Source organism: Lynx canadensis, chromosome C2 (genome assembly GCF_007474595.2).
Source record: "Lynx canadensis isolate LIC74 chromosome C2, mLynCan4.pri.v2, whole genome shotgun sequence".
NCBI lineage: Eukaryota > Metazoa > Chordata > Mammalia > Carnivora > Felidae > Lynx > Lynx canadensis.
The window spans coordinates 31,311,197-31,383,285 of record NC_044311.2 but is presented as its reverse complement, the minus strand read 5'-3'; positions in this window follow the sequence as shown (position 1 = coordinate 31,383,285).

The window sequence follows — 72,089 nt, the reverse complement described above, 5'->3', positions numbered from 1 at the left end:
ACTCACTAGTGCTGGCAAGTCTGATACTCCTAAATATGTGTCTCCTCCTGCCCAGTTTTATTTCCTTTGACCCTCACTCCCACCTTCTCAGATCAAATTCCCTAATCAAGTAAGATGCAAAAGCCCCTTGCCTCAGGCTCTCTTTTCTGCTTTAATATTTGGTACCAGCAGTAGTCCTAGAAAGCAGACCCCTGACTGGCATTTTGGAGCTATGCTGTTCACCAGTTGGATGGGAATAAGAACCTCTATGCCAGCAATAAGTGGGATAGAAGTAACGTGGGGAGACAGCGGCTTTATAATGATGAACGTTTTCTCCTAGGTTTACTTGGGGTAAAGCATAGGTAGAAAGTGAGGTGTTGTACTATGTGGTAACCACGACTATTGCATAGTATAGGGACAATAATAATTATAGGCATTGTAAGAGAGGGCTGGCTTTTTAAAATTTCATGAAAGCCTTAAAAAATATCTGTGCTTGGGGCACCAAGGTGGCTCAGTCGGTTAAACTTCTGAGTCTTGGTTTCGGCTCAGGTCATAGTCTCAAGTTTGGCTCTGTGATGACAGCGGGGAACCTGCTTGGGATTCTCTCTCTCTCTCTCTCTCTCTCTCTCTCTCTCTCCGCTCTCTCTCTCTGTCTCTCTCTGCCCCTCCCTCCCCTGCTCTCTGTCTCTCTCTCTCTCTCAAAATAAATAAATAAATAAATAAATAAATAAATAAATGTTAAAAAATATATATTGTGCTTGAAGTTGTTCCTAATGGTTTTCTGGGAAGGCTATTTGAAGGTTATGCATGACAGTGGATTACAGTTCATTGTTTTTCAAAGGTGATTCCCCAGAATAACAGAATTAGCATCACATGGAGAAATGCAAATTCTCTACTGAATCAGAAACTCTGGGGCAGACTCTAGTAGTGTGTGTGTGTGTGTGTGTGTGTGTGTGTGTGTGTGTGTGTGTGTTTTAAAGTATGTTTTAACGTTTATTTATTTTTGAGACAGAGAGAGACAGAGCATGAACGGGGGAGGGCCAGAGAGAGGGAGACACAGAATCTGAAACAGGCTCCAGGCTCTGAGCTGTCAGCACAGAGCCCGATGTGGGGCTCGAACCCACAGACCGCAAGATCATGACCTGAGCCGAAGTCGGCCGCTTAACCAACTGAGCCACCCAGGTGCCCCAATTTGTGTTTTAATAGGTCTGCCCAGTGATTCTGATGTCCACTAAAGTTTGAGAACCACTGGCCTATAGTAATGGGGTGTAATGAGACCAATACACCATCATAGTCTTTGAACCTCGAAAATGTTTGCCACACCAGCACCTGTTCTAATAAGTTTTGACTTCCATACAGTTAGATCTTCCCCCATTTCCTGGCTCATATTCTCAAGACCATTACAAAAAAAGGAATGCGTGATTTCTATTGGCTTGTTTCTTCCTTCTACCTAGTCAGAAGAGGGCCTAAAATGATAATTGAGTAACCTGCTTTCTCTTACTTGGAGAGACAGAATTCAGTAAGGTTACAAATCAAAGTCTCCCTTTGACAAGTTTGGGCTGACCACCAGCACAAAGTTATCTTACTCTCAGTGTTTAACTTAAGTGTGACCTCAGATTCTCTTTTTTCCAAATGTAGGAAATCATACCTGCCTGCTCTCTGTTTTCCTTTCTTTCTGGGCAGGTTGCAGAGATTAGGACAAGGAGACTTATCCAAGCAACAGGCTGCCTGGGTGGTCTGGTCCCATTCCCACAGTCCTGGGCATTAAAAGAGGGAACTCTCACTTTTGCCAGCCCCTGGTTTCTTGCATGAAGCAATGAGGCCTGGTTGGCAGAAAGCCAAGGTGGTATGGTTATGCCCATGATTACTATCTACACTGAGCTCACCAGAATTAGCAGATGAAGTGGCAGGTCTGGTAAACCCCAGGGGTATGCAACTGTGCAACACAAAACCGAAATCCTCCCTTTCAGGTCTCCCTCCTGGCCCTGCTCAGCTTTTCTGTCATCACTTGGGGGTGGGTGCTTGCTTCCCTCAGCCTCCTGACATGTATATCCCTTTTGTGGTGATGAGCTGGGGTGGCTTTCTTGGAGTTGTACGCAGACCATGATGGGCTTCTGTGATTAGAAAGTCCTTTCTCATTCAGTTGATGTTAATCCAACCTGAGTTGTTTTCCACTATCTTTATACTTTTCATTTTGTGACAGAAGTCTGTTTCTTGGCTTATGTCTGCTTACAGCCACAGTTCTTTTAGACATACTTTTATATTTCCTTTTATTCTCCTTCGATAAAGGGATTATGAAGGAAAAGCACTAGACACAGACAGACGGCGCTGTACATTTCTTCATCTTCCAAGTTTGGATGACCACAAGTAGAATGCTAAGAGAGCTCCTATTTGCAGATGAAATGGAGGGTTCACAAGCCACACAAAGGAACAGTCCAGACAACTGACTGCCAGACTTCTTTGACCAGTTTTCCTGGTTGAGTGCAGAAGTACAAGCGTTGACAGAACATATCCTGGGTATTGTGGGCAGCAGGGCAAAGGGTGTGAATCTAGCCCTCAAGTATCCCATAGTCTAGTTACGGAAGGATTGAGGGATATACAAAAATAGAAAAACAATAGAGCTTTGTAGAAGGCACCTGATGGGAGAAAAATGAAGACCTTACTGAAGACCTCACTGAGGCGGTGATGCTGAAGCAAAGTTCTGAAGACAGATAAAGTGGAAAGTAAATTGCTAGTGAGATGAATGGGATATGACAGCCACAGGAAACAGCATTATGTCTGCTGGAAAAAACAAGTAGATGTTTCTGCTGGAGTTTAAACTATCAGTGGAAGGAGTGAAAGGGTCTGAAACTGGAGAAATGGGCAGGACTGGGCAGACTGTCCTGTATTCCTAGAAGTACAGACTCGATTCCCGAGGCCAGTGCTTGCCTAAGTGTGCTCCTTGGACCAGCAACATCTGCATAGCCTGAGAACTGGCTAGAAATGTAGATTCTCAAGTCCCACCCTGGCCCCCAAATGAGGAACTCAGGGTGTATGGCTGGCAACCTTAATTTTAACAAGCTCTGATTCTGATGTGCACAGAAATTAGAATCTCTGCTTTCAGGGCTGAGGAGCCAAAGCGGGTTTCTGGGCATTGAAAAGTTGGGACTTTAAAAAGACCCTCTTACGGCAGTGTGGAAGGAGTCTTGGAAAGGATGAACCTCGTGGCAGTCACCAGATGGGAGACCATTCAAACTATCCAGATGGGAAATGAGGGTGAGAGCAAGGACCTAAATGGTACAGAAATGGAGGAACTGCAGAAAAGAGGACCCAGGAGAGAGGTGAAAAAGGTGGTCTTGGAGACCAGCTGGATGTGAGAGGTGAAGGAAGGTGTCTGAACCTGGGGACTTCTGCTGCTGTGACTAAGGTTGACGGGGATGGCCTAGGATTGTCATGCCAGCTAAACAAGGGGGACATGTTCTCCAGTGCACCCCAGCATCCATAGAGATGCTTATTAGGACCTTCATGCTTCTTTCTGGACCTTCATGGGGAAGAATCAAGAACTCTTTCTGAGCCATCAGAGCTATTGGCACAAGGATAGCTAATTATTGTATATAGACAAAAATTATTCTATATAGAAAAACCAGGCTTGCTAATGAAAAAAGAATGCGTGCACACACACACACACACGCCCCACACATTTTAGGGAATTCTATGGTGCAATATTTCTCTTTTAACTTCTGGTGATTTTGTATCTCCTGGGTGCCTGTATTTGTATGCAGAAGACAGTATGAGGTGAATTTCATAGCTATTAACACTTCACTACATCCATGTTGATATTGTCTCAGCTTCTGTACATTTGGGCTCCAGCAAACAATTCACATAGGAATGTCTGAGGATTTTTTTTGGAGGGGTGGAGGGGTGTCACTTCCAGACTTAAGTAGCTCTTGTAAGAATGTTCTAAAATTCAGGCTGCAAGCCACAGAGTGTGATTGTGCTGCTTTATTGTCCCAGAACAGGGCACCCAAGAGTCACATTATCAGATTGTTTTATTTCCACCAAATGCCCTATTATGGGTTGAATTGTATCTCCCTAAAAGATATGTTCAAGTCCTTGCCCCAGTACCTGTGAATGTGACCTTACTTGGAAACAGAGGCTTTGCAGATGTAATCAAGTTAAAATGAGGTTGTACTAAATATAGGGTCAGCCCTAATCCAATGACTGTTGTCTTTAACAGGAGGGAGATTTGAACACAGACAGAATGTCATGTGACTATGGAGGCAGAAGTTGGAGTGGTGCATCTATATAAGTCAAGCAACACCAAGGATTACAACCACCGGGAGCTAGGAAAAGGTAAGGAAGGAACACCACCTTAGAGACTTCAGAGAGAGCACCTTTATTTCCAGCTTCTGGACTCCAGAACTAGAGACAATAAATTTCTGTTCTTTTAAGCCATCTGAGCCAATGGTAATTTATTATGGCAATTCAAGAAACTAATCCATGCTCCAGACCTTTAACAAGTGTAAGGTCCACAATTGCAATGCAAAATGGAAAATTAAAATTAAAAAAAAAAAAAAAAAGCAACAAGGAAACAGCCAAAACCAACAAAGAACAAATAACCAGAGAAAATTTGAAACTTAGGCAAGATAAGGCTTTGTAATCAGGGGAGTTTGGGAGATGGAAGAGGAACCTCCTGTGTCAAGAAAATAGATAGTGCACTTTTTATCAAACTGTCTGAAAGGGCAATAGACTGCCTTCTAAGATGGAAGGAAAAATTCTCCATAACTTTCAGGGAAAATAAGGACAGCCAGATAACCTCCCCACTCTGTGACAGCCTATCACCAAATGAGAAATGGAGAATAATAGGAAACACAGAGATGACATAAAATGGGCCCCGACATGGAGCATTACTGGATTAACTCCAGCAGCATTTGTATACGTTGTCATGTCAATAAAATTACTGAAATTGAAACTTGAAATTGAACAGAGTGTGAAAGAAAGAAGATATTACTCAAGGGACACAGGCAGTAAATATTCACATTAAGGGGAGGTTATATCACGGAAAGTTTCTATGGTTTGTGATGCCACCAAAATCCAAACAAAGGGGGTATAATTTCATTGTTTCCCTCTATGGCATTTCTGCAGAATTGAGCACGTGGTTATAATGAAATTTGGCTCCTGAGAAGTGAAATCAAAGTTCAGAGATGCGTCAGTATGTTGGAGTACACATTCATTTATTGGCATACCTTGTGGGGCTGCTTTCTCTCAATTAGGAGCTGTGAGCTTGCTTTATTCACCAGCAGGAATTTGATACGAGGAATAAGCTGGAGGTTTCCTATTCCTAGACAAGGGAGAGAGCTGAGACTCAATATGACTGAGGTCAGCGTGGCAGTGTAGCTGGAAATTCACCTCTTCCCTTCCCTCCTTACTTAATTGTGGAATAATTCCTTTTTATCCCCTTCACAATCCCTGAAACCCTCACTACATGCTTCCTACACAATTTTTCTGTCATCTCATGAAAAGGTCAGGGTGCACTATTCTCTTGGCTGCGTCTGAGAACTGCTATAGGTCAGTTCGTTTCCCTTCTGTAGCCAAGAAAGCCCTTCTGCCAGCTGTTTTCATCTCTAGCAGTCTGAGTACCAAATGTGAGGTCTGATGTCCCCACACCCCATGTGGCAGGGTGTTGGGAATTCTGCTGATGATCTATACAGAGAGTAAGCTCTTGACTCCAAATAGGCAGACACGTTTTTTCCTGACACCCAAACAATTGCCACTATTTCCCCTGGAAGATTACTTTCTACTGGATGTGTTTGTAGCCTGCTTTAAGTTCTCATGCTTTTATAAAAAAAAAAGTCAAAATGCAATAAGACACAGCATCTAACTCATCCTTGGATACAAGTAAAAAAGGTCCAAAGTTGTCAGACTGGTGAGGAAGACCTGTTTTTATCTTTTCTGGAGATGTTATTAATATACTGAGCTCAATATAGTTAACTGAATTTTTATAAAGCAGTAGAATGTAGGTACTATTATGAGCCTTATTCTATAAATGAAAACTGAGGCTTAGAGATGTTAAAAACCTTGGCCAAGTTTGCAGAGTTAGGATTGGGACCCAGGTGTACATCTCTCCCTAACCATGCTCTTGATTACTGTGCCACACTGCCTCTCATGAGCTACATTTTTTGGGGAAGCACAGAAGGTCACAGCTGGGTGACCTTATCAGTCATACAACAACTCTCCAGACTATACATAAATCCCTTCAATAGCACTGCTGAAAACGGGTGTTTAGATGCTACCTGCACACCTTAAGTATTGGTGAACTTACCAACTCTCCAGATAGCCTATACTATATGGGTCAGATTTAAGCATTAGAAAACATTTTAAAATTCCTATTGTGGGGGCGCCTGGGTGGCGCAGTCGGTTAAGCGTCCGACTTCAGCCAGGTCACGATCTCGCGGTGCGTGAGTTCGAGCCCCGCGTCGGGCTCTGGGCTGATGGCTCAGAGCCTGGAGCCCGTTTCCGATTCTGTGTCTCCCTCTCTCTCTGCCCCTCCCCCGTTCATGCTCTGTCTCTCTCTGTCCCAAAAATAAATAAACATTGAAAAAAAAATAAAATTCCTATTGTGATTTGAGGTTTTTCCATGTGTTACCTTTACCCAAGTATCCTAGCTGTTTCATCTGGGACCACTCAAAATAGTCTGAATACTTTGCCAACCTGAGGAACATTTAAGGACAGACTTTGCTTGTCTCTAAATCTTTGCTTTTCATTCAGTCATCTAAGAGGACCTCATCCATGATGGATTTCAGAAATTTTGCTTTCCTTAGAACATGGTACTGTTTGTTAAATTCCCTTTGTAATTGTGGGAAATAAAATTTGGACACAATATTCTAGGGGTGGTTTGGCCAGAAAATAGCAAGGTGAGACTTTTTCATTTATTCTTTTGCCATTTTTGGGTCCAGGAAGCAGCCTGGTACTGACTAAGTTTCACACAAGATTAACTTGGACTCTGCTATGAGTTACAATTTGAGACGACACAGGTACCTTTACACTATCAATGAATAGGGCAATTTAGGAACACAGGCCATAGTGAAAATGGTCAGTCCTTTGTATATTACATTGACCAACTTCTGTAAAGATATAAACATAGTTCTTGGTCCAAACTGAACTCATTAAATCCAACATCTCAACTGATGTTATAAATGTTGCCACCTAGATACCTCTTCCATGGCTATTCACCAAAGACCTTCATATAAATCTATAGATGAGACATAATTATCAGTTCCAATATACTGGTTAGGGCAAACATTCTAGGTATAGTATATACATTTTGGACACAGCCTGTAGTTTTCTATAAATCATCCAATTTAGGGAGGAGCCAAGATGGCAGAACAGCATGGAAGTTTTTGTGTGTCTTGCATCCATGAAATACAGCCAGACCAACACTAAACCATCCTGCACACCTAGAAAACTGATCTGAGGATTAACACAACAATCTGCACAACCTGAACCACAGAATTCACAGGGTCCTCAGCACAGAGAGGTGAACTGGAGGAGGGAGAAACCACAGAGGGGAGGGAGCCACTTTTGCATGTGGGGAGAGGATGGAGATGGAGGGGAGAATACAGGAAAAGCACTCCCCTCCCCAAAAGCAGCTGGAGAGAAAGTGGAAAAGTGGAAACAGCCACAGGGACTGAACTAAAAAGGGGGAAAGGAGAAAGGAGAGGATTTAAACTCCATTAAGACTATAAGCAGGGGGAGTGCAGAATCTGAAATTCCTCAGCTCGATACCTGGTGGTGCTCTGGTGGGAAGGGCAAATCCCCAGGAGCAGAGTGGAGTCCAGGGTTCTTCAGGCCACATGGGGAGAGGCAGTTCCCCTGCTGGGAGAACACCTGGTAAAGGCTGTGTTGGTCCCCCAAAGTCAAGGCCCCAGTGGACCCAGGAGAACAACCACATTCACTGGTGCTAGAACAAGGTCATTAGGGATGAAGCCGGTGCCAGATGTGTGTTGTGATTTTCCATAATCCCTGAAATGCTGCTGCTACACTATCTCGCGAACATTTCTGGAGCAGCCTGGCACCTGGCCACAGTCTCTGGGCATCAGCAACAGCATGGTCCCGCAAACGTTCCTAGGTGAGGCCAGCACCCGGCCATTTCTCGGTGAGACCCTCCCACAGAGGGGCAGAATGGGTCAAAGCCGCAGTCCTTCAGAAGGAAGGGGTTGGGGAAAAAGAGCCACATCTAAGACAAAACCCAGAAGGGAGGTGCTGCCTGGGTCTTGGCAATGGACTGTGTAAAAGCGGGGAGTGAACAGAAGCCAAAGATGAAGGACAGGTGTGCGATTGCTGATCAGGGAGAACAGAGTTCTGATACTATAGACTGGGTAGCTGGGTGACAACATTTGTACCGCTCCCGCGCATGCACATACGCATACGCACCTACAAGCTCCACAACAATCTACCCCAGTAGGCTAGTAGGGCCATCTAGTGGAGACAGAGCCATTACACTAAGCCCCACCCAACTGGGCCAACATCACTCTTCAGGATCACAAGTCTCTCTGCCTGCTTTGTAATTGGACTATAAAGTGTTTCATAGTTTGACTTCTAAGGGAAAACAATGTAATTTCACTCGTATTTCAGTCTGTTTGCTGGTCCATCTATTCAGTTTTCTTTCTTTTCTTTTTTTTTACTCTTTTTCATTCCTTTTCTTTTTCTTGAATACAGAAAGAGGAAAAATTCATTTTTCTTTTCTTTTTCTTTTTTTTTTAATTTTCTTTTAACATTTTATTTATTTTTGAGACAGGGAGACACAGAGCATGAACAGGGGAGGGTCAGAGAGAGGGAGACACAGAATCTGAAACAGGCTCCAGGCTCCGAGCTGTCAGTACAGAGCCCGACGCGGGGCTCGAACTCATGGACTGCGAGATCATGACCTGAGCCGAAGTCGGCCACTTAACCGACTGAGCCACCCAGGCGCCCCTCATTTTTATTTTCAATTTTGATTAAATATATTTTTCTTTAATTTTGTTTCTATTATATTTTTTACTTTTGTGTAAATTTTTTGAAATTCTATTTTACTTCTATCAGTTCATTTTAGTCTACTTCAGTGTATTCATTTTTTTCAAATTCTCAAACGATTTCCTTTTCTTCCCCCCCCCATTTTTTTTCTCCAATCTGTCAAACCACTTTCAACACCCAGAACAAAACACACGTAGGATCTAGCATCATCTATTCGATTTGTGTGTGTGTGTGTGTGTTTAATTTTTAATTTTAATATTTTTCTAATTTTAATTTTTTTATTTCAATTTTTCTATCTCATTAATTCATTTTCTCCCTTCAAAACGACAAATGGAAGGAATTCACCCCCCCAAAAAGAGCACAAAAAAAACGACAGCCAGGGATTTAACCAAGACAGACACAAGCAAGATGTCTGAACCAGAATTTAGAATCACGATAATAAGATTACTAGCTGGAGTCGAAAATAGATTAGAATCCCTTTCTGCAGAGATAAAAGAAGTAAAAAATATCCAGAATAAAATTAAAAATGCTCTAACTGAGCTGCAATCAAGACGGATGCAGCGGCAGGAAGGATGGACAAGGCAGAACAAAGAATCAGCAATACAGAGGACAAACTTATAGAGAATAATGAAACAGAAAAAAAGAGGAAGACTAAGGCAAAAGAGCATGATTTAAGAATTAGAGAAATCAGGGACTCATTAAAAAAGGATCAACATCAGAATCATAGGGGTCCCAGAAGAGGAAGAGACAGAGAAAAAGGGGTAGAAGGGTTATGTGAGCAAATCATAGTGGAAAACTTTCTTAAACTGGGGAAAGACACAGACATCAAAATCCAAGAGGTACAGAGGATTCCCATTAGATTCAACAAAAACTGACCATCAACAAGGCATATCATAGTCAAATTCACAAAATACTCAGGCAAGGAAAGCAGCAAGAGAAAATAAGTCCTTAACCTACAAGGGAAGACAGATCAGGTTTGCAACAGACCTATCCACAGATACCTGGCAGGCCAGAAAGGAGTAGCAGGACATATTCAGTGTGCTGAATCAGAAAAACATGCAGCCAAGAATTCTTTATCCAGCAAGGCTGTCATTCAAAGTAGAAGGAGAGATAAAAAATTTCCCAGACAAACAAAAATTAAAGGAGTTTGTGACCACTAAACCAGCCCAGCAAGAAACTTTAAGGGGGACTCTCTGAGGGGAGAAAAGATGAAAAAAAAAAAAAGAAAGAAACAAATAAATAAATACCAAAAGCAACAAAGATTAGAAAGGATCAGAAAACATCACCAGAAACTCCAACTCTACAAGCAACATAATGGCAATAAATTTATATCTTTCAGTACTTACTCTAAATGTCAATGAACTAAATGCTACAATCAAAAGACACAGGGTAACAGAATGGATAAGAAAACAAGATCCATCTAGATGCTGTTTACAAGAGACCCACTTTAGACCTAAAGACACTTTCAGATTGAAAGTAAGAGGATGGAGAACCATCTATCATGCTAATGGTCAACAAAAGAAAGTCAGAGTAGCCATACTTATATCAGACAATCTGGACTTTAAAATAAAGACTGTAACAACAGATGAAAAAGGGAATTATATCATAATTAAGGGGTCTATTCACCAAGAAGACCTAACAATTGTACACATTTATGTGCCAAATGTGGTGAACCCATATATATAAATAAATTAATCACAAACATAAAGAAACTCATGGATAGTTATACCATAATAGTAGGGGACTTCAACACCCCAATCACAGCAATGGACAGATCATCTAATCAAAAAATCAACAAGGAAACAAGGCTTTGTATGACACACTGGACCAGATGGACTTAACAGATATATTCAGAACATTTCATCCTAAAGCAGCAGAATATACATTTTTCTCCAGTGCACATGGAACATTCTCCAGAATATACCACATACTGGGACACAAATAAGCCCTCAACAAGTACAAAAAGATCAAGATCATACCATGCATATTTTCAGACCACAACGCTATGAAACTCGAAATCAACCACAAGAAAAAAATTTGGAAAGGTAACAAATACTTGGAGACTGAAGAACATCCTACTAAAGCATGAATAGGCTAACCAAGAAGTTAAAGAGGAAATTAAAGAGTATGTGGAAGCCAATTAAAATGATAACACCACAACCCAAAATCTCTGGGAGGCAGCAAAGGCAGTAATAAGGGGAAAGTATATAGCAATCCAGGCCTTCCTAAAGAAGGAAGAAAGATTCCAGATACACAATCTAACCTTACACCTTAAAAAGCTGGAAAAAGAACAGCAAATAAAACCCCAAACCAGCAGAAGATAGGAAATAATAAAGATTAGAGAAGAAATTAATGCTGTTGAAATAAAAAAAAACATTATAACAGATCAATGACCAGAAGCTGGTTCTTTGAAAGAATTAACAAAATTGATAAACCACTAGCCAGTTTGATCAAAAAGAAAAGGGAAAGGACCCAAATAAATAAAATCAAGAATGAAAGAGGAGAGATCACAACCAACACAGCAGAAATACAAACAATAATAAGAGAATATTATGAGCAATTATACGCCAATAAAATGGGCATCTGGAAGAAATGGACAAATTCCTAGAAACATATACACTACCAAAACTGAAACAGGAAGAAATAGAAAATTTGAACAGACCCATAACCAGAAAAGAAACTGAATTAGTAATCAAAAATCTCCCCAAAACAAGAGTCCAGGGCCAGATGGATTTCCAGGGGAATTCTACCAAACACTTAAGGAAGAGTTAACACCTATTCTCTTGAAGCTGTTCCAAAAAAATAGAAATGGAAGGAAAACTCCCAAACTCTTTTTATGAATCCAGAATTACCTTGATTCCAAAACCAGACAGAGACCCCACTGAAAAGGAGAACTATAGACCAATTTCCCTGATGAACATGGATGCAAAAATCCTCAACACGATATTAGCCAACCGTATCCAACAATACATTAAAAAAATTATTCACCACGACCAAGTGGGATTTATACCTGGGATGCAGGGCTGGTTCAATATCCACAAAACAATTCACATGATTCATCACATCAATAAAAGAAAGAACAAGAACTCGATGATCCTCTCAATAGATGCAGAGAAAGCATTTGACAAAATACAGCATGCTTTCTTGATAAAAGCCCTCAAGAAAGTAGGGATAGAAGGAGCATACCTCGAGATCATACAAGCCATATATGAACGACCCAACGCTAGTATCATGCTCAATGGGGAGAAACTGAGAGCTTTCCCCCTAAGGTCAGGAACAAGACAGGGATGTCCACTGTCACCACTGTTATTGAACATAGTATTGGAAGCCTTAGCCTCTGCGATCAGACAACACAAAGAAATAAAAGGCATCCAAATCAGCCAGGAGGAGGTCAAACTTTCACTCTTCGCAGATGACATGATACTCTATATGGAAAACCCTAAACGTCCACCAAAAAACTGCTAGTGATTCATTAATTCAGCAAAGTTGCAGGATATAAAATCAATGCACAGAAATCATTTGCATTCCTATACACCAACAATGAACAGAAAGAGAAATCAAGGAATCGATCCCATTTACAATTGCACCAAAAACCATAAAATGCCTTTGAATAAATCTAACCAAAGAGGTAAAAAATCTATACACTAAAAACTATGGAAAGCTTATGAATGAAATTGAAGAAGACACACACAAAAATGGAAAAAGATTCCATGCTTCTGGATAGGAACAACAAATATTGTTAAAATGTCAATACTACCAAAAGCATTCTACATATTCAATGCAATCCCTATCAAAATAACACCAGCATTCTTCACAGAGCTAGAACAAAGAATCCTAAAATTTGTATGGAACCAGAAAAGACCCTGAATAGTCAAACCAATCTTGAAAAAAAAAAAAAAAACAAAGCTGGAGGCATCACAATCCCAGACTTCATGCTGTATTACAAAGCTGTAATGATCAAGACAGTATGGTACCGGCACAAAAACAGACACTCAGATCAATGGAACAGAATAGAGAATCTGGTTCTGGACCCACAAACGTATGGCCAACTCATCTTCAACAAAGCAGGAAAGAATATCCAATGGAATAAAGACAGTCTCTTCAGCAAGTGGTGCTGGGAAAACTGGACAGCAACATGCAGAAGAATGAACCTGGACCACTTTCTTACACCAGACACAAAAATAAACCCAAAATGGATGAAAGACCTAAAAGTAAGACAGGAAGCCATCAAAATCCTTGAGGAGAAAGCAGGCAAAAACCTCTTTGATCTTGGCCACAGCAACTTCTTACTCAACACGTCTCCGGAGGCAAGGGAAACAAAAGCAAAAATGAACTACTGGGACCTCATCAGAATAAAAACCTTCTGCACAGTGAAAGAAACAATCAGCAAAACTAAAAGGCAACCGACAGAATGAGAGAAGATATTTGCAAGCAACGTATCACATAAAGGGTATCCAAAATAGTATCCAAAATCTATAAAGAACTTAAACTCAACACCCAAAAAACCAAATAATCCAGTGAAGAAATGGGCAAAAGACATGAATAGACACTTCTCCAAAGAAGACATCCAGATGGCCAACCGACACATGAAAAATGCTCAACGTCACTCATCATTAGGGAATTACAAATCAAAACCACAATGACATACCACCTTACACCTGTCAGAATGGCTAACATTAACAACTCAGACAACAACAGATGTTGGTGAGGATGTGGAGAAAGGATCTCTTTTGCATCGCTGGTGGTAATGCAAGCTGGTGCAGCCACTCTGGAAAACAGTATGGAGGTTCCTTCAAAAACTAAAAATAGAACTACCTTATGACCCAGCAATTGCACTACTGAGCATCTATCCAAGAGCTACGGGTATGCTGTTTTGAAGGGGGACATGCACCCCCTTGTTTATAGCAGCACTATCGACAATAAAGTATGGAAAGAACCCAAATGTCCATCGATGCATGAATGGATAAAGAAGATGTGTTATGTATATACAATGGAGTATTACTTGGCAATCAAAAAGAATGAAATCTTGCTGTTTGCAACAACTGGATGGAACTAGAAGGTATTATGCTAAGCGAAATTAGTCAGAGAAAGACCAATATCACATGACTTCACTCATGTGAGGACTTTAAGACAGAACAGATACACATAAGGGAAGGGAAACAAAAATAATATAAAAACAGGGAGGAGGACAAAACATAAGAGACTCTTAAATATGGAGAACAAACAGGTGGTTACTGGAGGGGTTGTGGGAGGGAGGATTGGCTAAATGGGTAAGGGGCATTAAGGAATCTACTCCTGAAATCATTGTTGTACTATATGCTAACTCATTTGGATGTAAATTAAAAAAATAAAATAAAATAAATTATCCTATTTAGGAGAAAGAACAATAAAGAAGCCCTAAAACTTCTAAGAAATGTGTTAAGTCTCTGTCTTAGTCTACTTGGGCTGCTATAACAGAATACCACTTCCTAGAGAAAGCTGAGAAGCCAAAGCTCAGCAAGGTGAAATGACTTGACCAAGGCAAGGAACTGGCAGTAAGTCTTCAAACTCTTGTAAATTCATTCTAGGGCTAGCTCATCTGCTACCCCCAGATTGCCTTACTGTTCTGAATTGTAGTCCTCCCAGGCAATTTGGAAGCATGTCAATCATTTTCTCCTCAAAGACAGGATTTCCCCCAAGAATGATCCTATTTTGATATCAGTGAACTAATTCTAGATTCATCTTAATCAAATAGGACAAACCCTAAGTTACTCATCCTACTGCAATCATTTTATCAAAATGAGAGAAGCTACTTTGACTCAACTTTTCTTACCAGATCAAATCAAATCAATGATTTTAGGAACGCAAATGTATTTTTGCTTAGGAAACAAGAAAAGGTAAAGCAAAGGCTTTATTGAATTACAGAAAGAAATTTTCATCAGTCACTTCATATTACTGCAAATCTTTTGGATTTAAGATTTTAAAGGTAGAGAGAGGATGGGTGAAAGGGTGGTACTGAATTTGATCAAACTGCAAATGAGTAGCATCCAAAGGCTTTATGGTGGATGATATTTTCAAATGCTACAGAATAAGGAAAATCTCTAAATCTTTGAGCCAGAATTCTCTTAGTACTGAGGGTATGGATCATGGGTTACCAGGCTGCCAGGGCCAGGCATGAAATGCCAGCATATAGGTTTATAGAGGCTCATGGTGCACACTTTGACCAAAGGCATTGAAAAAAAATTAAACACTACACTGGCCAGACAAACAAGGCTCCAGGCCAGAGTTGGCTCCTGGGGTTCTAATTAATGACCCCTTGGCCATTAATGACCCACTCTTTTTGCTACTTAGTGGCTTACTTTTTACATGGTACACAATTCAACTCCTGTTGTTGGTACTGGTTTCAGATTCTTTGGTCATTTCTGGAGGGCTGAGAGGACTGCCCTGTGCATGGAAACACACTTCAGGAGAGAATAAATGAACTTAGGAAAGGAGAAGAGATCTGGTCACAATACAACCCATTGGGGAAGATGGCAAAAATGAGGTTCCTAGAACTCTCAAGTCCTACAGCTTTTCGGGGAAACCCCACTGATGACTTTTTAATGACTCAAGTATTTCTCTTATGTCCAAAGGAACCAGCATCCTCTTTTCTTTCCTCTTTCTTTATTTTCTTAAAAATTTTTATTAGGGGAAAATTTCAAAAATACAAAAAGAGAGAAGATAGTTTAATGAATCCCTAGGTATCCATCACCCAGCTTTAACAATTGTAAGCTCACAGCTAATTTTGTTTCCTCTGTATTCCCACTTACTGACCTTGCCCTCTCTAACCTCCCTTCCCCATTTTTGAAGCAAATTCCAACCATCGTGTCAATTTATATAAAAATATTTCAGTGTATCTCTGAAACTTATTCCTTTTTAGAATCCCTAACCATAACCACAATACCATTCATTATTACTGAAAAAATACCTCAACATCATGAATATTCAATCGGTGTTCACATTTCCTTGATTGTCTCATTATTTTTATTTTTTATAGTTTGGTTTAATCCAGATTCAAATAAGGTACACACATTGCAATTGTTGATACCTATTTCAAGTCTCTTTTAACCTAACTGTTCCCCTTCCATCTCATTTTCTCTTTTTCTTTGTAATTTAGTTATTGAAGAAACTGAATCGTCTGTCTTAAAGGGTTTTCCACTGTCTGGATTTTACTAATTGGATCCCATGGTGTCATGTAATGAGCTTGTCTGTTCGTCTAAATTGCTAGTTAGATCTAGGGGATTGATTAGACTTAAGTTTTATTTTACTTATTTTTTTTTCGCAAGACCACTTAGTCAGTGGAGTTCTGTACTTTCATCAGGTGATCCATGATGTCCAGGGGTGTCTTGTTGTGACATGAGCAGCATTGATGATCATTATGTAGGTCTATCAATTCCTTGTAGTTACCAAATATTTATTTCCTAATTCCAACATTTCTTCTTCACTTGGTATGTGGAACACCCCTAAAAAGAAAAACTTTCCCTCATCATCAGTTAGGTTACTCTGAGGCACAGATCTTTATAGGAAAGGAAAGATAATTGATTGATACTTTACTTGTATCAGTTTTCAGAATAATGGTTTCCTAATTTTCCCTCAGTTACTATTGAGTTTTCTTTTTGCTGTTGTATCTTTTACAACATTTGGGCTGATGGACTCAAAGTATTTGATATTATATTAAAACATTGAAATTTATTCTTATTAATGGCCAAGTCATCCCAATTTTAGAGAGTGGGAGACTTTTTAATTTGGATCTTGAGTCCTTTTGACAAAACCCTAGTCTCCCTTACTTACCTCCTTGCTTTTTAGTATAATAAGATATTTCAGGCTCACCTTGTCCATTTCTTAACCAGAACCAGCCATTTCTCTAAGGAGAGACCTTTTGTGGGAAATATTTAGAAACCATAGTCTGGATACTAGGAGTGCTCACTGCTGTTGGGTTTCTAGACATTTCAGCAGATAAAACTGGGAAATACATTTTCAAAAGATAAAATTCATCATGGCATTATTATGGTACTTCTAATTCAAATTCAGGATTATGGAGTTTTTATTTAGCCTCATTGTTCTTACACCTTTAACCCTTTCTCCTATATCGAAAATCCCAGTACTCAAAAATGTCAACATAAGAATTCATTAATTGTATCCCATAATACACATAAAACAATCTAAGAATAATAAACAATGCAAATAATAATAGGGTAACTGGATACACACAACTTATAATATTTTTGCAATTATTTTGTTTTGGGGTTTATCCTAATTAGGATGTTAAATCAACTGATGTGTTTTAAAATATCTTGGAAATTTTTGGTGTGGTGATTATGCCAACAACTTAGGTTCATTTGCTTCATTTTGCTTTAGAATTTCAGGGAATTCTCTTTCTAAAATTTAATTTTGATTTATACCAGTACCTCCTCTTTCTGTTAATGTTTATTGGGAAGCTGGTGTTTCTCCTACTTAAACTTTGATTTAATATTTTGCTTTCCTGAATTATGGAATTGTTCTCTGTGTCTTGCTTCTTTTGACCACCATTAATTTTCTGTACATCTTTCCCTTAATATTAAGAACTTCCCAGTTCCTTAAATTCACCCCAAATGATCACTAACACACTTTATGTGCACAGGAGACTTTTAATTCAGGATTATTTGTGGGTAATGGGTAGGGCTTACAGGCAATCATCTAAAGTTGAGTGTACGCATCATACTCTTATATTAGTCACAATCCTCCATAGGCCCTGTCCTGCTGCCAATCTTTTATCCTTCTGAGTCCTCTCTTTTATTTTCTGGCTCAAACCACAAACTTACAGTTATTTATGTTTCCTTCCAGCAGAAATAGCTTTTTGGGATTAGCACATAGAGAAAGTAAGTAGTAGTACTTCATATATCATAACAGGTTAAGGAATGCAGATAAGGCAGATATAACATTGTTAGCAGACCCTGTAGTAAGTACAGACAATACAAGTCTGCTGGGAAAATAGCTTCTCCACCCCTAAAACACTCTACTAAGCCACCATTTTAAAAAATGGACCCATGTTCTTAATGTGCTTTTGTCACATCAACCCCCAGCATTATAAATAAAAGGAAATATCACATTTTATTAATTTTAAATTTATCTTCTACATGTACCTCCAAGGTCCACCACTTTGAAAAGTTGCTGCTCTTCTGAACATGGCAGCTACAAGGTGAACCGAGAAACAAAAGGGTCATCTTACTGGCCTAGTGGACTTTCTTTGTTTTTCCTCATTACTTAGGACCAGGGAATAGGGAGTGTCAGGCTTGGTCATAGAGTTATCTCTCCCAGCACAACAGCATAATAAAGCATTAGAAACATGATGGGGATCCAGGCTTGTGGGCAGGAAATCACAGCCCTGTAATTGGTGTAGAAAGAAGATGGATATTTGCTGAGTTGGGTATGTTGGGGGCCTATGAGCTTTCTCCATTTTCTTCTTCATCTTTTCTTCCAGTCCTGGTCCTGCATTCCAGGGACCTAGGAATTCACACAAGGCTGGGCATGGCAGCTGGTGGATCTGGAGGGGAATAGGGAGTAGTGGGTGTCCAGGGAGGAAATTAGCAGCCTGAATACTCTAGCCACAGAGAGCAAGGGGGACACTCGAAGGAAAATGGGATTTCCATAAGGGGGCCATGGGGAATATGTGTGTGGTACAGAGACAAGATTGAAAGGATTGTGGCCTTCGGTGGATGCAGGGTTAGTGAAATATGGAGGACCCCTAAAGGGTGTGGCCCCAGTTCTCCTGCACTTGGATTCCAGTGTCTGAGTCCTCCTTGCTAAGTCTGTGCCTGGACTCAGTCCATCCTTATTCTCCTGTCATTTTCCTAAACAGAGCAGTTCAGCTTCCATCTCCAACCCAAACCAAGCTCTTGACTCAGCTTCCTATATCCTAACACCCATTGTAGTGTCCTATAGGCACAGGGCCATCTACTCAGAGTCTCCATACTTTCACAGTTGAAAACACTGACAGGAGCTTAGAGATCACATATTTCTTGGTTACCTGATTACAGTCTAGACTGTCTCTCCCTGTCCCTCCTTTCAGAGCCAGACCCCAGTGCTTGTGGGTGTTTTTCCTTCTCTTTTCTTTAAGTTGTAGATGTATTAGAAGAAGTAGAAACTGATGTGTAGCCCAGGAAGTATGACTATACCCCATATGACAGAAGTTGGACTCAATAATTTTTTTCTCTCATTTCCTCTCAGTTTCTTTTCTAAGATGAGCTTTCTGTGTCTTCCTGAAACAGTAGATCATATAATAGTTGCCTCAGTCCTGCTCTGGTATATTCTCCTGCTCTCAAGTTCTTGCTGCTTCCTGTAAACCAGCAAGAACAAATAGGTGGTTTTTCTCTCAGTTTATAATTAGAAGGACACCTCCACCACCAATAAAAACAGCCCCAAATTAAATACAATAAAAATGTGTAATTATAGTGTGGATAAGCTGTACTTTAAATAGGAAATTTAAAAATTCATATTTGTTCTCCCCTATGAAATGCCCATAGCTTCTTAAGTACCACGTGGCTAAATGCTATGGAGCAAAGCCTCTTCTGGTCAGGGAAGTGGATGTTCTCTGGCCTGCTTACTTCCTGCCCAGTGAGCCATTTGAGTCTTCCTTGATGGAATCATTGCTTGACTGCAGGGGGAGTACTTTTGTCTGCTTTACTTTTTGTCTTTCCCACTTAACAGAGATCTTTTGAGATCCAGATCCCCATCATGATAGCATGTTCTCTTTAACACTTCCAGTTCCAGGAGAAGCCGGTTTTGAGAGGGCATTGGCAGCCCTGTTAGGTGGTAGGAGTGTCAGTACATGGAGAAGCCATGTACCTGCAGTCCATCATCTTTAGCTACCTCACAGTCTGGCTAGTGATGGTATTCCACATCTGCTGTTCATAATTCTTTTCCCAATCTCAGCCTTCAAAACTTACTGTCTTAAAAATTGTTGAGAAATACTGTTATTTTGTTAACTGTGCTCTGAGCATGATTGTGATCCTTGTTTCTTCTCCCAGCTGACCCAGGGCCACCCAGAAACACCTGATCCCATGGCGCACCATGGTTTGGATATCTGAATCCAGATAGGAGTCTGGATTCTGGGTTCCTGGGATTCCTGGCAAGACCTATTATTTTACCTCTACAGGTTTTGTGCAATTCTAGTGACTATATTTGGAAACCCAAATCAGAAGAAATATATGACATGTTTAAGTAGATTTATGGTATCTATAAAATAGAATGTGTCTAATGAGTGCTGACCAGGAGAATCTGTGCCATGTGACCACTCTGGTGGGTTACTGGGAACTGAATGATAATCACAAAGTCACCAATGGGGTGCTCTGCCACATGGCCACTCCTTTACATCTCTCAGAAACTTGCCATTTCTGTACTCTGCACAGTTATTCATGGGCCACATATCCCTAGGCAGGCCTTATTCTTTTGTGACCACATTTCTCACCTATAAAACAAAAGACTTTTAGTAGAAAATCTCTAAGATTTTTTTCTAACTTTAACAGCTGTGTGGTGTTATGATCTCTACTTTTGATTTATCTTTCCTCTCTCCCATATATCCTTGAGAAATCCCAAGAATGAGGAAACTGGACCCTAGGTGACCACTGCAACTTACCAGAATATAAAGTATTCTCCTCTCTTTTCTCCAAAGCCAAATGTAAGAGATTTGCAAAAGCCCCATTGGGACAAACTGTGTCTCTGAATCACTCACTCTAGTTATTTATTTGCGTTAAAAATTAGTATTGCTCTGCATTTACAGAAACAGTGTTTACAGGTTTAGCATGGATCCTGATCATTAATGGAAAAATAAATTAAAATCCCTTCTCAACCTATAGAATCTTGGCACACTTATGGATAAGACTCGTTTTATTAAACAAGGCTTAGAGGAGATGCAGGAGACTGTGTCCTTGACATAACTGAGCTGAGTGTATTTTAACATGAGGTTCCCAGGGAATTGACTTGCAAATCAGAGCTCAGAAGCCTACAGGGATGGACAATAGAGCTGTCTGGTGAGCAAGGGGTGGGGGAGGGGGGGAGATGAGAGGAGGGAGGGTGAGAGAGCTCTCCAGACGTTAGTCTCCCAGGAGCTTCCAAAAACTGCTTCTCGGATGAGATGTTCTTGTACAACTTCACTTGGTGGTGTTCCTCCAAGAGTATACCTTAAACTTCCCACACTTCCTGCCCTTGCACCAGATTTTCTGCTCTGGGAATACATGGGGGTGGGGATGGGGGTCGTGGAGAACAAGGAGCAGAGAGTCCTTTTACGTGCCTGCCAGTATAAAAGATCTCAAGATTTGGCCCCAAACAAATGTGGCACCTGATGTAACTTCCAGGTTGTTTCCTCTAACAAAGACAGGTACCGTCCACACATTGTTTCAACCCACACTTATTGAGCACCTACTCAGTACTGCCCTTGTTGATGTGACATTACAACCTAGCAGGGCTACAGACCCTTGACAAAGAATTATATTGCAACTGGCTGTGACCAGTTGAACACAGGGTGCTATGGGAACACAGAGTGGCGGGGGGGGGGGGTGACCTTGCCTGGCCATTAGAGAAAATCTGGGCAGCATCTCTTGGGGCAACCACTGGATCAGTCTCTACAGACAGTGTCTGCTTGAGAGAGAAAGAGCAAAAGGAAGTGAGCAAAAGAGGTCATTTACAATTCTGCCATTCATAAATTTGTCCGAAGCTTTTTGGAAGGCATTTATATTTCCTGCCAGCACCACCTCTTGGGGGTGATGAATTCCAATAAGTTCCAATCCGTTTATTACTCACTGTGAGAAAAATTGCTTCCTTTTATGTGTGGAACTAAACCCGGGTCACATTTCACAGGATATCTCCTAGTCACAGAGTTTTGGAATTTGGTGAGTCAGTCTATGCCCCATGTATCCTCAAGATTCTTGGTTGTGTGAATCCCAATCCCTTTCCCTTCTGGCCTTCAGACTGAAGACCCTAACCTTTCACCCTGTCTGATATTCCCATTTTATTTGTCCTTCTCTGAATCTCCAGTTGTCATATCTTTTTAGATTGTGGTGGCCAGCACATCCTCGACCATCTTGTTTCACAAGAAAACACAAAAGCTGCTTTGTATAAAGGAAGAGTTTTTGCTTTCGGAGCACAGCATGGAAACACAGGACAATTGACTGAGAAGAAGTCCGGGGCATGGCCCCCTGCTTCTGAAGCGTCTTTATACTGCCATGGCCTCACCCACAGTCTGTGACATGATCAGCACTCGCAGGATGGAAAGGCTGTAGAGTAACCAAGTGAACGAATATCCTGAGTGCTGCTGGATCCCTGTCTTCCATCATTACTGAGAACCCAGAGGCCTATACGTTACACTCAGAGTTCTGATTTTGAAATTTCTTTCTAACCTTCCTAACTTCTCACTAGAATTATAAGTGCTTCCTCAATGTAACCACTTTTTACTGCGTGGTGGGGTTATCTATTTATAATGCTTTCTTTACAAAATTATGGTGTTTTTATGATTCTAAAGTAGAAAATGTTGATTTTGGAATAGTGTGAAGGAATATAGCAGGAATGTAACATCATCCACAATTTAACTACACCTCAACGCATTTCTTCTCGGTCTTTTCCATGATATATACATAATTTTTCCCTTTACAAAATTGGAATCTTGTGAGTACTATGCATTGGTTTTTCTCATTAATACCACATCATGAACGCTTTTGCATGTCAGAGAATATTCTTTGAAAACACACCTTATTGTTTTTATTTATTTTTGTTCTTGCTTTTTTTTTTTTTTTAATTTTTTTTTTTTCAACGTTTATTTATTTTGGGACAGAGAGAGACAGAGCATGAACGGGGGAGGGGCAGAGAGAGAGGGAGACACAGAATCGGAAACAGGGTCCAGGCTCTGAGCCATCAGCCCAGAGCCCGACGCGGGGCTCGAACTCACGGACCGCGAGATTGTGACCTGGCTGAAGTCGGACGCTTAACCGACTGCGCCACCCAGGCGCCCCGATTTTTTTTTTAATTGAAGTATAGTTGACATACAAATGTACGTTAGTTTTAGGTGTCCAACATAGTGATTTAACAACTGTATATACCTTATGCTATGTTCACAAGTGTAGCTACCATCTGTCACCATACAATGCCATTATAATATCACTGACTATATTCCCTATGCTGTACCTTTCATCCCCATGACTTATTCATTCCATAACTGGAAGCCTGTATCTCCCACTCCCCTTCACCCATTTTGTCCATCCCCCCCCCCCCCCGCCACCTCCCCTCTGGCAACCATCAGCTTGTTCTCTGTATTTATGGGTCTGTTTCTGTTTTTCATTTGTTTATTTGGTTGGTTTTTTAGATTCCACAGGTAAATGAAATCATACAGTATTTCTCTTTCTCTGTCTGACTTATTTCAGTTAGCATAATACCCTCTAGGTCCATCTATGTTGTCACAAATGTCAAGTTCTCATTCTTTTTCATGACTGACCAAGATTCTACTTCATATCTATCTATCTATCTATCTATCTATCTATCTATCTATCTATCTATATCACATCCTCTTTATCCGTTCAAGTATCAGTGAACAACTTCATATATATATACGTATATACGTATATAGTATGTATATATACGTACATACATATCACATTTTCTTTATCTGTTCAAGAATCAGTGAACACTTGGATTTCTTCCATATTTTGGCTATTGTACATAATGGTGCAACAAACATAGGGGTGCATGTATCTCTTCAAAATAGTGTTTTCATTTTCTTTGGGCAAATGCCCAGTTGCAGAAGTACCAGATAGTATGATCTTTCTATTTTTAACTTTTTGGGGAAACTCCATTTTAAAGATGATATCTTTAAAATGAAGATATCATTTTAAATGATTGTTTAATAGTTTGTCAAGTGGATATAAATTTGACCACTTTTTTGGATAGGTCAGTTGTTTCCAATGTTTTGTTATCACAGCTATTTCTATTTTTCTTTTTTTTTTTTTTTAATTTTTTTTTCCAACATTTATTTATTTTTGGGACAGAGAGAGACAGAGCATGAACGGGGGAGGGGCAGAGAGAGAGGGAGACACAGAATCGGAAATAGGCTCCAGGCTCTGAGCCATCAGCCCAGAGCCTGACGCGGGGCTCGAACTCACGGACCGCGAGATCGTGACCTGGCTGAAGTCGGACGCTTAACCGACTGCGCCACCCAGGCGCCCCTATTTTTCTTAATATTGTCAAAATCTACTGGGTCTGATTGTTCCCTGTCCACTAGACATAACTAGAGTGCTTTATTTTTTTTAATTTTTTTGTGTGTGTAACATTTATTCATTTTTGAAAGGCAGAGAGCGAGACAGAGCACGAATGGGGGAGGCACAGAGAGAGAGGGAGACACAGAAACAGAAGCAGGCTCCAGGCTCTGAGCTATCAGCACAGAGCCCGACGCAGGGCTTGAACTCACGGACCGCGAGATCATGACCTGAGCCGAAGTCGGACGCTCAACCGACTGAGCCACCCAGGCGCCCCTAGAGTGCTTTATTTAACTCAGCGGTCTCCAAAGTGAGGTGTCATTATCCAGTATGTGAGGTGATCAGGAATGTGGAAAGAAAATATTATAAATCTGATTTTTGTTTTATTTAACACATTTATAATTTCTCTGCTTAATGCCTATTTTAAAATCAATATAGTAGCCAGTATAGGAGTACACGCATATTACCTAATAGTAAGTGGAGTAAGTGGCCATATTCAGAAAGCCCATCTCAGATTTCCGCCCCCCCCCCCCCCAGAGGGGATTGCAATCAAAATCATTTGGAGACATAAATCATCCAGAAAATTTGTAAAGCCTTCTTTCTCTTGGAGTTTTCCTGAAGCTCTGGGGTTTTAGGGCAAGCTGGATTACAAAGGCCTCCAGAATCTAATATGCTCTTAGTAGCTTTTCTCTGTCAATGTCAACCATGGAGTTTCCTTTAGTTGTGGGAACCAAAGGCAGGGCTTCCTTGGCAGATCTTCTTCCTTTTCCCTGCACACCTATCAGTTATCACCCATTCTTTCTGACTTCCTGTGCCATCTCTTGTCTCCTGATGAACTTGAAGAAGTTAGGTTTCATTGCCTGAAGCTCACCCATCCCTATTTCCTCCAGTCCCTGCTTTTCTTCTACCTAGTTTTGAAGCACTTTCTTGGTTTTTTTTTAACCACTCTTTGAAAATTCTTTCATGATTTAAAAGACTCTTTTAAATAGTACCTTTTAAAAAAGCACTCCCCCAAAGTAACAAAACAAAACAATTAAAGCAAAAGTACACCATTTCTTTAAACTGTTACTGGTCCCTTGCACTTTTATAACTTTTTTTTTTTAACAGCTTTGTTGAGGTATAATTGTTGCACCATAAATTTTACACTTTTAACACATACAATTTGATAAGTTTTGATATATGCATGCTCCTGTGAAACCATCACTACAATAAAAATAATGAACATATCCATCACCCCAAAAAGTTTCCCCCAATGGATTGTAACTTATTCCTCTATCCACCCTCACCTACTCCTGTTGTCTCCAGGCAACCACCAATGTGCTTTATGTCATTATAAATTAATTTTCATTTTCTAAAATTTATGTACATAGAACTATACAGTATTATTCTTTGTTGACATTCTTTTTTAACTCAGAATTATTATTTTTAATTTCATCAATGTTGTATCAATAGTTCATTCCTTGTCATTGTTGAGTAGTATTTTACAGATGTACTACAATTTGTTTATCCATTTACCTGTTGGTAGAGATGAACATTTGAGTTGTTTCCGATAATTGGGTTTTACAAATAAAATTGCTATAAACATTTGTTTTCAAGTCTTCGTATGGGCATATTTTTAAATTGCTTTTGGGTGAATATCTAGGAGAATGGATGGATCATATAGATGGTATATGTTTAAATTTTGAAATCCTAAATTGTTTTCCAAAGTGGTTACACCTTATTATATTCTCACCTGCAGTGTGTGAGAGTTCCATTTACTCCAGATCCTTGCATGGGTATGGTCAGTGTTTCTAATTTCAGCCTACTTGGCTACACTGTAGTGTAGATATACATTTCCCTAATGACAAGTGATGGTGAGCATCTTTTCAGGTTCTTACTTGTCATCTGTATATCTTCTTCGTTGAAGTGTCTTTTCGAACCTTTTGCCCATGAAAAAATTTGGGTTGGTTCCTTATTATTGACTTTTGAGGGCTCTTTATGCCCTCAAGCAGGACAAGTTCTTTATCAGATATATGCTCTGCAAAGATTTTCTACCAGTCTTTACCTTGTCTTTTGAGTCTCTTCACAATATTTGAAGAATAAAAGTATTAATTTTGACGAAATGAAATTTATTATGTTTTTCTTTCACATGTTAGGCCTTTGATATCATATTTAAGAAATCATTGATTAACCCAGAGTCATAAAGATATTCCCCTATATTTTATTCTAACAATTTTATAGTTTCAGGTTTTAAATTTAGGTCCATGATCTATTTTGAGTTCCTTTTTGCATATTCTCTCTGAATTGCTCACTGAATTGCTCTTGCACCTTTGTTGAAAATCAGTTGTCCACATATGTGTGGTCTGTTTTTGTATTCTTTATTGTGTTCCATTGATATGTTTGCCTATCTTGAGGCCAATACAACACTGTTCTGATTACTGTAGCTTTATAATAAAATGAGATAGTTTTAGTTCCCTGCATTATTCTTTTTCAAAGTTGTTTTGGCTATTATTAGTCCTGTGCATTTCCACATGGTTTTTCCCCAGCTTTACTGAAGTATAATTGACAACTAAAAATTATATATATTTAGGGTATACACCGTGATGATTTAATGTACATATACCTATGAAATTATTACCACAATCAAATTAATTCATGCATCCATCACTGTTTAATTACCTTTTTATGGTAAGAACATTTAAGATCTTTTCTGTTAACAAAATCCAAGTATACAATATTGTTAACTATAGTTACCATGCTCTACATCAGATCCCCAGAACTTATTAATATTATAAGTGAGAGTTTGTATCCTTCGGCATCTCTCCACGCCTCCTTTACCCGCAGCCCCCTCAACCCTCTCTTCCCTGGCAACCACAGTTCTACTCTCTGGTTCTAGGAATTTGACTTTTATTTTTTTATTTATTTTAATTTTTAATGTTTATTTATTTTTATGATATAATTTATTGTCAAATTGGCTTACATACAACACCTAGTGCTCATCCCAACAAGTGCCCTCCTCAGTGCCCATCACCCACTTTCCCCTCTTGGCTTTTAGTGGAAACTAAGGTCTCATATATGCGAGATCACATAGTATTTGTCTTTCTGTGTCAGGCTTATTTCACATAGTCTAATGTCCACCAGGCTCATCCATATCATTGCAAATGGCAGGATTTCCTTCTTTTTAATAGCTGAATGATATTCCATATATATAACAATATATTTTATTTTTAAATTTTCCTTATTCATTCATTTTTTGACAGATACCTAGGTTGTTTCCATATCTTGGCTATAGTGAATAATGCTGCAAGGAACATAGGTGTGCAGATATGTCTTTTAAATATTGATTTAATTTCCTTTGGATATATATATCCAGAAGTGGAATTGCTGTATCATATAGTAGTTCTATTTTTAGTTTTTTGAGGAACCACCATACTGTTTTCTGTGATGGATATATCAATTACATTCCCACCAACAATGTACAAGGGCTACCTTTTCTCCACACCCTCACCAACACTTATTATCACTTGTCCTTTTGATGATAGCCATCCTAACAGGTGTGAAGTGATACCTCATTGTGGTTTTGATTTGAACTTCCTGTGATAGGTGATGTTGAGCATCTTTTCGTACACCTGTTGGCTATTTGTATATCTTCTTTAGAAAAATGTCTATTCAGATCCTTTGCCCATTTTTTAATCGTTTTTATTTTTTGCTATCTTTCATAGAAATAGAAAAAAACAGTCCTCAAATTCATGTGGAACCACAAAAACTCCAAATAACTAAAGCAATCTTGAGAAAGAAGAACAAAGCTGGAGACATTATACTACTTTCTGATGTTAAACTATGTTACAAAGATATCATAATCAAAACAGTATAGTACTGGCATAAAAACAGACACAGACTAATAGAACAGAATCAGGAGCTCAGAAATAAATCTATTCATATATAGTCAACTAGCCTTTGACAAGAACACCAAGAACACACAATAGGGGAAAGAATAATCTCTTCAATAACTGGTGCTGGGAAAACTGGATATCCATGTGCAAAAGAAGAAAATTGAACCCTGATCTTACACCATACACAAAAATTGACTTGAAATGGATTAAAGTCTTAAATGTAAGACCTGAAACAATTAAACCTCTAGAAAAAAACTTAGGGAAAAACTCCTTAGCATTGGTCTTAGCAATGATTTTTTGGATAGAACACCAAAAGCACAGGCCACAAAAGTATAAATAAACAAGTGGGACTACATCAAACTAAAAAGCTTCCATAGATCAAAGGAAAAAATCAACAAAATGAAAAATCAGTCTGTGGAATGGGAGAATATATTTTCAAACCATATATCTGATAAGGGATTAATATCCATTTGAATTTTTATAATCAGTTGGTCAATTTTTATAAAAGAGCCTGCTGCAATTTGATTGGGATTACATTCAATCTATGGGTTATTTTGGGAGTTTAACATCTTAACAGTATTTAACATCTTAATCTTATGATTTATGAACATATAATCACTCTCTTTCAGGTCATCTTTAACTTCTATCAGCAATGTTTTTTAGCTTTAATTGTATAGGTCTTTTACATCTTTCATGAGATTTATCCATAAGTAGTTAATTTTTTTATGCTATTCTAAATGGCATTGATTTTTTAATTTCAACTTCCAATTGTTTTTGCTGGTTTATAGAAACACAATTGATTTTTGTACATTGATATTATATCCTGAAATCTTTCTAAACTCACTCATTAGTTCTAATAGCATTTTTGTAGACTCCATTGAGTTTTCTACATAGATGATCATGTTATCTATGAATAAATACACTCTTAGTTTTTCTTTTCCCATCTACATGACTTATTTCTTTTTTGCCTTATTGAACTGGCTAGAACCAATAGCAAAATATTAAATGGCAATGGTGAGATTGGATATCTTTGTCTTATGCTCAATATTAAGCAAAAAATACTCAGTCTTTCCTAATTAAGTATGATTTTAGCTGTAGATTTTCCAGATCTTTCCTTAATCACATTGAAGAGGTTCTTTTCTATTCCCAGTTTGCTGAAAGTTTTATCAGGAATGGTTGTGTTGATTTTTGTCATATGCTTTCTCTGCATCAATTGAAATTGACCATACAGTTTTTCTTTTTGGTTAATATGGTGAATTACATTTATTTATTTATTTTTTACTTATTTTAGTTTTTTAAGTAGGCTTCATGCCCAGCATGGACTGAGCCACCAAGGCATCACTACATTGATTTTTTTTTTTTTTTTTTTTTTAAGGTTAAACTAGCTTTGTCCTCCCGGGATAGACTCTTCCTAGTAATGACGTATTATTCTTTTGTGTATTACTGTATTTGATTTGCTAAAATTTTGCTTGCATCTATATTCATAAGGTCTTTTAGTCTGGAGTTTTCTTGTAAGTATTTGTTTGCATTTAGGTATCAGGGTAGTGCTGGCCTCCTGGAATGAATTGGGAAATTTTTGTCCCTTTTCAGTTTTTTCAAGGTTATGTGTAGAATTGATACTATTTCTTCCTCAAATATTTGGTAGAATTCACCAGTGAAGACATCTGGATTTTTTTTGTGGGGGGGGGGGGGCAGGGGAGAAGTTTTAACTACAAATTAAATTCTCTAATAACATATGGGACTATTCAGGTTATTTCTTCCTGAATAAATTTTGGCAATTTTTGTCATGCAAGGAATTTATCCATTTTGTTTAAGTTGTCAAATTTATTGTTATAAAGGTGTTCATAGTATTCACTATGATATTTTTAATGTCTGTAGAATATATAATGACTTTACCTCTCTTATTCCTGTTATTGCTAATTTGTATCTCCTCTCTCTCTCTTTATTGGTTAGTCCGGATAGAGGTTTATAGGTCTTCTCAAAAAACCAGCTTTCAGTTTCACCGATGTTTTTTCTGTGTTATGTTCTCCTTCTTTTTCCATTGATATTTACTCTGATCGTTATTATTTCCATTCTTCTACTTACACTGAGTTTTATGTATTTATATTTTGGTAGCTTCTTAGGGTGGAGGCTGAGGTTACTGAGTTGAGGTATTTCTTTTTTTCTAATATGGGCATTTGGTACTATACATTTCCCCCTAACTACAACTTTAGCAGCATCCTGCAAATTTTGATATGTTGTGTTTTCACATACTTCCAGTTCCAAATACTTTCTAATCACACTTTTGATTTCTTCTTTGACCCACAGGTTCTTTGGAAGCATGTTTTTTCTTTTTTTTCTCCCAAATATTTGGTAAATTTTTGGAGCTCTGCTATTGATTTATAATTTAATTCCATTTTGGCCAGAAAATATACATTGTGTGAATTCAATTAGTTTAAACTTGAGACTTGTTTTATGTCCCATACATAATTTGAGACTTATTTTATGTATATGTTTCATGTACACTTGAAAAGAATGTGTGTTCTGTGGCTGTTGAATGGAGAGAATTCTACAGATGCCATGAGGTCCCCAGGCTCTCAGCTCTGCTCCCCAAACTCAGGAAGTTCATGGGGCCCTGCCTGGTTTCCCCCTTCTTGGTCTGTGGTCTGGAAACATTCTCGAGGCAATAATCTGGGCAATTGTAATACTCACCTCATTTGTTTCCCATTTCTCAGGCATCACTGTCTGACATCCAATGTCTCACATTTTTTTTGTCTTAAAAAAATTGTTTATTTCAGACATGAGGTTAAATCCAGCCCTTGTTATTCCATCTTGTCCAGAAGTGAAAGAACTATAAGTAGTTTTTTATTCAGCTTAATTTTGCCATTCTGTTGCCAGATAAAAATCAGTTTTCTAAAATACAAATGTAAATAGTATAGTAAGATGACTCTCAACAGGTTTTATTTCTAAATCACATACTATAAAGGAATAAGTCACACAGTATAAAATGCACACATTTTAAGTAATCATTTTAATGAGTTTTGACAGATGTGAAAACTGTACAAAGCTTTTTGACCCTCTTTAAGATACAGAATATTTCTATCACCCCACAAAGCTCCTTTCAGCAAGGTTTTAATGTACAATTATGAGAAGTCAGTTGAATTCTATGCATTGATTTTTGAGCTAGGGAAAGGAGCCCATCAACCAGATTGCTTCCCCTTCTTGCTTACTCTAGATCCCGCCCCACTGTGTTATCTCCTTTGCCAAGATAGACAGACCCATATGTGAGTCCCCACAAAATGAATTATTGGACCTTGGGTCCTGGGTGATTTCTGTAAGCAGGCGGAGTTCAGCAATCAACAAGATGAGGAATCGTTTTGGTGTCTCAGTGCTCCCCCTTGACAGTCATGGGATGTCTTAGGCTATAATACACTTTCCACCTTGGACCCCAGGGGACCTTCATTTCTGAGATTTTTGAGGTCATTTGTTACACAGCATTATTGCCACAATGACTAATTGATACATGGTGCTTGATAAATATTGCTGGACTGCTTTCCAAAAATGTTGTACTTCTATTTATACTGTACCAAGCTTGTCAAACTGAATATTATTTTTTATTTTTTCCTGTTTTATTGCAATATAATTGACATACATCACTGTAAAAGTTTAAGGTGTACCATATAATGTATTTTTATTTTTAGCTTCTGAAAGCTTAATAGGCCAAATCATATTTTTGTTATTGTTTTGTTTTTCAGAAACATTTCTGAACTTCCCAGGCACCTGTGAGCCATGCTGGCATGAAGCATTAATGGGTCTCATTTCCCTTCTGGTGGGTGCACCTGAGGGAACCCTGCATGGCAGCTGGTTGTAGAAGAAGCCAAAAACAGAAGCTGACAGCAAATCCTAAAGCCCCTGGGATTGTGTCCTATCTAAATAGATCACATTGTTTCCAAACATTTATTTGTTTTCCTTTTGATTCTTTCTCCTCCGTTTGCAATCCTGTGTTTCCAGTTTCACAGTTTTCTAGTGTTTGCCGCGTGTTAAGCACTGTGCTAGCCACCTTTGGCACTGCATCCTATAATAAGCAAAGCTGCCTGTAAGCCTTTCTACCCCTCTTCTTGCTGTTGGATAGCCTCTGTCCACTCCATTGGCTGCCAGCTCAGAATTCATATCCTGGCCTTGGTCACTGTGCTGCTCCCTGCATCTCTCCTTGTGTAGTAGAGACCCGAGGGCTCTTACTCAAACTCGCCTCACCTGGCACATTGAAACACAGCAGCAACAGCAAGTAAGTCCTGCTGTGGGGAGGGAGGCTGGGCCACGGGGGCAACTGACCATTTCTCCTCTCTGGTCCTTTTCTCGGGTCCTATCCCTCCTAACTGTCTTAATTGGCAAGATTGGATATTTTTCTATATTTTTATTTACTAGTTAGGCCTCCCCTTACATGCATTTTCTGTTCATGTTCTTTGTCTACTTATCTATTGAGGTCTTGAATTTTAAAAAATCAATTTATATGAATTCTGTATGTAGCAGAGATATTAAAGCATTTCTGCAATGTTTGCTGCAAAATTCTTTCTCTGTCCAATATTTGTTTCCTTGGCTTTTGCTATAAAGAAGATATGTCTTCCGAGTGTAAAGTTTGCACCCATAAATAAGAAGGGCCATATTTAAATGTGTGTACCTTTCTCTTATCTTTACATAGCCTATAATATGTTTTCTCAGGCAGTTTAAGTCTCACTCTGGAATGCTCAGATTAGCAGCCAAGGATGCATTCAGGAGGAGGGAGAAATTGGATCCCTCTGTGACAGGAATGGCTAATGACATTTTTTCCCTGATGAGGCTCTGTGGTCCACTCCTCATTTATGCATTCTAAAATATTTATTGAGCATCTACTCTATGCCAGGCACACTGCCTGAGACATTCTGGGTCTTGGTTTTACGGTCACTGAGATTTAATTGAGTTTTGATAAGATGTATGAGCCATACACTATATCAATAAAGTTGAGTAATACCTTAATCACATTCATAGAGTTATTAACTTTAGGGTCTATGGAGACAACTTTGAGGGAGCAAGACAGATACAGTCCCTGCCCTCCAGAGGTTCATAGAAGATTGGAGAAAGCATTCAAGTAAAAGACAGTTACAATGAGCTGGGGCAGGGGCTATGATGGAGAATACGGGATGGGGGTTGGGGGCCTTGCAAACATCTGGGCACCTGGGCCAGATTTTAAGGATCAGAAAAGGCTTCTTGGAGGCAGTGATGTCCAAATTGAGATCTGGGGAATGAGTAAGAATGGCTAAGAGAAGTGAGTTGGAAGTGACAGCATTTTTGTGAAGGCAACAGCTCAAAAAATCCTGAGGTGAGAGAGAAAACAGGTACCTCTAAGAATCCAAGGTGCTGAAGAGTGTCTCCTAGAAGTAGTATTTAAGAAACGAGTCAATATTGTCATCATTATTTCTCGAATTATTTGACCTCCTTTTTTAAACTCCCCTACCCCTTTGTAAGATATGTCACCGTTACCATTTAAAGGGGGTTGGCTTAAAAATCAAGACACTTGGTTTTTACTTCTAGCTCTACTATGGAAGAGCTATGTGACTTTGGAAAGTATAAGGTTCTACCCTGCACCTTTGTCTCCTGTTCCATGAAATCAGGGCTCAGGCAGGATCATGTCCCAGAATGATACACTGCAGCTGCATCCACTGTCTTTGAGGTTTGGCTACCAAGTGGCATTTCTGTCCTCTCTTGTTTCCATGCATCAGGTCTGTCTGTGCCTAACGCGCAAGGGTCTTATTCTGACGCTGAGAATACTCTCAAGCAGCCAGAGTCCAAGAAGAGGTTTTTCCCAAACCCAGGGAGCCAGATCATCCAGCTAGAATCTGAACAGTCTCTGTACCCAACTCCATCTAGTCTTGCCCTGTGGGCTATTGATTCCCACAGACAGGAGTCAAGCCGATGAGTTTGAGCTCCTGGAGGGTGACAGGGACTTCTCAGGGGATTCTCCAGGCAGTGCCTAGTACATTATGGGTCCTCGGTTAATATTCATTGAAGTTTCATTGAGGTTTGATGAGATGGATGAACCATACAATATGTCAATAAAGTTAAGTATTACCCTAACCACATTCTTAAAGTTATTAAAAATGTCAAGAGCAGGGTGATTTATTTGCTCATTCTATGGGAATATTGCAAAGACAGTATGTATAAAAACGTGCAGGGCTTAAATGATAATGATTTATTTTTCTGGCTCCATCTCAAGCTTAGACTGATGTTGCCTGCCTCTTTGAGGTCTTTAGCCTTTTGACACCATTTTTGGCCCTTAAGAGCAATGGAAGATTGCAGTGCAGGCTGGAGGTTTAGGAGCTGATGCAAATTCATTCCCCAGCTGTCTGCTGTTTATGGAAAATGCCAAGCAGCCACCTGAGTGTGACCTTTGACAGCATTGCCATAGAGTAATAGGTGCTTCAGCAGGGGGATGACAAAGCTCTGGCCCTGAGCTGAGACCAGAAAAATGTGGTTCCTGCTTTGACATAGCATGTTTCCCAGGAGAATTATAAGCAGTAGCAACTGGGAGCTCAGGAAGGAGTGGGAATTAGAGTTATTTGCTCTGGGAATATGTGTTCACTTTGAATCACTTGCATCTGATTTGCAGCACAGCCTGCTGTGGAGTAAGGGCTCCTGGCAGGGCCAGCCTTGAGATTCTGCACCGTGGGCCTCAACCACAGCTTCCCTCGGAGAGGCTCTGAGCCTCAGGGGGTATGCACTTGTGTGTCTAAGGCTGCACATTCCACAGGGCAGGTTGGCACAAACAGCTCTGCACAGCCACAGCCAAGCACCCTGTACAGAGAAGCCTTGGTAAAAAAAAATGATCGTGACGCTTTGTAATAACTATGTGATTAAAAATCCCATGAAAAATGACAACAGTTAACACAAAACACAGCTTTGCAAGCTCATGTGCAGCATCAGCAACGCCTTTACCTCCAGGCCCTTCCCCAACTTCTCACGGGTGCCCACACTTTCTGGATATGCCCTCTAGGCACACTGCAGCCAGGGGCTTTGTGTGGGAGAACCGTCCCTGCTCCTTCCTCCAGCCCTGCCTTCCTCGAGACCATCCCAGCGCTCTATACCATTCTCAACCTCTAGGGGGCACCAGAGCTTGCGCATAGCCAGGTGGCTGTTTCTTGAGACAAAAGAGGAGGATTTTGGCTGCCAATTTGTCTTAACATTGTGTGAGATCTGTCTTGAGGCAGAGGAGGCCATATACGGACCGGAATCGGGGTGTGCATTGTTTTGGCTGTTCTGATGTTACTGACTGGGGGCTGATGGTTGTCCACGCCCCAAGGTAATGGGGAGCCAGCTTCTGGTGCCTTTTGTATCTGAGTCCAGCCCATGGGGCCAGTGGTTGGGAGAAGAGGTCCCTGGAGCAAGACCTTTCAGAGACAGGAGGCTTCCTTTGCCCTGGCCCCACATACCTCCCAGGGAGCCATATGCATCGGAGAAACAAAAGGTGTCAGAGAAACAAGTGGGGATGACAGGAGGAAAGGGACTAAAGGCAAAAGGAAAGCAACAGGAAGAAAGAAAGAGAATGCAGGCTAGGGGCAAAATCAAGAACGAGAGGGAGAAAAGCTAATGTATGGTGATTGTTCTAACCAGTGTTACAGGTTTTGGAGCAAAACAATTTGTAGGAAGCAAACTTCCCCAAATGTGAGTACTTAATAAAGAAGAAAACAGAAGGATTGATAATGGGAATTAGGCTAATGAATAAACAAGCTGCTTAAAAAATGGGCTCCTTTTGCAGTCCGTTATTTTTAACTTAGTGGCAATTTGCATACTAGTTAATTTGCATATATTAAATACTGCTCCCCTTTTTCTCCTTCCCACCTCCTCCACTTCAGAATAACATTTCATTACGGTGCTGCTGGGCCCGAGGACTCGGAGGCTCTGGAGAGTTTATTAATTTATCCAACACATGCTGTGTACATTTTTATCACTTGCCGCACAGTGGACCCGGTATCTTTGAAGTCATTAACAACACGAGGGGTGTTCTGCTCGAGGTATTCAAAAGAGAGCATGAAAAGCCAGTCTGCAAAAATGTTCCCCAAAACAGGGAAAGAGCATGTTTGGTTTCTGTTCTTTTTAGGAAGACAAAAATGAGCAATGGATGACTCTCCTCTGCATCAGAGAACCTCTGTTTTGTTTAACTTTTATTATTATTTTTTTGAATTTCAAATCGAAATGGAACTGATTCCCAGTGGGGCACAGATTTCCAAAAGGAACTAGGCTCACGTGATATTCCTCCTACTGCTGCCCACAGTGGAAAGCGGAGGAGGAGGGCATGGCTCTTTGGGAGCCTCCATTACTGCTGATGGGAATAACAACTCAGGAGGTGAGGGCCATAGGCCCCCCTCCTCAGTGCCTCCTGGACTGCACCTCCTCCCTACCACCCTCTCTCAGGGAGTCCCCCACCACTGCCCCTTTCCCTTGTGGCTTCTGCCTAAGTGGGAACCTCTAGCTCAAGCCTCTGGTTGCTTAGTTAATTGCTCTGTAGTGGGTCATGGCACCTCCCGTGGGACTAGAATGCCTACACGGGGGCTTTGAAAAGGTGGCGGGGTCTGGCCCCCTTGCATTAATCCTATTGTTGTTTTCCCATGCCATCTTATCAGTTTGTCTCTCAACCCGTCTTTCTATTGTTCCAGGGGCTTAAGCTCAAGAGAAACCTGTGTATTTGCTGAAAGCTTATCCTTTTCTCCAGGTGCAAATGCAAATTAAAAATTGATTAACTAATTTATTTAATCATTCATTCATCAAATATTTATTGAATGCCTACTATGTGCCAGATATTCTAAGCAAGGGGGATATAACATTTACTACATTCTAGTGGGCAGTCAGGCAAACATATAAACGATAAATGATACTAAGAGTTGTAAATGCCAAGGATGATGGGGTAGCAAGTGGCATGAGGGAGGGGATCCTGCTTTAGCCAGGGTCATCAGAGACAACCACTCCAAGGGGGTGGCAACGGAGAACCGGAGGGAGGCAGGATATATGCAAGGTCTTAGGGCCATCTCTGTGCTTGGCTTGGTCCTAGATGGGCTTGTGGCCTAAGGATGTTACCCATGGCTGAAATAACTGCCATTCTCATTCTCAATGTGTTTGCTATCACTTGATCCCAAAGTGGGGACTGGCTTAGGAGGCCATATACAGACTGGCATCATGGTGTGCACTGTTCTGGCTCGGTGAAGCAGCAGCCCTGGGACCCTCACAACGTTCAGGTGACCCTCTGTGTGGGTTCAGATCTTTTCTCCAGGAACAAACTCATGTGGAGGAGGCAGTGGTCAAATGTGTCAGGCAGCCTGGGTTTAAAGCTCACTGGGTTTGTGACTTTGGGTAAATCACATAACCTCCTTGAGCTTTAGTTTCCCAATCTGCAAAGTGGGCACAATAAATGTAAAAGTTTGGCATATAGTTAAGGCTCAATAAATGTGTCCAGGTGTTACTACCCAGAGGATAAGGAGCTAGACCATGCATGGGGAGTGTGGAGACATTTTATGTGGGGTACCAAACATACAGCATAGAAAATCAGCCCAGAATAGTCTATCAGTGCCTTATGGCTTGAGTCACAGAATAGACAGATTTGGGTTTGAAATCCAGCTCCACTAACTTACTAACAATATTATCCTTGAGCAAGTTGCTTAATCTGATTATGACTCATTTTGCTCATTTATAATATGAGGATAATAATAATGTCTATCTTATAGGGCCATTATAAGGATTAATGAGACAATATCTGTAAAGCATGTAACACACAGATGTTAGCTGGTATATTCAATATTATTTCACTGACCTGGTCTGTGGCAATAAACAGTTTAATTGTCTTGATGAACAAAAGAAATGTTAAATTCTTCACATATTGTATTGACTTTTATTCCCCCAATTATTCTCACACTGACTGCTATGTTGCTGTTTCAATGTAATTTCCTCCACACCAGTGCCCTTGCCCTAGTCTGAGCCACCATCTTGACTCCCAAGACAAATGCAATGGCCCTGACTGGTCTCCCTGACTCTTCTACTCCTGCCCTGTTCTATCCCTTCCTCACACGGCAGGCAGACGATCTACAGAATATACATTAGCTATCAAATGGTTTCCACTCACCCTAAAATAAAATTCAAATTCCTTACCTGGGCCTATAAGGCTTCAGTTGGCCTTTCCTTTGCTTATGTCTCCAACCTTAGCTGCCCTCATTTCCCTCCAGGTCTGCTATAGTCCAGCCACACCAGTCTTCTCTCTTCCTAAACCCGCCAAGCTCATTCCTGCCTTAAGGTCTTCAGACATGTCATTTCTTCTGCCTAAAGTTCCCTTCCTTCTGTGCTTTGCTTGGCTGGTATATCAGCGAGAGATTTCATTTGACTCTGAAATTCTGACAATAGGACTTCAGTACATACAGGGGTTTTTGTTTGTTTGGTCATTCAGTTAGAAGTCTGGAAAAGGTAGCATTGGTCATTTGCTCAAAACCTCATAGGCAAGGTCTCTGAGATTTTGTCATGGCTTTTTCCTCATGGTTGCAAGATGGCTGCCACAGCACCAGGCATCCTATCCATATTTCAGGCAAGAAAAAGGAGTTGAAGGGAAGCAAGAAAAGGTAGCACCATTAGGAGAAAAACCTCAGCTTATAGCTCATTGGCCAGAGCACTGTTACATTAGCTACATCTTGCTACACAGAAGCCTGGAATAATGTGTTTTAGCTAGGTACACTGTGCTGCGAACCCAGACAAAATCGGGGTTGGGTATTTTCAGCTGGGTACATCATGGCCGTAAACAGAATAAAGAAAAAGAGGGAAAATATTAAGTAGGGAACTAGTGGTACCTGTCACATCTGGCTTCTGATTTTTTAGGTCTTAACCTTACTCATCTTCTACTCAGAACACCTTGTCTAAGTATCACCACTTCCCCCATTATTCTCAGTCATAAGCCCTCCCTGTTTCCCTCATGACACTCTTTAATGATGTAATTGTTTAATTCTTTGTTTACTTGTTTGTCATGTATCTCGTTAGAGGTACCATAAGGGCAGGGAGCATGTCTTCTTGTTTTGCCACTGGATCTGTACAACCCAGTTGAGCACTGGGCATAAAGCGTTTCTCAGGAAATTATTCATCAAATGAAATGAGTCAATCAGTGCATGAATGCATATAGGATACTTCTAGTTTGTTGGAAAAGTTCTCTGTTGCTTTCTCAGGCTACCCTGATCCAGGGGTGCCCCTAAATGGAATTGCTAAATAGAAGTGAACACAGTCAACTAGTGTTGATAGTGACTTTGTCAAATTAAGAAATGACAGAATGTGCAGAAAATGAATTGCTGGGTTCTTATTCTCACACTTTATCACCAGCACTCAGCTCTCATTGGTTGAAAATTTCAATAGTTGTGGGTGAGTCGGGTATGGCAGGTTGTGGAGCTATTCTGAATAATGGAGGGGACGTAGAGTCTAAGCTCAGAGCCATTCTTTGCCAGTGTTGTCTGTCTTTCCCAACATTTGGGTTGGGAGCATGCTGCACAATGACCATGATTTCCCTTCTCTTTGAAAGACCAAACCAGGGGTGCCTGGGTGTCTCAGTCTGTTAAGCATCTGACTTTGGCTCAGGTCATGGTGTCATGGTTTTCTAGTTCAAGCCCTGCATTGGGAGTGCTGTCATTGCAAAGCCCACTTTGGATCCTCTTTCCCCCTCTCTGTCTGCCCCTTCCCTGCTTGCAGTCTCTCTTTCTCAAAAATAAAATAAACATTTTGGGGTCCCTGGGTGGCTCAGTTGGTTAACCAGCCGACTCTTGATTTTGGCTCAGGTCATGATGTGGGTTTGAGCCCTGTGTCAGGCTCTGTGCTGACAACTCAGAGCCTGGAGCCTGCTTTGGATTCTGTGTCTCCCTCTCTCTCTGCCCCTCCCCTGCTCATGCTCTATCTCTCTCTCAAAATAATAAGTAAACATTAAAAATAAAATAAAATAAAATAAAATAAAATAAAATAAACGTTAAAAAAAACAAAACCACAATATTTCACTTACTCTGTATTACATGTAATTAACTAATCACATTCTCAAGACAATCCAAAGAAGGAAGCTGAGGCCCAGGGAGATTCACGGTTAGGGATGTAGCCTGGGTCAGTGGGTGGTAGAGTAGCCAGGCCTCCAGAGCCCATACTCTCAGTTGACATTATGCTGGTGTGCTTGCTTTATAATTTAATGTTGCATTTCTTTAGGGAAAATCGATAATACCAAATGGAAGCCTGTATTGTAGTAGGACTCTTTTATAAATGTCAGATCTGGGGCAAAAGTGAAGAAAATGACTCGTGGGTGTATCACTGCAGAGAAGTGCCTTAGTCAGGAGGGAGCTGCTCAGATGCACTGGAACTCGGGGAGGGGGGTTGGTTCTGTAGGAACCTGTACCAGCCATCCTCTTCCAGCCCTGGGTCTGGAATTATAGCCTTAGCACCCTGAATTTAATTTCAGGGCCTGCACCCTGCATTGCTCCATTCTGTCTCTTCTAAAGGCATTTTAATACTGCTAATCGATGCCCTGTGGAGTGACATTTTTTTTCCCTTGAGTATTGCTGCAGAGTGAACTTCTTGGAAGAATGAAATTCTACAACTGATTTGAAAATGGGTGTAGGATGAAGCCTGCTGGATTCCAACTTCTCAAATCAGAAAACTGTAGCCAGGACAGAAGGGGCTGTAGTTGTGCAGACCTGAATTTAAATCTTGATTCTGCAACTTGCCAGTCATGACACCTTGAGCCGGTTACTTAACCCTGGGAGCCTCAGTTTCCTTCCATTTGCAAGGGGTGAATTGACCTACACCAGGGAGTATTGTGTGAGGATCCCATGTGAAAATGTGTTTCAAAAACCCCAAGACAATGACATTCACAGAGTGGGGATTCAGCCTATCCCCTCCCCTCTCAGATGCCATCTGGTTCCCTTAGTGGCCCCTCTCTGATAAATCTTTACAAAGGAGACTCTTGTTCAGAGATATCTCAGGGAGGAGATTGGATGAGCATTCTTGGTCACCCGTCCCACTGTCATTAGCATCCCTAATTTTCTAGCCACCTGTAGAGTACTGTGCTCAGTGGGGAGCCTCACAGCTGAATGGAAACTGCAGGGCTGGCTAGGGACTGGTGAGGCCCAGAGAGATGCCGAAAAGTTTGGTTAAGAAAAAAAATGGTAAAAAAAACCCAATAGGGACACAAGAAGAAAAAGGAGAAAAAGGGGGGGGGAGGGGAAGAGGAACGGGAGGATGAAGAAGACCCCTGAGAAAAACTGGAGATACTGAAACCGCTCATCCTGAACCTTCACGCCTGGCTTGAAGGATTTATTAATGGTGCTAGGGCTCCAGTCAGGGGTGGAAGGTGCAAGGAAGGGTGCACCAACCGTAAAGAGCCTTTGGTGCCAGAGAAAGCTGGCCAGCACTACTGCGCCCATGCTGATGGCCCACCCCCAGGGTCATTGCCTGTGTTCTGTTGGGTCAGCCCAGGGCACTCATGTCCTGCAAGCCCACCCACATCACAGCCTCTCTTGATTGTGAGCCTGCCTCATACTTGGTTCTGTGCTGCTTCCTGACATGTATGTAGCCTTATCTGGAAAATTGCAATTCTTAGGGTCCTTCTCCTAAAATTGAACAAAAATCTGCGTCCTTTTAGTTTTTATCCACCAGCCCCAGTGCTGCCTCCAGGGTACGCACAGTAAGAATATTCTTCCAAGTGAGAGTCTTTCAGATATTTAAAGACAAAGATCATCAGGCTAAACAGGTCCAACCCCTTTCATTTGGGATTTAATTAACATCTTGTCTAGCATCTTTCCCCTGTTCATCCTCGTGTGGCCCTTTTCAGTGACCCTCGTAAGCACAGATCTCAGGACCACTGGGAGAAGCACATGGAAGCCAGTTCCCACTGAAACACTGCACTCTACGTTCCCAGCAGCTTCCTTGGCAAGAGCCCTCGCACCACTGCATGGACCTGAACCTTCACGGAAACCCAGTCCCGAGGCCTTGTTCTTATGAGTTGTTCCAAGGTATGCCTCCTCATCCTCTACTTGTGCACTTGGGTCTTTGAATAAAACCCCAAGGTTTTAAAAGTATCCACTGAAATATTGTCTCTTCGGGTCTGAACTGATATATCCATCTATGCAGACAGCTTTTGACTGCGGCTCCCCTCCTCAGCTTCTCCTCTAAGCCTTAACCCGGGTATGTGGGACAGACAGGCTCTAGGGGACAAACATTTAATAATAGTTGATAAAAGTTTTGGACTGGATAAGACAGAGGTCAAAATTCTTCATTTTATCATTCAGGGTGTACTGTAGGATCACATCACACATTAATCATCATCTCTGAATTTATTCAACCAGTTATAAATCCACTGAATGGCATTATCATGAGGTCCATATCTCTGTAATTTGTTCACGACGATATTATAGGAAACTCCATCAAAGACATTGTTAAAATCGATAGGCACTGTATCTACTGCATCCCTTCGAGCTTTCTTGTGGTCGTCCCACCGACAAGCCTGTATCTTGTGCCTTGTTCCTTGGGAGTCTAAGCTGTCCCAGGGGTGAACAGGTTCCCCATCTAGGAGTTCACATTCCTGCTATTACACAATGTGCCCAAGGGCTTGATAGGGACAGTCTTACTCCTCTGAAAATCGGGACTTGCCCTCCTTTCGAAGGATATTAAAGAGATGAAAATGCAACAAAGCAGACTAAGGTGAAACTTAACAGAAATAATTTCAATTAGGCATTAAGAATAATTCCCTGGCCAGGGCACCTGGGTGGCTCTGTCGGTTAAGCATCACTCTTGATTTCGGCTCAGGTCATGATCGCACAGTTCAAGAGATCGAGCCCTGCGTTGGGCTCTTTGCTGACAGTGCAGAGCCTGCTTGAGATTGTCTCTCTGCCTCTCTCTCTCTCTCTTTCAAAATAAATAAATGACCATTAAATAAAAAGAATAATTCCCTGGCTGACACTGTGCTAAAATTCTAAACAATGGCTATGATGTGACATGCATGCGTAAGTTGTTGTTAAATTGGCTATGTATTTGATAATTTCCCTTCACAGACCCAGAAGCAAAGGTATGGGTGAGGAGGTCACACACTAGCAAGGGGGTTGCTGCTGTGAAAGAGTCAAAGGCTAGGTCTTCCTTGTGGCCCTGTTGCTACACACTAGCTTTATCACCATGTTATGCCAGGATAGTCCTTCCTCTCTGAGGCTCTCTTGTCCGGGCTTCAAAGGGGGATGGGAATGCTTTCCATCTCTATCTGACTGAGTCATTGTCAGCACCCAGATGAAAGGCGGCATCGCACAAGAGTAAGAGGTTATTATTATGGCTTCTGGAGGCGTTTGTGTCTCCAAGCAGGATCCACGGCCGTCAGACCCATGACTGGGGCTGTAAATCCTGTGGGATGTTGGAAGCACACACTGTTTGGGGTGGATCATATTCTCTAATTGGGTGTCACCTTTCATAAGCTGAGCAGCTGCCAAAACTGATTGCCTCTGATTTATTCTTTTTGGAACTGATCGGCATATTGTTTTGTTAACAACTATCCGAGGTTCAAGAAATATTCTGAGTGGTACTACCTTAAGTGTAACAGCCAGCCAGGGGGCTGTTTTGTGGTACACTCACGTGGGATTTATCTGCTACAGGTATCCATCATTTTACAAATGTCCGAGATATGCCGTTTCACTTTTACAAAAGTACGTAAGCACCTGTTTTCACTAACTGAAAGAAATCTGAGGAAGATTTTCACTTTTATGAAAAAAAGCGAGAGGTGAAAATAGCCTTCGACGTTTGTTTTGCAGCCAGCCATTATAGAGGCAGCATGCACCCCAGCGGTGAGAGCGGCCCCACCAATCTCTTTCCTGGGGAACTACACTCAGCATCTCGGCATCAAGCTGCCGTGGCTTTGAATTGTGTCTGTGAGCGTCTGTGCTGTATTTGGATTTATTTTGTGCATCCGTTAGCAGGATGTGTCCTAAAGTATCAGAAAAACCTAAGAGAGGTTATTTTTTGGTCTGGAAAAGCTCAACAATTTTTTTTATATGAATTAGTGGTAATTACTTCTTCACTGTATGTACACCATTTTGACTTATAAAAGGTTTCATAGGAATGCTCTATGCTCTACTTTAGGATAGCATGGGAAACCTGTATTCCCTTCTTATGGCCAGATGTGGTAATAAGTTTAAAAGGAGGAATCAGTGATTCCTCAATGCCTTCAGTACTCAGTAGGTAATGTTCATATTTTGATACAGAAAATACATCTTCAATTCTTTGTGGACTAGTCTTCCTCTTGTCTATGAACTAAATTGGATGCACAGAGCCCAAGAAGAAAGTAAAGACAAGACTCAGCATTACCTCAACAGCAAGACATCTGTCCAGTGCCTGTCATTCTCCCATCTACACTCCTGTTCACCCATGCATCTGTGTGTCCATCCATCCGTCCGTCCATCCATCCACCCATCCATCTATCCAACACTCAGTAAGTATTTACTATGCACAAGGCACTGACTGGGATCAAAATCTTGCCCTCAAGGAGTTTATGGTTTAGTATGTGAGGTAAATTGTATATAATTTATGATAAAAATGTTATTACAAGATCAGACAGAGATTGCTTCCAGTTAGAAGGAACTGGGGAAGCATTTGAACTGAACCAAAGAAGTTAGATAAGATTTAGATATACGGACATAGAAGATAAGGTTTTTCTAGGCAAAGGGGATCACTAAGAGGAAAGACATGAAGGAAGTGAACTGTGGAGACTGCACGGGGCTTTGCAGGAGAATAATGGGAGACAAACTGGAAAGGAAGCCCAGGACAGTTGGTGGAGGGCCTGGAATTCTAGGCGAAAGATTCTGAACTTCAATCAAAAGGAAATGGGGAGCCACTGAGGACTTTTGAGTACTGTAGTAAATGTAAACAGAAATGTGCTTCAGAAAGATCACCCCGTTTACCAGTACTAAAAGTTGGAAGCAAGAGGTAAAAGTCGTGCGGCCAAGTCCTACCCTCATTTTCATGTGGTAGTCACTGCTACCTCTGGTGGGGAAGAAGGTGGTGCTATTTAACCCTCAAGAGAAAGGTAGGTGTGGAGGGTCTATGAGTTCCAGTCAGATCCCCCTTTCAGAACTGCCTCGCAGGAGTGTGGACTGCTGACGGCTCACAGCTACATCCCTCTCTGGGAATTGGCTTCGGCTGGAGAGAGCTGCCCCCTCACACTTATTCTCTCTTCTTCCACGACCAGTTGATACAGAAAGTATGAAAGGCCAAGCCTCCTTGCCTCAATATGGAGGACAACTCTGAAGGAGCCTGCAGGTCCTGACCCCCCCCACCGCAGGATCATCTGAGGCCTCTCTGTTACCTAGTGCACATCCTGACAAACCTCTTGCACACATATCTTCATCTCCGAGTCTGTTTCCAGGATCCAGACTGCAGGTCCTGAGACTGGGGTCCTCCTCTTTCCCAGCTCCACCTGCTGTTGACCTATCCAGTAGATGACTGACTTGTTTCAGCCACATGTCTTCTCTCTGGGCAGGGGCTGGAAGTGGACAATGCTGCTCCAATTCTGAAGAGATTCCTTCTGTGAATGCAGGGTTTTCTCTAGGTTTGGAAGTTCTCTGAACCTTCCCAGGCTGTGTTCCCCAAAATGTCTTCCATAGGATGTTTATGGAGGTGCTTCTTGTAAATAGTGATGATCAAACAAGTACTCAATATCCAGAGGTTAGAACTGCAGACAATGCCCAGATGTATTTAAGTATAAGAGTCTGTTTCTCAAAAACCATATCGGGGATTAAGGAACTGCTGCTCTGTGCTTTTGAGGGGTTGTTTGGGGGCTGAAATACTCATTAGTGAAGGGCAAGGCAAACGTCCACTTGGGATGATGGTTTTGACGCAAGGGTTGAAAGTTCATGTGGCTCAGCATCCAGTCAACATAAACAATGAGACAAGCAGGTGGGGACTGTGGGGATCTGGAAATCAGACACATGCCCATCCTAAGGGGGCTGCTGCTTGTGATTCCAGACAGACGTTGCTACATGGGAGTGCTGGCCCCGGGGGCCAGACCTCAGATTTTGCAAGGGAAGCCAGACATACGTATTTTTGTTTAAATTAAGCTTCTTAAGTTTTAATTCAACTTTTAGAAAATACTATATTTGTGGAGCAAAACATATCTACAAGTTGGATGTGGCCTGCGGGCTGTGGTTGTCTGCCTCTGTTTTAAAACACTGTACATGCTGAAGACAGTGCCAGAGGCAAAAAAGAAAAAAAAAAGTGAGCGCATTTGTGTGTTAATTTCTAGAGGGGGCTCTGCCCAGTAATGGCTGACTGGGGGGTCAAGGTGACCTACAAGAGTTGGGGAGCCGCTGAGCCTAAGCATGAGTGATCTGAAGAGCAGACAGCTGAAAGCCTGCTTCCAAATGTGTATTGGCCTCTTGCCTTTGTAGGGATTGGGGAAATCTGCAGGTTTAAAAAAAAATCTTATTTGCAAATTTACTTATTCCTTAAATTCCTTCTTAAAACATTGCTTTATGTTATTTAATCTTCAAGAAATCCTTCAAGGATTCCCAATTGTACACAAGATAGCAGTTGGTACTTAAGTCCCTTCATATTAAGACTACACATTCAATTCCTTCATTCAGGTGTGAATTCCTTATTTGACACATACACAAACAATTATACAAATAATTATCAAATGCTATATGGTGCAAGCCACTGTATGAGGTGCTTCTGGGAATAGAAAAATAAATAAGATATCGTTGCTGCTTTGCAGGAACTCTGAGGCCAGCATGGCAGCATGGGATGATGGTAACAGTTCATGTTTATTGCCCACCTACTAAATGCCTGGTAACTATAATTAGTTTCTTTCCTGAACCATCTATTTTATCCTCATACCAGCCTACTGGAGAGGCAACTATTATTTCTGACTTCAGTTTAGGGAAAGGAATGGAGGCATGTGTTGTTTGGGCACTTGGCCCAAAGTCAATGAGTTATAGGAGCTGGAGCTGGATCACAGTCTAGTGTATACTACTTTCCTCACCATTACTCCCCCTGGTGCCCTGTGGGGGTGGGGCTTTGAGCACCTCAAAGCTCTGGTGGAGAGGGTGGTGGAGGAGGCTGGATATTGGGCATTGAGGATATGCAGGTGGAAGAGTCCAGGCAAAGGCAGTTAGCAATGGCTTGGCAATGGGGAGGCCAGAGTGGGTCCTGGGACCCCAGGGAGAAAAGGTAAACAGTGCTGGATAGCTGGATAGCTCCTGGGGCCACAGGGCCAGCTTCCACCAGAGCCAGCCAGAGAAGGGGTCCTTTAGACCTCAATAGGTCCTGCAGAGGAAGAACAGAAGGATGCAAAAACTGTTCATAGATGCAAAACTGTTCATCTTCTTTAGAGAGGAAAGGCAAAGGCAAGTCACAATGAAATGCCACATTTTCCACATTAGATTAACAAAGGTTCAAAAGCTTAATACTACTTAGCGTTGGCCAGAGTTCTCCTTTTTGTACAATACTGATGGGAGAGACAATGGGAAAAGCCTTTTCAAGCACAGGTTGGCTATATGTGTGTAACTACATTTAAAAATGCATATACCTTATGATCCAGAAAAATCCCCTTAAGATATGTACATACTTACGTACCTATGAGTATATATCCTATATAAATATCAGCATAAATGTGTGTACACATGTACATAAAGGTGTGGCATTTTTAGAAACAGAAAATTATAATCGATCTTTGTCAGTGAAGAGTTAGGTAAATAAATTATGCAAACTAGGGAAACTATTGCTTATCACTCAGAAATAAAACCCAAGTCCTTCCCATGGCTTGCAAAGGCCACCATGATCTCGTCTCTGCTTCCCTCTTCAACCTCACTTACCACCACTCTTTCGCTCTGCTGCTCCAGCCACAGAGGGCTCCTCACTGCTCCTCCTTCAGACCAAGGCTGTTCCACCCTCATGCACTTTGCTTTTGCTCTTGTTCTTCTTGGAAGGTTCTTTCCCTAGGTATTTACCAGACTCACTCCCTCACTTCATTTGTGCCTCTGTCGAAATATCACCCCACAGTAGGCACCTTCCAATATGGCTCCAGTGGTCCCTCCTTCTGGTATTTGCACCCTCTATGATCCCTTCCCTTGGCATGTGCCCTCGACCTGGTAACTTGCTACTAAGGAATAGAACATAACAAAAAAGGAGGGATGTCACTTCTGAGATCGATTATAACATACTGTGACTTCCATCTTGCTGACTCCGTCTCTCCCTCTCTGGCTCTTCTCTCTTGCTCACGGTGATGAAGCCAGCTGCCATGTTGTGAGCCACCCTATGGAGAGGCCCATGTGACAAGGAACTCGGAGAAAGTTCCCAAACAGCCAGTGAGGAACTGAGGCCCTCAGAGAACAGCCTGTTGGACACTAATTCTTGCCAACAACCATGTCAGTTTGGAAGCAGATCCTTCCCTGTTTGAGTCTTCAGGTGACTAAAGATCTGGCTGACACCATGACGGCAGCCTGTGAGAGACTCAGAGCAGCTAAGCTGCTTCAGGACATCTGTCCTATAGAAACTGTGGGTTAATAAATATTGCTGCTTAAGCCATGAAGTTTTAGAAGAACGTATTACACAGCTATAGATAACTGACGCAGAGCCCCTCAGAAAAGTCTTACATACCACGCAATCTAAACCGGCAGCGCCCTTTGCTGTACAATGTTGCCTTAACCTGCATTGTTTTTCCTCATGGCATGTGTCTTTTGGATATTTTATATGTTATTTGTTTGCTTGTGTATGTTTTTTTTTTCTCTACTAGAACATAAAGTCTCATGAGGGGCAAAACCTTTGTTTTGTGTACTGTTGTGTTCATAGAGCCTAGAGCAGTGCCTGACCTTAAGTGGGTGTTTGCATTCAATGGGTATTTGTGAAGGCAGGGATAATGCAACCCATAAAGGGAATGAGCCAGTCTTGCACATCCACGCATGGGAAAGTCTTCCAAGATATAACCCAAAGGGGGGAGGTAAATTGTGATTCAATCTACATATAGCACTCTTCCCTTTTCATGTCTAAGTTTTTATATCCATCAAAAAAATTGAAACGATTCATATCAAAGTGTTCGTGATTTTCTCTAAAAGACGAGATTATAGGGCTACAATGTCTTCTTAAACATTTCTATAATTTTTTAATGATCTGCAATGATTATTCTGGGATCATAAAAAACGAAGACATTTTATAGAATTTGTAAGGCCAACGATTTCCTTTTCGATGTTCTTGTGTAGTCTCTGGGTGAACCTCATGGGAGGCAGCCAGCCACTGCTCTGGATCCAGCAGCCGTAGACCTCTCCTTTACAGTGTCCACAAACCCCTCTCCCTGCACCTTCCCCAGTCAGACTGCAATCTCTGGGCAGCCCACAGGAAGAGCTCATCTCTCTCCCACATGACAGACTGTCAGAAATCTAGCATGTTTTCTGCGAACATTTCTTGGCAATAATTACAGAATAGGAAAGAAGAGATTGAAAAGAAATAAAAAGACAGTACAGCAAAAATAACTCTTTTTGCAGCTGAGCCTTGAGGGGGTAAAGCTTCTGAGGAGCTAATGGATGGAGCAAAGGGCTCTCATCCTCTGTTGCACTTAGGGATAAAGGTCTCTTGGGTGTGCTAATGTTGGGCTTTGGTGAAAGCTCTGGTGAGGCCTCTGGGCACTCAGGCTGGTTTGTCCTTGTCTATGCTGGGTGTGTCTGTGCAGGAAGGTACCCAGAGCTGTTCCCTCTAAAACTTCAGGTTTTCCTATAGGTACAGAGCCAGTGTGGGAGAGAGAGGTGGACGGCAGCCTTGTCAGCATTCTGCACACATCTTGGTTTGGGCATGGTTTTTCATCAACCACCATGCAGTCAACTCTCTGGGCTCCTACTCCCCACCCCCGATATCCTATGTGCTCTTAAGGTTGCTGTATGCATTGACTGGGGTAGAAGCTAAGGTCTGAGAATAGAGACTCAGGTTTTCTGTCCTCTGTGGGGTCTTCCATAACTGGTAGTGACAGCCAGGTAGATGCTCCAAGGGTGTGGCTGACTGAAAAAATGGTCACACTCACATTAGCGTGTGCCCTTTTCAAAGGCTCTGGCATAGTCTGACCACTACAGAGTACAGCAGGATTGTAGACTGTTCTTTCTGCGTTCTATACTTCCATGAATGTGACCTAAAATTGGAGAGGCTGCTTTTAGGCAATCAACTTGAACAATGGAAAGCTAAGGTAGAAGGGCCCACAGTGACCCCCTATCCCCCCACAACAGGCTGAATGCAAAAAGGTCACCAGTAGAGTGACCCACCTCAAAATATCCATATGCCTGCCCTAGCTGGCCAATGGGTTACACCCAGACACACGTACCAAAAAAGGAAAATTCCACATGTTCCCATACCTCCTCACCTTCCCCCTTAACTACAGCTCCCCACCAATGCCTTGTGGCAGATAGTCTCTCCTTTGCTGTCCTGCCTGCTGCTTCCTTGCCATGTATCCAATAAACTTCTATCTCCTTTGTTTTGCCTCAGATGAAGTCTTCCAGTGCATGTGCCACCGGCCTCCACCTGATCCAGTCACCCCACATTTGGTTGCCTCTCCCTACAAAAATTACATTTTTTTTGGCAGTTAAATTAATAGGTTGTATAACTTAGGGACGCTCGGGTGGCTCAGTTGGTTAAGCATCTGACTTTCGACTTCAGCTCAGGTCATGATCTCATGGTTCATGGGATTGAGCCATGAGCCCATGTTGGGCTCTGAGCTGACAGCATGAAGCATGCTTGGGATTCTTGTTCTCTCCCCCTCTCTCTCTGCCCCTCCCCTACTTGCTCTCTCTCTCTCAAAATAAATAAACATTAAGAAATTAAAAAAAAAATAATCACTTATATAACTTAGTCCTCTTGTCCCCCAAGCTTTTCTCCTTAAAGGAATTGTCAGATACTCTTTCTTTAAATGTTGCTTTAATTATGGAATATTTCAAAGATACAGTATTTTGAATATTTCAAACAAATGCCTGTGGACTATTCCTTGAAGATAACAAGTATCTATTTTGTCAGCTACTTCACTTTTTTTTGAGAAATAAAATGTACAAATAAATTCAAAGCCTCCTTTATTTTTCATTCTTTGCTCATCATCTCTTTATCCCAAGAGATAAATATTATTCTGAAATTGGTGTGTATCTTTCCCATCCATGTTTTATGTTTTATTATATATGCATACATCTATCAAAATAAAGTGTCCATCTATAATGTATCAAATCTTATTGTCTAATGATTCTATAACTCAGTATTGGGTCTTCAATATTGATTCATAGAAACCAAATCTATGCGTTCTAATTACTGTCTTCTCAGAGTGTCATAATATGTCTGCTCCCCAGCAGCTATGTATGGGGTTTCTCATTTCTAGATTTTCATATCATCCCTTAGTTTTATCAGACTTTTTAAAATTATCAACTTGATAAATATAAAATGATATCTCATTTTAATTTGCATTTTTCTCGTTACTAGTGAGGTTGGCCAACTCATGCATTTATTTGCCTTTCAGATTTTCTCTTTTATCAATTGCCTTTTCTTACTTTAAAAAGTAACCATAATAACTTCCCTCTCTGAGTGCAGAGCCTTGAGGAGTTCCCATCATACTGACTTGGGGCTGAGACATGTGACTTGCTTTGGCCAATGACATGAGAAAATGTGAGTCTTGGAAAGACCCAAGAGTAATGCTTGATTTTTCTCGCTGCTCTTGGGAACTCTGCAACTACTACCATGTGGAGGAGCCCAGACTAGCTGGCCAGATGATGACAGACATGTAGCCCAGGAACCTTCGTTAGTCTTACCAATTGCCAAACATGAGTGAGGCCACAGATCATCAGCTGACTGCAAACACGAGTGAGCCCAGCTAACCCCTCAGTGAAGAGAGCTTTCCCTCTGAACCCAGCCTGGATTGCCAACTGTGAGCAAGTGGAAGGCTGCTATTTTAAATCAATAAATATTGAATGATTTGATATACAGATAAAGTTCATTTATACACATATTTTACCCATTTCCCCCTTTTGATTGCTTGACCTTATCCTATTGCTAAGCTCTTTTTTTTTGATTAAAAAAATATTTTTAACGTTTATTTTTGAGAGAGAGAGAGAGAGAGAGAGAGCATGAGTGGCAGAGAGAGAGAGACAGAGCACGAGTGGGGGAGGGGCAGAGAGAGAAGGAGACACAGAATCCGAAGCAGGCTCCAGGCTCTGAGTGGCCGGCACAGAGCCCGACGTGGGGCTCAAACTCAAGAACTATGAGATCATGACCTAAGCCGAAGTCCAATGGTTAACCGACTGAGCCACCCAGGCGCCCTGCTAAGCTCTTTCTTAACATGACATTTCTCATGTAACTCCGAGTACATTTATGAAGTAGACATTGCTATCATCATTATCACCATTTCATAGATGAGGAAACTAGAATTAAAGAGGTTTAGTGACTTGTCAAGGATCATGCAACTAACAAGCAGGAAAGGTGGGATTCGAATCCATGGCTCTCTCACTATAGAGCCCAAGCTCTTAAGGCATTTTTCACTGCCCTGCTTCTCTCACACATTGAATTCAGTCTCAGTGGAAATGCTTTAGGGTAAGGAACTACGCCACATCTCTTCTTAAACTTTTTTTTTTTTTTTAAGTCTGGTTTAGAAATTTTTGTTTTCAGTGGTGTGTTGGAACCAGCTCATACTGGTCATGAGAGCCAGTGTGAGTATCTCTTCCCAATTCTGAGTACAGTGACACCACATCAGTACCTTGACATTGCCTGTGGTAGAAATATTCATACCATAGAAATCAGCAAAAGCTACAAACTAGGACATTTTTTTTTTCTTCCACAGAGCTGGTTTACCAGCACATCAAAAACTGGGCTGAGTTTCTATCTTTTCCATATACCTTGTTATATCTGTCTATTTCAGTTGCTTGTTAGCATAATTTTGGGATATGAGTCCATCACCCAAAATATTTATTATCCCTCTTCACTTTATACTATCCACAGGTAAGTATAACTTCCATGTCTTCATTGGGCCATCAGCTAGCCTGTTAGGGTTGGGAGTAGAGACCCCTCTCAAGGTTCACTCGCTTCATTAATCAACACTTTCATTGCACTACTAATAGACAATAGTCACTGAGTATTCACTATGTGTCAGCAGTATTCTAAGCCTTTTAATTGTATTTAAATATGTAATCTCTTCAACAACCCTATAAGGTATGAATTTGAGGCACAAGAAAACTTAATTCTGTTCTTTAGGGTTCTACAATAGCTAGCCAACGACTGAACTAGGATTCAAACTCAGTTTGCTACCTTCTTTTATCCAACTGTGTTTTGGTCCAACCCTTGAGACTCTGTCTGTTCTACAAGGATATGGAGGCTGGGAGGGGTGTTGGATCCAGAGAGCAGCTGTAGGATTTGGTGGGCAGTAGAGAGCCATTGAAAGTTTTTGAGCGGGAGAGTGATTTTTTTTTCACACGGTACTTAGGATATTTTGTCAGGCTAGAGTATGACAGATTTCCCCAATTGGGAGAAGGACCAGGGGCAGGAAAAACATTTGGGGGCATTATAGCCATCATTTAGAGGGTGATGATGTCTATGGAAATGAAACCATCATCTGCATGTGGCTTTCATTCTAACTGGGTCAGGCTCCTCACTGACTCAGTTCCGTTGCCAATAGCTATTTCCTTGGTCCAGGGCACACCTTCCATCTGCTTTATTTCTTTAAAAAATTTTTTTAATGTTTATTTATTTTTGAGAGAGAGAGAGAGAGAGAGAGAGAGAGAGAGAAAGTAAGTAAGTGCAGGGGAGGGCCAGAGAGAGAGGGAGATATAGAATCTGAAGCAGGCTCCAGGCTCTGAGCTGGAGCCGGATGCAGGGCTTGAACTCATGAACTGTGAGATCATGACCTGAGCTGAAGTCAGATGCTTAACTGACTGAGCCACGCAGGCGCCCCTGCTTTATTTCTTTATATATAAAAATAGTTAAAATGTAACCACAGATATATTGCTATTATTGAGCTCTCCCCCCTAGCATCCCCAACATCATTCCCCTTAGGTACCTATCACCTGATTTCTATAGTTTTGATGTAATAATTTTCCACATATTTGTCATTCCTCACCAGTGAGTCCTTAGGTTCCTCAAGGGCAGAGACTGCACCTTGTACTTTGGCATGCTCTACTGTGCTGAGATCATCAGAGTTACCCCATAAGTGCTTGTGGAATATAAGAATGCATAAATAACTCTCCATTTTTTTCCCACTGGCAAGCTCATTGACAATAGGTGCCTAGAGTAATATAATTAGGAAGCTCCAAAATAAAATTGTGTTAAGGAACTACTTAAATGCTGTAAAGGAAAGTAGAGAAGACAGCCAATTAGTACCTACGAGCACCCATGATTTCTACATAATAGAAGAAGTCATTTATTGGATTTAGTTGACTTAGGTTCCTGGCTGCAGGCTATCCCCTGAGTCCTTAATTGCTTCATCCAAAAGGAGGAAGAAAAGGGTTCAGAACCGGGTTATAAAGTGTCCAGACTGAGAAACCCCAAACCCTGGCCAATTTGAGAATATAACTCGAGCACCAAGGAGCCTGTATGAGGGGGGTAGAACCACCAACTACTGAGCATCTGGTTGCAGACACTATACTGAGCACATTTTCTTTTGGTCTCCATCACAACCTGCTAGGTATGTTTTGGTACCCCTTTGAAAGATGAGAAAACTAGCTCTAAAAGGATGTATAACTCACCTGAGAGTACACAGCTGGTAAGAAACAGACAAGAGATTCAAATCCACTTCTATCTGGCTCCACAAACAATGCTCTATTTTTTACATACAGGACTAGGCTGGTAATATCAATGTGTGAATTAGGCTGAGTATAAGAAATTGGGAGAAGTGTGCAAGTCCTGTTTTAAGACATTCACAATCAAACTTTTAAAAACCGTTAGCTAGGGGAACCTGGGTGGCTCAATTAGATAAGCGACTGACTTCGGCTCAGGTCATGATCTCGCGGTTCATGGGTTCAAGCTCCATGTCAGGCTCTGTCCTGACAGTTCAGAGCCTGGAGCCTGCTTCAGATTCTGTCTCCCTCTCTCTCTGCCCCTCCCCCACTCACACTCTGTCTGTCCTTCTGTATCTGTCTCAAAAATAAAATTAAGACATGGGGTGCCTGAGTGGCTCAGTCGACTGAGTGTCCAACTGCAGCTCAGGTCATGATCTTGTGATTCATGAGTTTGAGTCCCACATCTGGCTCTGTGCTGACAGCTCAGAGTCTGGAGCCTGCTTCGGATTCTGTGTATCCCTCTCTGTGTCCCTCCGCTGCTCGCACTCTTTCTCTTTCTCTCAAAATAAATAAATACAGAAATTACATTTTAAAACAATTTTAAAAATAAAATTAAATGGAGGAGCCAAGATGGCGGAACAGCATGGAGGTTTTTTGTGTGTCTCGTGTCCATGAAATACAGCCAGACCAACACTAAACCATCCAACACACATAGAAAACTGATCGGAGGATTAACACAATAATCTGCACAACCTGAACCACTGAATTCAGCAGGTATGCGGCGCAGAGAGGTGAATATGGGGAGTGAGAAGCCACAAGAGGTAGGGAAGCACATTTGTTGGCAGAGAGAGAGGATGGAGACTGGGGAGGGGGGGAGAATATGGGAAAAGCACCCCTCCCCCAAAGCAGCTGGAGGGCAAGTGGAAAATTGGAAACAGCTGCAGGGACCAAACTAAAAAGGGAGAAAGGAGAAAGGAACTGGTTTAAATTCCATTAAGACTGTAAACAAGGGGAGTGCAAAGGCTGCAACTCTGCAACTCCGCAGCTCCATACCTGGCAGTGCTCTGGTGGGAAGGGCGAATCCCCAGGAACAGAGTAGGGTCCAGGAGGTTCTTGGGCCACACGGGGAAAAGTGGTTCCACTGCTGGAAGGACATTTGGTAGAGACTGTTGAAGCCACCTGGTCCCAGCAGACCCTAGAAAACAGCCACATTTGCTGGTGCTGGAACAAGGGTGAAGCCTGGTGCCAGATGTGTGTTGTGGTTTTCCATAATCCCTGAAACGCTGCTGCTATGCTGTCTCGTGAACTTTTTCTGGGGTGGGGCGGCACCTGGCTGCAGTCTCAAGGCACTGGCAGCAGCAAGGTTCAGCAGGCGTTCCTGGGTGCAGCCGACATTCGTCCATTGCTCATTCGGCCATTGCTCGGTGAGACCCGCCCGCAGAGGGGTGGAGCGGGTCAAAGCCACGGTCCTTCGGAAGTAAGGGGCTAGGGAAAATATCCGCATCTGAGACAACACTTGGGAGAGAGGTACTGCCTGGGGCCTGGTCACGGAGAGTGGAAAAGCGGGGAGTGGACGAGAGCTGAAGACGGAGGACCGGTTCGCGATTGCTGACCCGGGAGAACAGACTGGGTGGCAGGATGGCGCCATTTCTACTGCTACTGCACATGTGCATGCACACCAACGAGCCCTGCAACAATCCACCCCAGTAGGCTAGCAGCGCCATCTAGTGGAAGGTGGAGCTGTTACACGGAGCCCCGCCCAACTTCACTCTTTAAGAATACAAGTCTCACCGCCAGCTTAGTTTATGAACTATAAAGCGCTACATAGACTGACTTCTAGGGGAAAACGAAGTAATTTCAGTGCTACTTCAATCTGTTAGTAGGTTCATCTACTCAATTTTCTTTCTTTTTTTTCTTTTTCTCTTACACTTATTTTTCTTGAATAAATAAAAAATTCATTTTTATTTTCACTTTTTATTAAAAATATTTTTATTTAATTTTTATTACTATATTTGTTACTTATGTGTAAATTTTTTCAAATTCTATTTTACTTCCATCATTTTATTTTAGTCTACTGCAGTGTATTTACCTTTTCAAATTTTCAAACACTTTCCTTTTTGTCTTTTTCTCTTTTCTCTTTTTCGTTTCTTTTCTTTTTCTTGAATGCAGAAAGAGAAAAACTTCATTTTTACTTTCAATTTCTATTAAAATATTTTTATTCAACAGTTTTACTATGTTTTTTTCTTTTATGTAAATTTTTTCAAATTCTGTTTTACTTCCATCATTTTATTTTAGTCTACTACAGTGTATTAACTTTTTCAAATTTTCAAACGATTTCCTTTTTTTCCTTTTTTAAAATCTTTTTTCTCTTTTTCATTTCTTTTCTTTTTTCTTGAATACAGAAAAGGAAAAAAATCATATTTATTTTTAATTTTTATTAAAATATTTTTCTTTAAATTTTTCTACTATATTCTTTATTTTGTGTATATTTTTCAAATTCTATTTTACCCCTATCATCTCATTTTAGTTTACTTCAGTCTATTCATTTTTTCAAATTCTCAAACGATTTCCTTTTCTTTTTTCTCCCCCCCCCCCGCTTTTCTTTTTCTAATCTGTCAAACCACTTTCAACACCCAGAACAAAACACACGTAGGATCTAGCATCATCTATTCGATTTGTGTGTGTGTGTAATTTTTAATTTTAATATTTTTTTAATTTTAATTTTTTTATTTCAATTTTTCTATCTCATTAATTCATTTTCTCCCTTAAAAACGACAAATAGAAGGAATTCACCACCCCAAAAAGAGCACAAAAAAACGACAGCCAGGGATTTAACCAACACACATAGCAAGATGTCTGAACCAGAATTTAGAATCACAATAATAAGAATACTAGCTGGAGTTGAAAATAGATTAGAATCCCTTTCTGCAGAGACAAAAGAAGTAAAAAATATCCAGCATGAGATTAAAAATGCTATAACTGAGCTGCAATCAAGATGGATGCAGCCGCAGGAAGGATGGACGAGGCAGAACAGAGATTCAGCAATACAGAGGACAAACTTAGAGAGAATAATGAAGCAGAAAAAAAGAGGGAGACTAAGGCAAAAGAGCATGATTTAAGAATTAGAGAAATCAGGGACTCATGAAAACAGGATCAACATCAGAATCATAGGGGTCCCAGAAAAGGAAGAGACAGAAAAAGGGGTAGAAGGGTTATGTGAGCAAATCGTAGTAGGAAATTTTCCTAACCTGGGGAAAGACACAGACATCAAAATCCAGGAAGTACAGAGGACTCCCACTAGATTCAACAAAAACCGACCGTCAACAAGGCATATCAGAGTCAAATTCACAAAATACTCAGGCAAGGAAAGAATTAGGAAAGGCAGCAAGGAAAAAAAAAAGTCCTTAACCTACAAGGGAAGACAGATCAGGTTTGCAACAGACCTATCCACAGATAGCTGGCATGCCAGAAAGGAGTGGCAGGATATATTCAGTGTGCTGAATCAGAAAAATAGGCAGCCAAGAATTCTTTATCCAGCAAGGTTGTCATTCAAATAGAAGGAGAGATAAAAAGTTTCCCAGACAAACAAAGATTAAGGGAGTTTGTGACCACTAAACCAGCCCTGCAAGAAATTTTAAGGGGGACTCTCTGAGGGGAGAAAAGATGAAAATATATGTATATAAATAAATACCAAAAGCAACAAAGATTAGAAAGGACCAGAGAACACCACCAGAAACTCCAACTCTACAAGCATCATAATGGCAGTTAATTCATATCTTTCAGTACTCACTCTAAACCTCACTAGACTCAATGCTCCAATCAAAAGACATAGGGTAACAGAATGGGTAAGAAAACAAGATCCATCTAGATGCTGTTTACGAGAGACCCACTTTAGACCTAAAGACACTTTCAGATTGAAAATAAGGGGATGAAGAACCATCTATCGTGCTAATGGTCAACAAAAGAAAGCCAGAGTAGCCATACTTATATCAGACAATCTGGACTTTAAAATAAAGACTGTATCAAGAGATGCAGAAGGGCATTATATCATAATGAAGGCGTCTATCCACCAAGAAGACCTAACAATTGTACACATTTATGTGCCAAATGTGGTGGCACCCAAATATATAAATCAGTTAATCACAAACATAAAGAAACTCATGGATAGTAATACCATAATAGTAGGAGACTTCAACACCCCAATCACAGCAATGGACAGATCATCTAATCAAAAAATCAAAAAGTCAACAATGGCTTTGAATGACACACTGGACCAGATGGACTTAACAGATATATTCAGAACATTTCATCCTAAAGCAGCAGAATACACATTCTTCTCCAGTTCACGTGGAACGTTTTCCAGAATAGACTGTATACTGGGACACAAACCAGCCCTCAGCAAGTACAAAAAGATCGAGATCATACCGTGCATATTTTCAGACCACAATGCTATGAAACTCGAAATCAACCACAAGAAAAAATTTGGAAAGGTAAAAAATACTTGGAGACTGAAGAACATCCTACTAAAGCATGAATGGGCTAACCAAGAAGTTAAAGAGGAAATTAAAAAGTATATGGAAGCCAATGAAAGTGATAACACCACAACCCAAAACCTCTGGGACGCAGCAAAGGTGGTCATAAAAGGAAAGTATATAACAATCCAGGCCTTCCTAAAGAAGGAAGAAAGATCTCAGATACACAACCTAACCTTACACCTTAAGGAGCTGGAAAAAGAACAACAAATAAAACCCAAAACCAGCAGAGGACAGGCAATAATAAAGATTAGAGCAGAAATTAATGCTATAGAAACCAAAAAACAAACAAACAAACAAACAAACCCAAATAACAAAAAAAACAAAAAAACAGAAAACAAACAAACAGTAGAACAGATCAATGAAACCAGAAGCTGGTTCTTTGAAAGAATTAACAAAATTGATAAACCACTAGCCAGTTTGATCAAAAAGAAAAGGGAAAGGACCCAAATAAATAAAATCAAGAATGAAAGAGGAGAGATCACAACGAACATAACAGAAATAAAAACAATAATAAGAGAATATTTTGAGCAATTATACACCAATAAAATGGGTAATCTGGAAGAAATGGACAAATACCTAGAAACATATACACTACCAAAAGTGAAACAGGAAGAAATAGAAAACTTGAACAGACCCATAACCAGTAAGGAAATCAAATTAGTAATCAAAAATCTGCCAAAAAACAAGAGTCCAGGGCCAGATGGCTTTCCAGGGGAATTCTACCAAACATTTAAGGAAGAGTTAACACCTATTCTCTTGAAACTGTTCCAAAGAATAGAAATGGAAGGAAAACTTCCAAACTCTTTCTATGAAGTCAGCATTACCTTGATGCCAAAACCAGAGACCCCACTGAAAAGGAGAACTATAGACCAATTTCCCTGATGAACACGGATGCAAAAAGCCTCAACAAGATAGTAGCCAACCAGATCCAACAATACATTAAAAAAATTATTCACCACGACCAAGTGGGATTTATACCTGGGATGCAGGGCTGGTTCAATATCCGCAAAACAATTCACGTGATTCATCACATCAATAAAAGAAAGAACAAGAACTATATGATCCCCTCAATAGATGCGGAGAAAGCATTTGACAAAATACAGCATGCTTTCTTGATAAAAGCCCTCAAGAAAGTAGGGATAGAAGGAGCATACCTCGAGATCATACAAGCCATATATGAACGACCCAACGCTAGTATCATGCTCAATGGGGAGAAATTGAGAGCTTTCCCCCTAAGGTCAGGAACAAGACAGGGATGTCCACTGTCACCACTGTTATTGAACATAGTATTGGAAGCCTTAGCCTCTGCGATCAGACAACACAAAGAAATAAAAGGCATCCAAATCAGCCAGGAGGAGGTCAAACTTTCACTCTTCGCAGATGACATGATACTCTATATGGAAAACCCTAAACGTCCTCCAAAAAACTGCTAGAAGTGATTCATGAATTCAGCAAAGTCGCAGGATATAAAATCAATGCACAGAAATCAGTTGCATTCTCATACACCAACAATGAAGCAACAGAAAGAGAAATCAAGGAATCGATCCCATTTACAATTGCACCCAAAACCATAAAATACCTAGGAATGAATCTAACCAAAGAGGTGAAAAATCTATACACTGACAACTATAGAAAGGTTATGAACGAAATTGAAGAAGACGCAAAAAAAAAAAAAAAATGGAAAAAGATTCCATGCTCCTGGGTAGGAACAACAAATATTGTTAAAATGTGAGAACAAACTGAGGGTTGATGGGGGGTGGGAGGGAGGGGAGGGTGGGTGATGGGTATTGAGGAGGGCACCTATTGGGATGAGCACTGGGTGTTGTATGGAAACCAATTTGTCAATAAATTTCATATAAATAAATAAATAAATAAATAAATAAATAAATAAATAAATTGCAAAGGAAAAAAAAATGTCGATACTACTCAAAGTAATCTACATATTCGATGCAATCCCTATCAAAGTAACACCAGTATTCTTCACAGAGCTAGAACAAAGAATCCTAAAATTTGTATGGAACCAGAAAAGACCCCGACTAGCGAAAGTGATCTTGAAAAATAAAACCGAAGCAGGAGGCATCACAATCCCAGACTTCAAGATATACTACCAAGCTGTCGTCATCAAGATGGTATGGTACTGGCACAAGAACAGACACTCAGATCAATGGAACAGAATAGAGAACCCAGAAATGGACCCACAAACGTATGGCCAACTCATCTTCGACAAAGAAGGAAAGAATATCCAATGGAATAAAGACAGTCTCTTCAGCAAGTGGTGCTGGGAAAACTGGACGGAGACATGCAGAAGAATGAACCTGGACCACTGTCTTACACCAGACACAAAAATAAACTCAAAATGGATGAAAGACCTAAACGTAAGACAGGAAGCCATCAAAATCCTCGAGGAGAAAGCAGGCAAAACCCTCTTTGACCTTGGCCACAGCAACTTCTTACTCAACCCGTCTCCGGAGGCAAGGGAAACAAAAGCAAAAATGAACTACTGGGACCTCATCAAAATAAAAACCTTCTGCACAGCGAAGGAAACAATCAGCAAAACTGAAAGAAAACTGACAGAATGAGAGAAGATATTTGCAAGCAACATATCAGATAAAGGGTTAGTATCCAAAATCTATAAAGAACTTATCAAACTCAACACCCAAAAGACAAATAATCCAGTGAAGAAATGGGCAAAAGACATGAATAGACACTTCTCCAAAGAAGACATCCAGATGGCCAACCGACACATGAAAAAATGCTCAGCATCACCCATCATCAGGGAAATACAAATCAAAACCACAATGAGATACCACTTTCCCCCTGTCAGAATGGCTAACATTAACAACTCAGGCAACAACAGATGTTGGCGAGGATGCAGAGAAAGAAGGTCTCTTTTGCACTGCTAGTGCAGTCAGCTCTGGAAAACAGTATGGAGGTTCCTCATAAAACTAAAAATAGAACTACCCTAGGACCCAGTAATTGCAGTACTAGGCATTTATCCACAGGATACAGGTGTGTTGTTTAGAAGAGACACGTGCACCCCATTGTTTATATCAGCACTATCAAAAATAGCCCAAGTATGGAAAGAGCCCAAATGTCCATCAATGAATGAATGGATAAAGAAGAATGGATAAAGAAGAATACACAATGGAGTATTACTTGGGAATCAAAAAGAATGAAATCTTGCCATTTGCAACTACGTGGATGGAATTGGAGGGTATTATGCTAAGTGAAATTAGAGAAAGACAAAAATCATATGACTTCACTCGTATGAGGACTTTGAGAGACAAAACAGATAAACATAAGGGAAGGGAAACAAAAATAATATAAGAACAGGGAGGGGGACCAAACAGAAGAGACTCTTAAATATGGAGAACAAACTGAGGGTTACTAGAAGGGTTGTGGCAGGGGGGATGGGATAAATGGGTAAGGGGCACTAAGGAATCTACTCCTGAAATCATTGTTGCACTATATGCTAACTAATTTGGATGTAAATTTTAAAAACTAAAAAATAAAATAAGAAAAATAAAATTAAGAATTAAAAAAAAAAAAAACCCACCTCGCTAGCCAAACAATCAACACCGCCCCTCCCCCCCATTTTTGCAGGCTGGACTTCACGATTTACAAACTTCATTTTTTTATTGGAGAGAGAGAGAGAGAGTGCATGAATGGGGGAGAGGGGCAAGAAGGAGAGAGAGAGAGAGAGCATGAGTGGGGGAGAGGGGCAAGAAGGAGAGGGAGAGAGAGAGAGAGAGAGAGAGAGAGAGAGAGAGAGAAAGAGAGAGAGAATCTCTCAAGTAGGGACCATACTTAGCATGGAGCCCGATGCAGGGCTCAATCTAACAACCCTGGGATCATGACCTGAGCTGAAATCAACAGTTGGATGCTCACTCAACTGAGCCACCAGGCGCCCCACAATCTTCATTTTAATAAGGGAAGGAACTGTACTCAGGCAGGGATCAGAGACAGGGATCCCTCTGGCATTTTCTGTAATGGGCTAGCAAGGCTAGTCTGGAACTTGACCTAACCTATGAGGGGGGAAATCATGCCATGGACAGGCTGGGAAAGCAGAGAGGTTGTTCAAGCATCCAGCTTAACCAGAGCTGAAGTGTCAGCTAACAGGCCTTAGCAAACTGAGTAGGGTCCACTTTATGGCTGATGCATGGCAAGAGATCTGGGGGCCCTGGCAAATGGAGTGTCAGGAGGGTCTAGGAACACACAGGTCAGCTGATTCCAGAGGAAGGTAAAGGTGGGCTCAGAGAGGCCAGCAGGTGATGGGAAGGTAGGAGGGGGAGGTGCTCAGCATCAGGGAGGTCAGGGGTAGAGATCTAAACAAAAGCTCCAAGACAGAGTATTCAAAGCTGGCCTTCTCTCCCCGGAGCTGGGGAGATAGGATGCAGTCTCCACCTTAGGAGGTCAGGTGGGATTTAGATTCAGGGAAAAGAAATGGAGTTCTGAGAGTTGTATTCTAGAACCTACCCTGGGCAAGAGAGGAACCTGTCCCAAAGCACTTTAGAGGGATGTGTGTATCATAAGCACATACACACACAATAAAATTTATATAACAATATACAAGGGCCTCTGTCACTTGAGATATAGCTATTATTGCTGGTGAATCATGACCTGCAGCCCTGAACATTCGCTTTCATAGAACATTCACTTTCATTCAGTCCCCAGGAAAATGCTTCTCCAGGTCTCTTGCTCTATGTCAGTGAAACACAAGTCAACTCATTCAGGTATGTGGGTGTGGCTGTTGTCATTAGAAAAAGACTGGGGAGAACTGGAGCAGTGGAAGCACTTAGGTAAGAGGAAAGAAAAATTAGCATGTCAAATCCTTCCTTTTAGGTAGCATGAAGGCAATAGGTTCTGCATAATAAAGTAATAAAGTATACATTTTTTACTAGTTCTACACATCCTTTTTTAAAATTTGCTTTGGCTGCCTTTCATGTTCGAGTTTGCGGTTCTGCAGGTACTCAGAATTAATACAGTATTCACAACAATTATGTCTGGATAAGTAGTGTTTTGAAGTATTAAAAATTCATACTATTTGGGGTGCCTGGATGGCTTAGTTGGTCAAGTATCCAAGTCTTGATATTGGCTCAGGTCATGATCTCAGTCGTGAGATCGAGCCCTGTGTTGGGCTTTGTACTGAGAGTGTGCTGCCTGCTTGGGATTCTCTCTCTCCATCTTTCTCTGCCACCCCCCCCCCAAATAAATAAACATTTAAAAAATTCATACTATTAAATTTGTATATATGTAAGTCTAGATGTAACATCTGTGGAGTATTACTGACATGGTCAACTATATGGGCATTCAGTGCTCAGGCTACAAATAATTCTATTATTATAAAATATTTATTAAGCTTTAACTAAATTTTCAAAAAGTTGAATTAAAAATTAAGATTGACTTAAATATTGTTTAAAAATTTGATATTCATTAATTATAGTTTATATGTTACCTTTTAAACTTAATAAATAACTGAATATTTTAGAGGGAAGTTTTTATAATTATGTGAGAAATAAATATAATTTTATAAATTTTATACTCAATTTACATTTTAAATGAAACCTTATCCAAATTTTACACAATTTCAATGCATTTACATTTTAATTTTTGCAGGCTGGACTCATTTCATTATCACAACAAACTTGTGAGGGCAGAGTTATTATCCTTATTTGTGCCAATTTATCACAGATTATATGAACTTCTTGATCATAGGAACATACGATTTCATTGAACTGAAGGATTAGAAAAATAAATTTCATGGAGCATGTATACAAATTTATGAATTATGTATGTATTAATTATTTAAATATCATTAGCCCATCAATAGGCTACCTATATATAAGAAATTAATAAACGGTTAAATTCAATCAACCTTGATATTTTAACTTTGGTCATATGAAACCATAGGTTCATGCATATTTTAAAATTTTGTTTTTGTGATGGTATAAATGCCAAGGTAAGAATATAATATCTAAATCATTTACCAGATTGTTAGCTTAATTTATAACTTTTAAATATTTGACATATGTGGGTTATTGGGTTCAATTGTGGTCCCAAAAAGATATGTCTAAATCTTAATCCCTGGTACCTGGGAGAGTGAGCTTATTTGGAAGAAGGGTCTTTGCAGATGTAATTAAGTGAGGGATCTTGTGATAAGGTCATCCTGGATTAATCATTGTGGGTCACAAGTCTAATGACAAATGTCCTTAGGAGAGAGGAGAAGACATAGAAACACAGGGGAGAAGGTCATGTGAAGGGGGAGGCAGGTCCAAGCCCAGGAACACCCGGAACACCTGGAAGGTGTAAGGAAGGATTGTCCTCTAAGGCCTTCAGAAGGAGCATGGCCCTGCTGACACCTTAGCTTATGACTTCTGGGCTCCAGAACTGTGAGGGACAAGATTCTTGCTGGTTTAAGCCAAATTTGTGATAGTTTGTTAGGACAGCCCTAGGAAACTAATACAGTGGGCCTCCACCTGTCCTCTTGTCCTGGGCCCTGCTAATATTAGGAGTGAGCCTGGTTGCTGGGTAGGCCAGTCATGGGAGATAGTACAAAAGCCTAGGTTTCAAACCTGCCCCCCCATTCCAGGCCCTTGTGCCTGTGCTGAATGTCTGAGCTCCTTGGAGGTGGGTATCTCTCTTTGTCTTCTTGGTATCCCCAACTTCTAGCCAGGTGCTCGGTATGAGCTAATGAAGGAAGGAATAAATGAATGACTGGATAGTGGTCATCAGAGAGCAGGCTCCAGAGCCAGGCTTGCCCAGATCCAAAGTCCAGTTACTGGCCATGTGACTGGAGCAAAGTTCTGTAACTTAACTCCAAAATCTTAATTCATCCTCTGTAAACTGGGACAATAGCACTCACTTCACGTGGTAGTTGTAAGAATCAAATGAGTCAATTCATATAAAGTAACCAGCATATAATTAACAGTAAATAAATGGTAGCTGTCATCATCGTCATCATCCTTATTAATATTTTATATTGCCCCACCTCAAGGCCTTCATTCATGCTGTTCCCTTTGCCTGAGATACTCATTCTTTCCCCAGCTTCCTCCTACTCAGTGTTCTGGTCTCAGCTTAAACCTCACTTCTTCAAGGGTACCTTCCCTGACCCCTGAGTTTAGATCAATAGTATGCTCCAGCATTTCTGTCCACATTTCCTAAAGTCTGTGAACTCTGTGAAGGTAGACCATATTGAGCCCTAATACAATGATGTACCTAGCAAAGGACCCAGCACATAGTAAACAAAGATTATTGGAAATAAAATTGTTGAATGAATAGTTCAATTCAGTTCAAGAACTGATGGGAGGTAAAGACTCAAAGGTACAGAGACATTTCTCTGGAAAGAAGATTAATTTGACTCCATTTCTTTGTAGGGTTTTTGGACCTTTCTCACCTCCATCAGTTTTGAAAACTAAATTCAGGCTTTCTCTGCTCTCATAGTTGCCCGGCAACCTGATTTTGGTTTGGGGGAGATGTAAGAAATGGGATCCAGGATGCTTAGGGTACAATGGGCTCCATATTGTGTATGAAATGTCTGATCTTGGTTGTGGATTCATTCTGACCTCCAGGGCATTTGTGTCAATGTCTGGCAGGATATCTGCTGGAGAAATGGCGCCCATCTGGACTGGAATTAAAAACCCCTGTATATGACTTTCAGGGTGGCTCATATCCATTAGCAGCACTCCCTGCCAGAAGCCAAAACAAATGAAAGACAGCATCAAGGGTTGGCTGGGGTCCTAGATCTAAGTTAGGGCCCTTAGGGCTTTGCCAAGGGACCAGGATGATATGATATACTTATGATTAGATGACTGGTTGGTGTTTGTGACACACAAAGTAGACTCCCATCTGCAGAGGTCTGTTCTGTTACATTTTGGGAATTGGTGCCGGGGACATGGCTCCCTCCCTTCCTGATCTGCCTTCTCACCTACTCAGTGATTATAATCTGCCTCGCCTGCTCCAAGGGGTGCTGGACATCAGCCACCTGCTGCAGGACACTGCTTCAGAACTGGGATGTGAGCCACTGCCCTTCTTTCCTTGCCACCAATCTTGAGCTGGCAAAGACAAGCTGCAGTGCACGCATCATCAGGTAGTAATTGGGGACTGGGGTAGCTGGGCCGCAGGGCAGGTTTAAGAATCTAAGCTGAAAAGGAATCTGTATCTCCACAGCTTGAAACAATAATCTTTTGGATGCCTGCTTATCTTAACCGGTTTAGAACCTTCTTCACAGAGATTTGAAGCTTTGCACAAAGATGGAGTCAGGAGAATTAGTCTTACTCCAGCTCTGCTATCTGAGCCTGTTACTTTGGGCAAGTCCTTTCCTCCTCTTGGTCATAGATTTCTTGGGCAGAGATAGACCACCTATTCTTAAATTTTTTTTTTTTCAACGTTTATTTATTTTTGGGACAGAGAGAGACAGAGCATGAACGGGGGAGGGGCAGAGAGAGAGGGAGACACAGAATCGGAAACAGGCTCCAGGCTCCGAGCCATCAGCCCAGAGCCTGACGCGGGGCTCGAACTCACGGACCTCGAGATCGTGACCTGGCTGAAGTCGGACGCTTAACCGACTGCGCCACCCAGGCGCCCCATAGACCACCTATTCTTTAATATCTCATCTCATTTTAATATTCTGTTGTTATATCTAATTCAGCCCTGGGGCCTAAAGCCTAGCAGAGTATCTGGCACATAGTAGGCCCTTAACAAGAATGTGTATTGAGTACTTTCTGCATATTATATACTGTGCTAAGTACTTTACAAACATTATCATCTCAGGGAATCCTCACAAACATATGGGAAATGGGGCTTCGAAGAGACTAAATAAACTAAAGGGATAAATACCTAGCTAAAGGGATAGAATAGGAACTTGAAATCAGTGCTTTCTGGCTCCCAAATTCATGTTTTTTACCACCATACTGTGATGTCTCTCAATAAATACTCAGAATGAATGCATGAGTGTTAGTTATTAGGCTAGCCCAGATTTTTGGTGAGCTAGATTGAAATGAAGAATAGCTTTGATGATTTCTTTGGGTTGTTGAGGGACTGGTCAACACAATATCTTTGAGAAGTAGGAAGCACACATATACACCAACTGCATTATGATGTGAAAGGCTCTTAAACTTCCCAACAGCATTGGTTACTGAGTTTTACTTCTGGCGCTGCTAGGAAACACAGTACCTTCAAGCCAGTCTTCAGTCATACAGAATTTGACAGTTCCCTGTTCTCTAAATTTGGGAGGTTGGTGTACCAAGAGTCTGGATTTCTCTCATTGTAATAGACTTGGGCCAAACTTGTGTGCGGTGGGCATTTGCTACATTTTCCTCTTTGCGTCACTTTCCATTCCTGAGGAAATGGGACCTTGATTGGATGGAGGGGAATCCTTCCTCCTTTCAGTTTCTGACCAAGAAGATGACCTCAGAGTAGAACACATGGCCAGGCTAAACCAATCAGGTGGGGGCATTTTGTTCCCTACCTCAACATCTATAATTTATAGTGATGAACACTCAACCCAGATGGGATCAATGGGCCCCAACCCAGGACTTTGGTTGTCTCCTAAGGGATGTGGGCTCTCCTAGATTGTTGTAACACAAAGATTGAAACTACTGGGTTTCATGTACAGCCTGGACTTGGAGTCAACCCAGAGGCAGCAGAGTTGTAAGATAATACTTGGGACATTGTTTAAACACTGAATTGTGCCCCATCTAAAGATTGTTCATCAATGTAGGCAAATAAATTCTCTTTTGCTTTAGCCAATTAGAATGAAGTTTTATGTGACTTTCAGATGAAAGAGAGGTGATTCAGTGACATTTATTTGCTAGTCTACTTCTCTTTCCCACGGATCAAATCCCTCTAATGGGCTGAAACAACATAAAAACTGAGCTACCATTATGTGATTGGGGGGTGAACTGTGATGGGCACTCACTTTAAGGGGAAAGACCTACCTTGCCAGTTTTGCCCAGACTACTTTCCCATTGAGTTTCCCTGATAATATCTCTCTTTGTTTAGATGTTTGTTTATTTATTTTGAGAGAGAAAGAGAGAGAGAGAGCATGCACACACGCATGTGAAAGGGAGGGGCCAAGAAAGAGGAAGAGGGAGAATCTTAAGCAGGCTCCATGCTGTCAGCTCAAGCATGTAGTGGGGCTCAATCTCACCAACCATAAGATCAGGACCTGAGTTGAAACCAAGAGTTGAATGCTTAACTGACTGAGCCACCTAGGTGCCCTTCTTGATAATATCTCTTTTTTTAATTTTTTTTTTCAACATTTATTTATTTTTGGGACAGGGAGAGACAGAGCATGAACGGGGGAGGGGCAGAGAGAGAGGGAGACACAGAATCGGAAACAGGCTCCAGGCTCTGAGCCATCAGCCCAGAGCCCGACGCGGGGCTCGAACTCACGGACCGCGAGATCGTGACCTGGCTGAAGTCGGATGCTTAACCGACTGTGCCACCCAGGCGCCCCGATAATATCTCTTAATAAAGGCTAACATTGCCTTCTGGCATCCTACATTGCCATATCTATGGTGATACCATTTAGTGATACCCTGCCTGAAATTTTATATTAAGATGTTTAATAGCTTTTCTTTTTTATTGGTATATGGGTAGATAGATAAGATTGGGCTTATTCACATTCTCCAAGTTTGTTTTGTAGGATGTCTGCCTGTAGCCTAGTGCCCCTGCTGCCCATGTGGGAAGGTACTGAGAGCCATGTCCTTTTCTGAGCAGTAGCTCTGCTGAGAGTATCCTGATCCAGGTGGCTCATTTGAAACCTATACATTTGGAACCCCTGAGATCAAAGTCTCACCCTTTGTATTGTCAGTGGTGAGATGTAAATAGATATGTTGGTGAGGGAGGAGTTGGTGGTGGTATTGAACTTACGGGGAATTGTGAAAAGTGCTGCAGTGTGAAGGGTTTGGGATACAGAGCCCGTTGTGAATGTTTACTCCCAAGTGCTGGGCTTTGGTCAGTGCCTGGCTTGGCCCCACTGTACAGATGTGGTCCTTGGGATCAGCAAATCTTAGTTCCAGAAGTCATTCTGGTCTCTGGGATCAAAACATTACCCAGGAAACAAGAGAGGCCATGGTTGCTGATTGATTGGGTGACCTACATTCTTGCTACTCAAAGTGAGGTCCACAGACCAGCCCCATCATCAGCATCATCTGGGAGTTTATTGGAAATGTAGGATCTCAGGTGCACCCCAGACCTACTATTTTGGAATTCCCAGGTGATTTGTGTGCACAGTATGGTTTGAGAAGTGCTGGTCTATATCTATAGATTCTAGTACTTCACTCAAGTCAACGTTTAATGGGCACCCACTGTGTTCCAGGCATTGTGCTGAGTATAACAGATATAAAGATGAATAATGCATAGTCTTTTCTAAAGGACTGCTCACAGCTTATTTACTTCTTTTTTTTTTTTTTTTTTTTTTTTTTTTTTTTTTTTAATTTTTTTTTTTTACATTTTATTTATTTTTGAGAAACAGAGTGAGACAAAGTGTGAGCGGGGGACGGGCAGAGAGAGAAGGAGACAGAATCTGAAGCAGCCTCCAGGCTCTGAGCAAGCAGTCAGCACAGAGCCTGATGCGGGGCTTGAACCCACAAACTGTGAGATCATGACCTGAGCCGAAGTCGGACGCTCAACCGACTGAGCCACCCAGGCGCCCCCTTATTTACTTCTTAATTCTTTCTCTAGTCTCTCTCCAGTCCTTTGCATTCTGGCTTTTGCCCTGTTTCTTCACTGAAATGCTTCCTTTGAAGACCACTAATGACCTGGTTGTTGTCAAATTCAATTTTCTCTTCTCCGTAGCATTTAATGCTTCTGACCAACACCCACCACTGAAATGCTGTCCTTTCCCGGTTTTGCTGATGTGCCATCTTTGTTTTCCCTTTCTCTCCCTCCTGCCCAATCTCATTAACTGACTTGTCTCCTTTCCTAGGGCTCTCTCTCACCTCACTGCTAACCCGCCCACCAGATTATCTCATCTACTTCCGTGAAATGAAATACTTTTATTTTAGAGTCCTGGCCCTCTAGGGACCCCAGGACTGTTGATATTAAAAGGGGCCCCTGGGTCTCTCCTTCCTATAGATTCTTTTTAAAAAAACTGTCGATTGCTTCCAGGAGGGAATTAAATTTGGAGAATGTCCCTGAAATGAATGCAGTAGGTTTTCATGGGTATGCTGCTGTAAAAAATTATCACAACCTTGATGGCTTAAAACAAATTTATTATCACGTAGTTCTGAAGGTCAAAAATCTGATGTGGGTATCATTGAGCCAAAATCAAGGCATTAGGAAGGTTATGTTCTCTTCTGAAAGCTCTAGGAGAGAATCTGTCCCCTGGCCTTTTCCAGCTTCTGGAAGCTATTTGCATTTTTTGGCCCTTCCTCCATCTTCCAAGCCAACAATGGCAGGCTACGTCTTTCTCTCACTGCCATCACTCTGGTTCTCCACAGCCTGAAAATGTTCTCTGCTTTTAAGGACTCAGTCACCTGGTGATCCAAAATAAACTCCCATCTCAATGTTCTTAACTGTAATCACATTGCAAAGTCCCTTTTGTTATGTAAGATAACACAGTCACAGGTGCCAGGGATTAGGCCACCTTTGGGGGTCTATTATCTTGCCCACCACAGTGAGATTGAGGAGAGTAAAGGTTGGAGGAAAGGGGATTGAAGGATGGCATGTTCCCTGCATATTCCCTAGGATGGATCCAAAATGAGTTAACAAGGC